Source organism: Oncorhynchus nerka, linkage group LG4 (assembly GCF_034236695.1).
Source record: "Oncorhynchus nerka isolate Pitt River linkage group LG4, Oner_Uvic_2.0, whole genome shotgun sequence".
Taxonomy (NCBI): domain Eukaryota; kingdom Metazoa; phylum Chordata; class Actinopteri; order Salmoniformes; family Salmonidae; genus Oncorhynchus; species Oncorhynchus nerka.
In genome coordinates, this window is record NC_088399.1 from 57,343,597 (window position 1) to 57,404,898 (window position 61,302).

General features: G+C 41.6%; 1 protein-coding gene across 1 annotated transcript; it reads left to right on the top strand.

The window, feature by feature from the left end:
- The first annotated feature begins 17,344 nt into the window (after positions 1-17,344).
- On the top strand, positions 17,345-59,331 carry LOC135571430 (zinc finger protein ZFPM2-like). Its single transcript, XM_065017671.1, has 4 exons — positions 17,345-17,584; positions 37,464-37,601; positions 40,889-40,987; positions 58,994-59,331. Exons 1-4 carry the CDS (start codon positions 17,545-17,547, stop codon positions 59,161-59,163), a joined length of 447 nt encoding a protein of 148 aa, XP_064873743.1. The 5' UTR covers positions 17,345-17,544; the 3' UTR covers positions 59,164-59,331.
- The last annotated feature ends 1,971 nt before the right edge of the window (positions 59,332-61,302 follow it).

Sequence of the window (61,302 nt, forward strand, 5' to 3'; positions counted from 1 at the left end):
GTTGAAGTGTACCTATGATAAAAATTACAGACCTCTACATGCTTTGTAAGTAGGAAAACCTGCCAAATTGGCAGTGTATCAAATACTTGTTCTCCCCACTGTATAAATAACTATTTTAACCCCACAAAGCTTTTTACTCAGCATGCAAGCGTGCAGTTACTGAATTTAAAAGTTCCTAGTATCATTCAGTTCATTTAGAATTTGAGAGACCTACTTAGTGCTTCTATTGCTGAGACAGGATTTCTGAAGCAAATCACACAAACATTCAACTATATGTAAAGAACAAAGCCTACCTGATGATAGTTGTGCGGCCACCCGTTTGTGAGATTCGCCCAGAAGATCCGTCGTCAGCTATAGAAGTGTCACCTTCTTCTGGTCCCTTTTCTCAACTCCTGGCAAGCTCGCCATTTATGTTGTGGAAATATTGAGTCAAATATTTGCACCGATACCAGAACTTGTAGATTCAGTTAGACTTTATTACAAAGCAACAGAGCTGATAAATTCCATGGAACCACTGACTTTCTTATCACAGAGCTCTGTCTTTATAGTTTTCCTTCTTTACATCACACATAGTCATTCCCTCCCATTTAGATGAATATCTGCCCTTGGCTTTGCGCCACCATTATCATTATGACCTGTTTACATTACACCACTTAGCCCTAATTATATTCTATGTGGCTCCAAACAGTCTGGTCCTTGTTTAGCTTATTTTATCCTACACCACCTAATAATAATATGGGCATTGGAAAATTACTAGGCGACCAGAGACTCTTCAACATGGGTACTTGAGAACCACCAAGGAGCTGGATTTTTCACCCATATAACGATTTTTCACCCATAGGTATTACAGGAATTAATTTCACTGCTTCGGACAGACAGATCTCACATGTCAGACCTGCCCATCAAAATGGTTGGAAAGGATGTAGTAATTGTTTGAACCAAGCTATTGGTAACTTAACTCTTAACTTTTCTTGAACTGCGCTGTTGGTTAAGGGCTTGTAAGTAAGTATTTCATGGTAAAGTCTACACTTGTTGTATTCTGCGCATGTGAGAAATAATGTTTGATTTGATTGGAAACGTAGGGTCATACCTCATCTCTGGCTGTACTCTCATTGCCATAGTGGCCGTGTGTTTTTGTGTGTCTGTCAGAGTGTAAATGAGTTCAACTCGTCTTGCCCCGTCTAGAAAAGCAGGTCGTATGCCATCCAAAGTACTACTTTTGAAATGTTTCAATTGTACTAACAATTTGCTTCATATAGCACAAACCACACTCCACAATGCATTTAATCAAAACATCCCCTTACGCACCAGATGTTCCCTTAGTGTAAACCTCATTGTTATATTCTCATACTTTGCTCCAACCAACTAGTTATGTATATTCAGTTCCCTATAACTAGTCTGGCCTTCACCCATCCCTCCATCTGTGTGGGAGCCTTCATTATGATAAAGGCTTAAGGAGTATACTGGATGCAGCTAATCTCCCAATCCCTGCCATACAGTGAGGTGACAGCGAGGATGGCTGTGTTAGATAGGAACATATGTGGCGTAATGAAACTGGGTGCCAGACGAGGGGCCCCAGTGGACAGCGTGTGATGAAGAGAGAGCAGAGGGGAAGGTTTCAAATGAGCTCAAGAATAGAGATAAGGGGACCTCGGATTATTCCAGCTGCCTAGCTGATGACCTGCTCCCAGGAAGGAAACGTTTTAGCATAAAGACTATATCCCAACTGCACACAGCCCTATGTCATAACTGTATGACTGTGTTCCCCCACTCTCTTACTGAGACTGGTTTAGTTTGTGTGTGTGGGGGGCGATTATCATTAGTTGCTGGAGATGGAGCAGCAACCCAACCTCAGACTGGGGCGGGAGGCACAGAGAGAGATGGTGGGATAGGAGGGGGGCAGAAATAGGTATACTTTGAGATCTCTAAAGAGCAAACCAATCAGTGTAATGTTAAATTGCTGTGCATGATTATATAATGAATCAATATTACCATGCATTTCATTGATGCTTATCAGCATAATCAAACAGTATTTTAAATACAGTGTTCCCTTATTTTTGGTTGTCGTAAATTCTCTTGTGAAAATGGTATAATAGCAGTATTATTTTCACTTTAAGACTGCTACTGTACTCTGCCAATCTCTGCCACTGCATCTTGTATAGCAATTCAGATGAGAGACATACCAGTTTGGGCATACCAATATGGCTATTGATTCAGACAACATGATTCCTCTGGAAATGATGGATTTGAATAACTGACTCGATTCAGGACATACCGAAAGATGAGTTTGGATTGATCTGCCATGTAGCACGCTTCTGTCTATAACATGAGCTGCATGTGTAAGTAATCCTTATTAACGCAGCTTTTTGAAAGAGATCATGAACAACTGCATAAGTGTTGCTGATACTCTACACTTTCTGGAGGCCTTAGTTTTGAAATAAGTGGAATGCCTGGTGGAAGTAGCATATGATAGCTAAGGAGATGGAGAAAATATTTCAGTTTGATTATAAATAATGCGGAGGGAGTCAAACAGAGAACACACAGAAGGCTGTTGTATAAAACACCTGTCTCCGGATTACATCTTCAAACTAAGGGCAACCATGGCATCCGTGACAGAGATTGGGAAGAGTTCATCCATTTATACAGGTAAAAGAGTCTAGCTAGCTACAGTTTCAGAAAGTCGTTTTCATTTCAAGTTACTGTTAGTGTACTGTTAGCTAACTAGCTAACGTTAGCTGGCTGGTTCACTAGCTAACGTTATGTGTATGATCTGCGTAGAAATATTAATTGTATCTCAGTGCCATTTGCATTGCTAGTTATAGCCTAATGTTAGCTACCTAGCTACCAATGAACCTAGCTAGTTGGTTAGCTTTAGCTACCTGCAGATTCATGCAGGGTAGTAATGCTATGAGTTGGGAAGATGGTTCATTGTTTAGCTAGCTAGCTACATGTCTAAACAAAATACATTATGCAAGTAACCATTTCACTGTACCATTTACATGTGACAAATATGTGACAAATAAACAGATTTTAGTTGATATTGTGTGCGTTTACCAAAGACGGTATTGTGAAGAACAACATGACCTGCACCAAAGTAAAATTAGGATATAACATTAGGCCAACGAGACAGTGTCCAAGTTCTAAAATTCTCCAGTAGAATGCCCAATTAGCTCACTAACTTGTAAATAATTTTCTTGTGGGTTTATTTTCCTGTAATAATGAATACAAATTAGCTAAAGTTAAGACATTGTCAGCTATATGATATGGTTATTGTTTGAACTGGCTAGCCAGCTAACTTAACGTTACATAGCTAGCTAACAAGCTAAAAACTAACCAAAACATTGTTTAGAAAGTTGCTTTTAGTTGCCTTGTTTGCTAGATTGACAAACTAAATTCATTTTTAAACGGATAGGTTTATTGGTGTTAAAATACACCAGTTATAATATTTTGGACCACCAGGCTGCTGATGTCATGCAGCCTGTAGTTTTTGTGTTCATACTTTTTCATAACGACAACAAGTTTGATGTCGGACGACAATAGAGTCTTCATGTCACTGCGTCAACTGTCTACAGACATGTCGATAGACGTTGTATAAACCAGCCTTTAGTCTTTAAATCTTTACTTATTTAGTACACTACCGTACTCACTCTGTTTAACACATGGCCTCACATGTCAAACCTTAAATAGATGGGTGGGGCTAAGACTTAAGAGGATGTGAACGATGCTGAATGGGTGAAGACAAATAACAGCTCTCCAGTAGGTGTACCAAAACATTCAAGGGCTATTTTCTCAAAAGTATCAATTTTCAAAGCAGAATTACTTTCCCATTGTTCCTCAGCTGTAAGCGTATTTTTCTAGCCATGAGTCTCTAATTTTATCCAATGTAAAAAAACACTACTTACATTTTTGCTACATATAAGACCAACATGTAGCTATTGGTAGTAGCATGAGTTGGCATAATTCCAACTCATACTAATACTGATACAAACATTGGCATAGCTGTAATATGAATCTGCAGGTAGCTATAGCTAACAAACTAGGTTCAATGTTACCTAGCTAACATTAGGCTATAACTAGCAATGCAAATAGTTTTTCGATTCGAATAATATTACTACACAGATCATACATGTAACCGTAGCTAGCGAGCCAGCATGCTAACTTTTGCTAGCTAACAGCACGCTTGCAATAAAAGCAACTTTCTGGCTAAATTTGAAACTTATATCTGAAAATGTTGCTAGACTCTCATGCTACAAGGCAGACCAATCCAAACTCATCTCCAGGAATGTCCAGCCCATCCATTATCCCAGCCGATCATGGCTAGCAGGAAGGTTCCTGACTTTTTCTGTGGCTAAACCAACTAGGTTCGTAATTTAACAAATGTTTTCATATCTATGGATGGAATACATGGTTGTTATCAAGGAACATGAAAGTTAAAATGTTCCAGAAGACATTTCTGCCAAAAAACGCATTTTGATAAAAACAATTATGTTTGTGTTCAAATGCCACTCCTGTGAAGTATTGACTTGCGACATACGCCTAGTTTCCTGAAATTAGTCACATATGGTGTGCTGCTGCTGTCTTTGCTCCTCTCCCTATCAAGGAATGCTTGATTAGAGGACTGATAACAGATGTGAAAACCCAGATATGGAAGTGAATGCAGATATTTGTGATTATCCTTCTGAATTTTGGGTAAAAAAAGTGTTTATTTTGTGTGTTCTCCTCACTCTGTCATTTTTCCAAAAGCAAAATGATTCCTCTTTTGGGGGACATCATGGCCCTCATGAATGAACTGAGTTCCAAACTATAAGGGAAGGGCCTTTTTGCACATTAGATGTACAGCCTTGTCAAAGCCTTCAAGGGAAAATTACTTCTCCCGACCCACTAAATAGAAGCCAAAAGTCTCACCCACCTTCCGACACTACTAGTCTGTTCCCTATCAGAAGTATACATCGATTATAGCAGCCCCCCCGCACCTCTCTGATTCAGAGGGGTTGGGTTAAATGCGGAAGACACATTTCAGTTGAATGCATTCAGTTGTACAACTGACTAGGTATTGTAACGTGTGTGTGCTGGGAGTCGGGAAGCAAGTTCAGGGAGTGCATCATTGAATAAACAAATTAATAAAACAATAAACACAAACAACGCACAGACAGGAAACTGAAACAGAAACAATGATGCCTGGAGAAGGAACCAAAGGGAGTGACATATATAGGGCAGGTAATCAAGGAGGTGATGGAGTCCAGGTGAGTCTGATGATGCGCAGGTGTGCGTAACGATGGTGATAGGTGTGCGCCATAATGAGCAGCCTGGTGACCTAGAGGCTGGAGAGGGATCACAAGTGACAGTACCCCTTCCCCGACACGTGGCTCCAGCTGCAGGACGCTGACCAAAATGACGATCCCGTGGATCAGGAGTGGACCGGTCACCTCTGCTGAGGCGCGGGAAACCTGTCAGTCCGGCTGAGATGTGGGAACATGGTGACCAAGAGCGCCGGAGAGAGAGCATACGTGACGGTACACCATCCCAAGCGCTTTTGGCTCCAGCTGCAGGACGCCAACCAAGGGGACGATCCTGGGGATCCGGAGCAGACCGGTCGCCTCCACTGTGGTGCAAAAACCTGACGATCCGGCTGAGGCGTGAGTGCCTGATGAGCCGGCTGAGACCTCCCCGGTTTCCTTGGTAGAAGCACGGGAGCCTATCGAGCCAGCTGAGGCATGGGAGCCTATCGAGCCAGCTGAGGCATGGGAGCCTATCGAGCCAGCTGAGGCATGGGAGCCTATCGAGCCAGCTGAGGCATGGGAGCCTATCGAGCCAGCTGAGGCATGGGAGCCTATCGAGCCAGCTGAGGCATGGGAGCCTATCGAGCCAGCTGAGGCATGGGAGTCTATCGAGCCAGCTGAGGCATGGGAGTCTATCGAGCCAGCTGAGGCATGGGAGCCTATCGAACCCGCTGAGGTATGGAAACCTGTCGAGCCAGCTGAGGCAGCAGAACCCGACAAACCTGCTGAGGCCTCCCAGGTAGCTCCGGTTTAGACACCCGGACCTGACGTCACCTCCAACGCAATTTTTTTTTTAAATACCCCCTGATGCTTCCCTTTGGTGAGGTGTCATTCTGTAACGTGTGTTTTGGTCGGGAAGCAAGTTCAGGGAGAGCATAATTTAATAAACAAAACAAGAAAAACGAACAATGCACAGACAGGAACCTGAAACAGAAACAATGACACCTAGGGAAGGAACCAAAGGGAGTGAGGTATATCCCGTTCCTTCCCCTTCCCACGCTGCTGCGTGCTTTGAACGGGGAGTTCTCTTCATTTTGAGGATTTCAAAGTGCTGTAAAATTACATGCTGTTAGTTTCCACTCCTTTCACCTTCAATGTGGATCATGCTCCCACTGACCTGCAACTTGAGCTTATCAATCTTTATTCTGATGCAGTGATTGGAGAACTATTCAAAACAATGTCACTGACGAGGTTCTATGCATCTCTCGATGAACAAAACTTTCCAAATATTAGGAGTCATGCTCAGAAGATGTTTGTAATGTTTGGGTCAACCTAGGTATGTGAACAAACATTTTCAGTGTTGAAATATAACAAGTCAAGGCACAGATCATATCTTACTGACTCTCACCTCTCAGCAATCCTGCGCATAGCGACATCAGAAACTATATCTGACTTCACTGCTCTAGTCAATGCCCATCAGACTTCACTCCTCACACTGATTGAGTAGTTTAAATGTAATGTTGTGCTCTCGCTTTGTGTTTTTGTGCATACCCGTTAACAAGAGTACTGTCTGTGGTGCTGAATGCACAGTGTACTTTTCCCTCTGTAGTTCATTGCATGTTTAATCATGAAAATGCCTACCAAAAGGAGAACATGGATGTGGTTTGTTTCAGTCCATGTTAAAAAAGTAAAATAAGTATCATATTTCGACATGATTTACAGTAGATATACAGTGGGGCAAAAAGTATTTAGTCAGCCACCAATTGTGCAAGTTCTCCCACTTAAAAAGAAGAGAGAAGCCTGTAATTTTCATCATAGGTACACTTCAACTATAACAGACAAAATTAAATGTCCATAATTCTGACACCAAAGTAGAATTTTTGGGGATCACATAAAAATATTTTACATAAAAGTCACTGAAGCCATTTAATTTGCAGGAATTGATTGGCCAACTGTATTTGTTTTTATTAGGGATCCCGCTTCTTCATGGGGTCCAAACACATTAAGGCACTTACATTACACATAAAACAAAATAATAAACAGTACATCATATAACATTATTGCACCTCTACATATCTACAATACAACATGTTTAATACCAACATACAACAATATTACAATGTATGTGTGTGTAGAGTGTGTGTGCTAGCAGAGAGAATACAGTAGACGGCACACGTCAAACGTGTGATTTATGACCCTATGTCATGGGTCACGTGTGTATGCGCATATATGGGCATCCTGTCAGGACATCCTGACAGGAAGTTCTCACATGCTCATGGGAGTTCCCATATATGGGCATCTTGTCATTCGTTTCTCACGCTTTAGAGTGGGTGTTAATTTATGCATATAGTGCATCTGCTCCTTTGAAGCTGTCATGATGATGGATGTGTAGGGACCTCGTTGAACTGGGGGATGTGTTTGAACATTTCAAAGAGTATGGCCCCCACCCTGTTGTAGTGAGGGCTGTTGTCTATGAAACAGGAATGTCCGGGGGTATTGGGGGGCAGACGCATTATAAATATACCCCAGAACACCACAAGCGACCATGATAAACCACTAAAGAAATTAAACATGGATTTTGTGATCAGTAACACACCCATGATGACCGTAATAACGGAAGCAGGGCCTCGGTTGAAACAGAGAAAGGTCCGAGTATAAAGCATCAATATACGATGCGGTTTCTAAATATGTATAGAACCCAAATACCGCATGCAACTGCGATGAAAGATCAAGTGATGATGTCTAATGGACAGCAATGGGGTAATCTGTTTGATTACCCAACCTGTAGAGTGAAACTCTATACCGTAGCCGAAGGAGAAGAATATACAGACCAGACTTTAGGAGAGGACTACAGGCTTGAAGACTGGCAGGTGTTTCGCAAGGTGGTGTGTCCCGAACTGAGAGTTATCACAAAGGGGTATAGCTTGTTCACAGGCTACGAGACCCGTTGGAAAGGTGCCCCTGACTCCTCAGGAAGAATATTTCATAGGGTGAAAGTACAAGAAAGAATGGACTTCCATGTGTGTGCGTGGAGTTCTATATCAGCAACGAGAAAATCCGCAACGGCAACAAGTCACTCATTAAAATGCAAATCAATTTATAACATTTTTGACATGCGTTTCTGGATTTTTTGTTGTTATTCTGTCTCTCACTGTTCAAATAAACCTACCATTAAAACTATAGACGGATCATTTATTTGTGAGTGGGCAAACGTGCAAAATCACCAGGGGATCAAATACTTTTTTCCCTCACTGTAAACCAAATATACAAGGTGTTGCATGCATGGATCGTTGAGAAAACGGGGATTAATATTCTGCTACGTATCCTGAATTGTCTGTATACTTAATACTTAATGTTTGCAAAAATAAAAGTTCTAAATTAAAATGAAATGTTCTCGTTAACGTTATTGTACATCAGAGAGGCACGAAGGATGGTGGAGCAGATGTTGAAAAACATTTATTATACCCCCTCTAACCCAGGGTCTTATGGGGGAAGGAGCGGTTCCAGAGAGCTATAGCCGAAGAAACAGGTAGCAGGTTAGGCGCTGCTCAAGTGAATAAATGGCTAGCAGAGCAGGATGCTTACACTTTGCATAAACCTGGGTTTTCTACCAAACCCTTGTCCCAGTTTCAGGCGTATCTATGTGACATGCAGGCCCTTGCAGATAAAAATGGAAATCGCTACATGCTAACGGTTATAGATATTTTCTCTAAAATAGCATTTGCAAAAAAAAAAAAGAGCGGGGCAGAGATGACCTGGGCCTTTGACTCTCTTGAAGGAGGAGCACCCAAGAAAGTGCAGACTGACGATGGATTTTTTTTTTTTTAAATAATTATTTTCAGAAACTCATGAAGAAGCACAATGTCGTACATTTTAATACAGGTTCGGATTTGAAAGCTTCAGTTGTTGAACACTTTAAACTTCTTAAGGCCAGGGGGCACTATTTTCACGTCCGGATGAAAAGCGTGCCCAAAGTAAACTGCCTGCTACTCAGGCCCAGAAGCTAGGATATGCATATTATTAGTAGAGTTGGATAGAAAACTCTAAAGTTTCTAAAACTGTTAGAATTATGTCTGTGAGAATAACACAACTTATTTGGCAGGCGAAACCCCGAAGACAAACCATCCAGAATTTCTTTTTTTGAGGTCACTCTTTTCAATGAGTTTCCTACTCTCGAACGTGCCGTCCTTGGCCAGCTCTCCCGCTATCTCTCTCAGAATGACCTTCTTGATCCAAATCAGTCAGGTTTCAAGACTAGTCATTCAACTGAGACTGCTCTTCTCTGTATCACGGAGGCCCTCCGCACTGCTAAAGCTAACTCTCTCTCCTCTGCTCTCATCCTTCTAGACCTATCGGCTGCCTTCGATACTGTGAACCATCAGATCCTCCTCTCCACCCTCTCCGAGTTGGGCATCTCCGGCGCGGCCCACGCTTGGATTGCGTCCTACCTGACAGGTCGCTCCTACCAGGTGGCGTGGCGAGAATCTGTCTCCTCACCACGCGCTCTCACCACTGGCGTCCCCCAGGGCTCTGTTCTAGGCCCTCTCCTATTCTCGCTATACACCAAGTCACTTGGCTCTGTCATAACCTCACATGGTCTCTCCTATCATTGCTATGCAGACGACACACAATTAATCTTCTCCTTTCCCCCTTCTGATGACCAGGTGGCGAATCGCATCTCTGCATGTCTGGCAGACATATCAGTGTGGATGACGGATCACCACCTCAAGCTGAACCTCGGCAAGACGGAGCTGCTCTTCCTCCCGGGGAAGGACTGCCCGTTCCATGATCTCGCCATCACGGTTGACAACTCCATTGTGTCCTCCTCCCAGAGCGCTAAGAACCTTGGCGTGATCCTGGACAACACCCTGTCGTTCTCAACTAACATCAAGGCGGTGGCCCGTTCTTGTAGGTTCATGCTCTACAACATCCGCAGAGTACGACCCTGCCTCACACAGGAAGCGGCGCAGGTCCTAATCCAGGCACTTGTCATCTCCCGTCTGGATTACTGCAACTCGCTGTTGGCTGGGCTCCCTGCCTGTGCCATTAAACCCCTACAACTCATCCAGAACGCCGCAGCCCGTCTGGTGTTCAACCTTCCCAAGTTCTCTCACGTCACCCCGCTCCTCCGCTCTCTCCACTGGCTTCCAGTTGAAGCTCGCATCCGCTACAAGACCATGGTGCTTGCCTACGGAGCTGTGAGGGGAACGGCACCTCAGTACCTCCAGGCTCTGATCAGGCCCTACACCCAAACAAGGGCACTGCGTTCATCCACCTCTGGCCTGCTCGCCTCCCTACCACTGAGGAAGTACAGTTCCCGCGCAGCCCAGTCAAAACTGTTCGCTGCTCTGGCCCCCCAATGGTGGAACAAACTCCCTCACGACGCCAGGACAGCGGAGTCAATCACCACCTTCCGGAGACACCTGAAACCCCACCTCTTTCAGGAATACCTAGGATAGGATAAAGTAATCCTTCTCACCCCCCTTAAAAGATTTAGATGCACTATTGTAAAGTGGCTGTTCCACTGGATGTCTTAAGGTGAACGCACCAATTTGTAAGTCGCTCTGGATAAGAGCGTCTGCTAAATGACTTAAATGTAATGTAAATGTCTATGTGGATCTAGATTTCTAGAGCACTTGCTTGCAGTCCCTATCGCTTCCACTAGATGTCAACAGTCTTTAGAAATTGGTTGATGTTTTTCCTTTGAGAAATGAAGTAGGCATTTCTTTTCTGAAGTAGCCATTTCCTTTCCGAACTGAAAGCTCGCTCCACTTTGTTTTCGTCCGGTATTGAACACAGTTTATTCCGTCTTAAATTTGATCTATTATTTTCATTTAAAAATACCTAAAGTTGGATTAGGAAAGTTGTTTGAAATGTTTAGATTAAGTTTACAGGTAATTTATTAGATACTTTTTAGTCATGTTGTGCCAGTTGGAACCGATGTATTTTCTGAATCAAACGTGCCAAATAAATTTACATTTTAGGGATATAATGACGGAATTTATCAAACAAAACAACCATTTGTGATGTTTAATGGACATATTGGAGTGCCAACAGAAGAAGATCTTCAAAGGTAAGGCATGAATTATATCGTTATTTCTGAGTTGTGTCGCACCTGGCGAGTTGAAATATGATTTTCATGTGTTTGTTTGATGGGATGCTGTCCTCAGATAATAGCATGGTTTGCTTTCGCCGTAAAGCCTTTTTGAAATCTGACACTGGCTGGATTAACAAGAAGTTCATCTTTAAATCGATGTATAACATTAATTAAATATTATTTTATGAGTATCTGTTTTTGAATTTGTCGTGCTGCTATTTCACTGGGTGTTGTCAAATCAATCCCGTTAACGGCATTGGCGCGTGAAGTGATCACTTAGAAGTTAAAATAACTTTGAAGGAGAGGATGTGGAAATATGTTACAGCTCACAACACACATAGATATGTCGATATAGTTCAAGATTGAGTAAAGGGTTACAACTACAGCTACCATAAGAGGGTATGGATGAAGGCCTCCAAGGTCTCTTCTGAAAACTCTTTTCAAGTCTTTAAAAATCTGTATGGTTTCCTCCCCATTCGCCATAAGATTTTTTTAAATTTTAAATTCATAGTGGGAGACTTGGTACGTATATCCAAGTTGAGGGGTGTTTACGACAAAACATATGAGCAAGGTTACAGCGATGAGTTGTTCACAGTTACCGAATGTCTACCACGTATATCCCCTGTCTACAACCTCTTAGGGACAGGCCTGAATACTGCCCCTTCTGGAGGAATTCGGCACCCATATAAACCATGATAAATTTTTGTCAAAAGTTGCTAATATATGCATATAAAAATTGTTATCGAATAGGAAACACTCTAAAGCTTATAAAACCGTTTAAATTTTGTCTCTAGCTAAAGCAGAAGTCTCAGGGCATGCATTCTCCCAAAGTCTCTCTTGTAATGGGAAAAGTTGCCATCACTTTGACGTCATCGTATACACACTTCCCAAACAGCTATAACCATGGAAACACTTTCTATGTCTTCAGCGTGAAGCCTGCTTTCGATGAGGCGTGTAACTGTGAGAATCGCGCACTCACGAGACGTTCAGCGTGACCAAACGTCCCGGTGACGCAAAAAAAAAGTTTCACCAATGGGAGCTGGGAAATTTCTCTCTTTCTCTCAGGACAGACTGAACAACGTGTGCTAATCTGTTCGCCCTCACGATTGCTGTAGACCTTTATAACATGCTAAGGCTTAATTATAAATATAGTTTGACAAGTTTACTCGAAATATAATGTATACTTTCGACGTTTTGGTGCGCATCCACTTGAAATTTGCATACATTTCGACCGAAAAGTGTCTAGTTTGAGAACGGAAAGACACAGACTTGAAAACTGAACGCTAACTTGGTGAGTATTAACCCTTCCACGTCTTCTGAAGCAAGAACAGCCATGGTAAGGGAATATTTACGTCTTCATTTTGGGTTTCTGTCGACTCCATGATAGAGGAGTCAGCATGCTAAATGAGAGCGCCGACTCTCTATTATAGCCTAGTGAACGCCAAATGTAATGTTAAAAATAATTGTAACATAGCAATTGCATTTAGAAGAAGTTTATCTTGCCATACATATGTAAAACATGCATATTTAGTCAAAGTTTATGATGTGTATTCCTTGTTAGCTGACGTTATCTGCCGGAGCTATTTATTTCTCCTGACATTGCAGTAGCATTTTTTGAACGATGCATAATTGTAAACAGAGATTTATGGATATATATTGCATATTATTGAAAAAAAAATGAATGTACTGTGTAACATGTTATATTACTGTCATCTGATGAAGATTTCAAAAGGTTAGTGAAATGATTTTTCTTTTAATCCTGCGTTTGTTGATTGCATTTTTTTTCCTACTTGGCTAAGCTAATGAGGTATGTATGCAGTGGTGGTTGGACATAAATATGTGCTATGTTTTCGCCGTAAAACATTTTAGAAATCTGACTTGCTGGGTAGATAAATAACTTCTTTATCTTTCATTTGAGCCATTTTTCAAGCGATTCTATGGAGGTTAAATATTTTTAGGATTATTTCTTGCGTTCCCTGCGCCACATTACAGCTCAGGGGGGGTGGGGCTTGATCCCAAAGGGGATCATGTGGCCCTGAAAGGTTAAAAGATTAAGATGGGGAGTTTATAGAGGGATCTTTTTATGAGAAGGAATTACAGAAAGTACAGTTGGGTAAAGACAAAGTCTTTCACGTGTAAGAGATTCTAGATCAAAAGAGAGAAAAGGGTAAAAAAATAAATAAAAAAAAAGTGCTGGTCCGCTGGAAAAACTGGCCCCAAAAGTTCAACAGTTGGGTATTAGAGCACGAAGTGGTGGAGGCATCGGGGGTTAACTTAAACCCTCATGCATGATAAAAACATAATTTGAGTGTACACATTCGAGGGCATCATGGAACACAATGGATTCTACCTGACTCTCCCCAGTAATGCGTCTGCACATACATATATAACCACACACCACATACATACATACATACATATATATAACCAAAGATCGAATTAATTAAAGAACCAATTTTCCAAAGCCTATAGAGTTTGAGGCCTGGGAAGTAGGTCTCAGCGATATTACATACCCCCATAGTTGGTATAATATCAAGGATAAGGACCGTGATTTTTATTGCAAAATGATAACGGAACCCCCAAAACTTATAAAGAATAAAAAAGGGTTCTTTATTTATTAGAACTGTCGACAGGAGTTGTACGAACTCCTAACCCTGAACAATATGGAAATACTCTTGAACTACAACCTTATTCATAAACATGTGCGCTGTCTTAGTGGGAAGTACTGGTGGCCCACTTTAGCTAAGGACGTGAGGGTTTATGTTTCCTCCTGCTCGGTGTGTGCTCACTGCAAGGCTCCTAGACACCTGCCCAGAGGTAAGTTACAACCCTTACCCGTTCCACAACGGCCGTGGTTGCACCTGTCGTGGATTTCCTAACCGATCTTCCACCTTCACAGGGTAACACCACGAACCTGGTCATTGTGGATAATTTTTCTAAGTTCTGTCGTCTCCTGCCTTTGCCCGGTCTCCCTGAGGTCCTATTGCCAGGACCGGCCGGGGGAGTGGGCGGCGTTCGTGCCCTGGGCAGAGATGGCCCAGAACTCGCTCTGCCACTCCTCCACTAACCTCTCCCCCTTCCAGTGTGTATTGGTGTATCAGCCTGGCTCCTTGGCATCAGAGTCAAATCGAGGCTCATGCGGTGGACGACTGGTTCAGGCGCGCGGAGGAAACATGGGAGGGCGCCTATGTTCACCTTCAGCGAGCCATGCTTCGCCAGAAAGTTAAGCAGACCGTCACCGCAGTGAGGCCCCGGTGTTCGCACTGGGAGAACGGGTCTGGCTCTCGACCCTAAACCTGCCCCTCCACCTGCCCTGCTGGAAGCTAGGTCCGCAGTTTGTGGGGCCATTTAAAGTCCTGAGGAGAGTGAACGAGGTATGTTATAGGTTACAGCTTCCCCCTGAATACCGCATTAACCCCTCGTTCCATGTGTCTCTCCTCGGGCTGGTAGTGGCTGGCCCGCTCCAGAAGTCTGAGGTCCGGGAGGTTCCTCCGGCCCCTCTGGACATCGAGGGGGCCCCAGCGCACTCCGTTCGTTCCATACTGGATTCGAGACGTCGGGCGAGGGGCCTTCAGTACCTCGTGGACTGGGAAGGGTATGGTTCGGAGGAGAGATGCTGGGTTCTGGTGGAGGACGTGTTGGACCCTTCAATGCTGCACGAGTTCCACCGTTTCCGTCCGGATCGCCCTGCGCCTCGCCCTCCGGGTCATCCCCCGAGGCCGGTACTATCACAACTTCTGCCGAAGTCGCTGCCTCACCTTGTTTGGGCGGTGTTCGGCGGTCGATGTCGCCAATCTTCTAGCCATCGCTGATCTATTTTTCATTTTCCATTTATGTTGTCTTGTTTTCCAATACACCTGGTTTCATTTCCCTCATTATGTGTTGTGTATTTAGCTCTCTGTTTCCCCATGTCTTTGTGCTAGAGGTCGACTGATTAATCAGAATGGCCGATTAATTAGGGACGATTTCAAGTTTTCATAACAAACGGAAATCGGTATTTTGGGGGGCCAATTTGCCGATTTTTATATGTTTATTTAACTAGGCAAGTCAGTTAAGAACACATTCTTATTTTCAATGACGGCCTAGGAACGGTGGGTTAACTGCCTTGTTCAGGTGCAGAACGACAGATTTTCAACTTGTCAGCTCGGGGGATCCAATCTTGCAACTTTACAGTTAACTAGTCCAACGCAATAACGACCTGCCTCTCTCTCGTTGCACTCCACAAGGAGACTGCCTGTTACGCGAATGCAGTAAGCCAAGGTAAGTTGCTAGCTAGCATTAAACTTATCTTATAAAAAACAATCAATCATAATCACTAGTTAACTACACATGGTTGATGATATTTCTAGATATTATCTAGCGTGTCCTGCGTTGCATATAATCTGACTGAGCATACAAGCACACAAGTATCTAAGTACCTGACTGAGTGGTAGTAGGCAGAAGCAAGTGCGTAAACATTCATTCAAACAGCACTTTCGTGCGTTTTGCCAGCAGCTCTTCGTTGTGCGTCAAGCATTGCGCTGTTTATGACTTCAAGCCTATCAACTCCCGAGATGAGGCTGGTGTAACCGAGGTGAAATGGCTAGCTAGTTAGCGCGCGCTAATAGCGTTTCAAACGTCACTCGCGCTGAGCCTTCTAGTAGTTGTTCCCCGTGCTCTGCATGGGTAACGCTGCTTCGATGGTGGCTGTTGTCGTTGTGTTGCTGGTTCGAGCCCAGGGAGGAGCAAGGAGAGGGACGGAAGCTATACTGTTACACTGGCAATACTAAAGTGCCAATAAGAACATCCAATAGTCAAAGGTTAATGAAATACAAATGGTATAGAGGGAAATAGTCCTATAATTCCTATAATAACCTCAACCTAAAACATTTTACCTGGGAATATTGAAGACTCGTGTTAAAAGGAACCACCAGCTTTCATATGTTCCCATGTTCTGAGCAAGGAACTGAAACGTTAGCTTTCTTACATAGCACATATTGCACTTTTACTTTCTTCTCCAACACTTTGTTTTTGCATTATTTAAACCAAATTGAACATGTATCATTATTTACTTGAGGCTAAATTGATTTTATTGATGTATTATATTGTATTCTATACTTATTATAAGTTACAATAAGTGTTAATTCAGTATTGTTGTAATTGTCATTATTACAACAAAAACAAAAGAAACGGCCAATTAATCGGTATCGGCTTTTTTGGTCCTCCAATAATCGGTATCGGTGTTGAAAAATCATAATCGGTCGACCTATACTTTGTGCGCGATTGTTTATTGTTAGGTCGGTACGTTTCCGGCTGGTTCATTCCCCGGTGCTGCCTTACTCAAGAAAACAGAAAAAGAGACTGACAAGGAGTAAGAAATGTCGGACCAATGCGCAGCGTGGTATGTGTTCATGATGTTTATTGACTGAACAATGAAAATACAAAATAACAACGTGAAATAAACCAAAACAGGCCTGAAAGGTGCAGAAAACACTAGACAGAAAATAATTACCCACAACTAAAATGGGGAAAACAGGCTACCTATGTATGATTCTCAATCAGAGACAACAAACGACACCTGCCTCTGATTGAGAACCATACCAGGCCAAACACAGACTACCCACCCCAACTCACGCCCTGACCAAACTAAGACAAAGACATAACAAAGGAACTAAGGTCAGAACGTGACAGACGATGTTTGTATGTGGCTATATTAACTCAATTATATATATAGTTTTTAAATGGTTTGCCAACTGATATGTGACACATAATAATGCAAAAATAACATGCAAAACAGTCAAGCCCAAAAAAAGCCCAGCTTTATTAACTCAATGATATATATATTTTTTTTTCGTTTTTTGCTAATAATGTGGGGCTCAAAACAGGTGGGGCTCACCTGCCGTGAATGAAGGGGCCCCGCTGGTCCTGCTAGTATTGCGCCGCTGGTCCTGCCAGCAATGGAACACCGGGAGGCACACACCTCTTCTGAAACAAAAACGCGATCCTCTGTCAACGTCTCGCTTCAGTTCACGCGCACATCAGAGAACTACAGCCCTCTCAAAGGACTAGGTACGAGCGCGAGAGAAAATAGAAGCTAAATACACCACGGGTGCTTGAGTCGTTTTATGTCAGTTACATGTAGCCTACTGTTCAATACCTATATAGCGTTTGGATGAATCAAAAGGCATACTTGAGAAAATAACAGAAGGAATCAAGTGAGCAGCTCTCAGCTCTGAGCACTGAGCAGGCATGTCCCGAAGGAAGCAGAGCAATCCAAGGCAATTTAAATGTAAGTTTCTATTTCTCTACCTTGTGTTGCTTTATTAAAAAACATATTTAAACACATGCTGTATTATCTTCAACATATAGAATGTATTTCACAATAGAAAGTGAGACATCATTACGATCAACTTTTGATTCGTAAATATTTCAGCAGCCTAGGCATGTCCCGAAGGAAGCAAGGCAATCCAAGGCAATTTAAACGTAAATGACTTCTGTGTTGCTGTATTAAAACACAGAAAACACGGGTTACTGAAATATTTACGAATTAAAAGTTAATTGTAATGATGTCTCTCACTCTCTATTGTGAAATACATTCTACATGTTGAAAAAAATACAGCATGTGTGGAAATATGCAAGCGTATTTGGAAGAAATCATTATAGCAGTAGGCCTATATACTATATAATGAATGGTCACAATCATTTGTAAATAGTTGTATACAAAATGTTCTGGAGTTTTGTGAAATGTGGTAATTTTTGCAACTGTTCTTGAGCTAGTGCAGTCTACTTTTTGTTGTTGCTCTTTTCATACTATTTCTTAGAAGTGTATGATTTAATACAATGTATCCATGTGTTCCATCAGCAGCCATGTGAAATCCTTAGATTAGGGCCAACTGAATGCATTTAAATTGACTGATTTATTTATATGAACTGTAACTCAGTAAAATCTTGTTGCATTTATATTTTTGTTCAGTGTATTTTTAACCACTAAAAGTCACTGCATTAAATATCATTTTTCTGTTTGCTTGTGGGAAGATGTGTATTGTCATTTATCATTGATTCGGGGTAAAATCACCCAACACATTCTGATGACCTGTCCTAAACCTTTAACCTCATACAAACCACTGCCCTCATATGGCATTTGTTTACACATTACATGTTTCTAAATATATATATATATATATTTCATCATGACTATGCCCGTGGCTGTTTATGATATAGGGTATGTTATTGTTATGACAGTGTTATAACTTATTACCGAGAGTTCAAGGGAAGTGTTTACCTTGTATATAATGCAGTCTGTTCTGCTCACCTTATGTCATTGGACTGCCTTGGTGTTATCAGAGTAAAAACTCTAGTGTGTTTAAATCATTGAACTATTTCAACCCTTCTAACTTACATTAGGTCAACGCACCTGTATGTACTTTAATACAGTGTGTACTGTAATGCTGTGTGTACGTCTCACCCCCTATCATTGGGTTATACGTCAAAGTAAAAACACAAGTATAGTTGGGGGAATGTGGTGAGCCTGAGAGCCAGCCCATCAGCACAGACAGTTATAGCAGAGGACAAAAAGGTTGTTAAAGGGTGAGGAGGATTTTTCTGCTCCCCCTTCAATGGAACGCATTGCCCCTGCCGGTTATCTGGCCATGCGATTCACAGTGAGCAGAGTATTTTAATATTTAGCTTATTCCATTCTCTGGGGTGCCCTCTGCAGAGCAGATAAAAAAAGAGGTCTGAAAGAGCTCCATTAATTTGCCCCGATGACTGAGGTGATAAGGGGAGATAATGGAGAAGATAAGCTGTAGAAGATACCATCAGACACCCCATTATTACCATTAGAATTCCAGCCTGGCAGTCTGCAGTTTCCTGATAATCCCCCACCACCACTGGATGATAACACAAAAAATAGTCACTCTGTCCACACTCCCGAGGCCCTTTGTTATCCCACCTCCAGGATATTCTGATAATATGGTGATATATATATATTATGTCTTTTTTCCCCCGCCTCAACTTTTGTGCCCATATTAGTATAATTATTTCTCTATTTTTTTCCATCACACAGAGATATAACAAAGGCATTTCTTTCTGGGAATCTTTCACGTTGGTTTTTCCACCTTCTTTCATCTTGCCTTCCTCCCCCCCCAAAAATACAGAGCTTTTATTGTAATAAGAGTTAGATCCCAAAACCAGATAGATGAAAAGGTGGTGTTGTATGGGAAAACATATCAATGGTATCAGCCAAATCTAACTGGCCCAAGTTGGTAGCAGCTGTTGTTCTTTGCCTTATCACCTCTAAGCCAATATGCCAATAAATATTGTTCAGATTGGGCTGGCCAAAGTTATGACAGGGGGATTCAAATAATGTCCAGTGCATTGCAGATTGGGCTAGGCTGGGTATGTGTGATATGTGGTCGTGCGTTGAAACCTTCACAGTGTCCACACACCACCATGTCTCTTCTACACACACTGTACAACTTTAAGTAGTACCGTATTAATTATTTACATAAAATTGCATGCAATGCACTCTGGGTGATTTGAAGCGTAAACAGTCAATTATACCGTAAATTCCAAAGAAATCTTGGTTTAACAGTATATTACTGTTACTGTACAGCACTGTGGGATTGGCAACTTGCAACCTTTTCAAACAATTAGGATTGATAGGACTGAGAGACATCAAGATCTGAAGTGAACCAAACATGGTGTGTAAAACGTTTACTGCATAGGATTTACCTAAACAAATTAATGTCCAGTGCATTACACAAAAACATTACACTAATAAAAACAGTGATTTATACGGTCCATTTTTACATTAATCAACAGTAAAATACTGTGAAGCATTATACTCCAACATACTGTAAATGGTGCATTATCAAAACATTTTGTGGGCAGTGAAAGAATTGCTGTATTTTGAATGATACTGTAATTCCATCCCACAGAATACAGTATCGTAACGTATCTTTGGAGCGCTAAAAACCTTTTGACCACTAATGGGTGCACGGTGTTGTTGTTTCAGGCTCATTAACGTATTTTGCGGTTTGCCTTGTAAGAGGCTATATTCGTTGCACCCTCTATGTCCTCCGACGAACAATCAGACAGGCAAAGCATCAATACAAGACTAAACTTGAATCGTACTACACCGGCTCCGACACTTGTCGGATGTTGCAGGGCCTGAAAACTATTACAGACTACAAAGGGAAGGAAAGCAGAGAGCTGCCCAGTGACACAAGCCTACCGGACGAGCTAAATAACTTCTATGCTCGCTTCGAAGCAAGTAACACTGAAACATGCACAAGAGCATCAGCTGTTCCAGATGACTGTGTGATCACGCTCTCCATAGCCGATGTAAGTAAGACCTCTAACAGGTCAACATTCACAAGGCCGCAGGGCCAGAAGGGTTGCCAGGATGTGTACTCAGAGCATGCGCTGACCAACTGGCAAGTGTCTTCACTGACATGTTCAACCTGTCCCTGACGGAGTCTGTAATTCCAACATGTTTCAAGCAGACCGCCATAGTCCCTGTGCCCAAGAAGGTAACATGCCTCAATGACTACCGACCCGTAGCACACATGTCTGTAGCCATGAAGTGCTTTGAAAAGCTGGTCATGGCTCACATCAACACCATTATCCCAGAAACCCTAGACCCACTCCAATTTGCATACCGCCACAACAGACATTCTTGTCGTGATGTGTTTTGTCCTTTGTATATTTGTATATTTTGTTTTTTATCCCAGCCCCCAGCCCCAGCCCCCGTAGGAGGCCTTTTGCCTTTTGGTAGGCCGTCGTTGTAAATAGGAATTTGTTCTTAACTGACTTGCCTAGTTAAATAAAGGTTAAATAAAATTTAAAGATCCACAGATGATGCAATCTCTATTGCACTCAACACAAGGTACACCTATGTGAGAATGCTATTCATTGACTACAGCTCATTGTTCATTACCAGAGTGCCCTCAAAGCTCATCACTAAGCTACTTTACAGTAGGTGTACTGTAAAATGAAATACAGAATTTTGCTAGCCACTGAGTTACCTGTAAGTTACGGCTGTAATGGTTTTCGTCCTCCTCTTCTGGGGAGGAGTAGGAAGGATCGGACCAATGCGCAGCGTGGTAAGTGTCCATAATATAATTTTAATGAAATATAACTGAACACAGAAAACAAGAGAATAAATGGAAACCGACACAGTCCCGTATGGAGCAAACGCTGACACGGAAAATAATCACCCACAATCAAAATGGGGAAAACAGGCTACCTAAGTATGATTCTCAATCAGAGACAATGATCGACAGCTGCCTCTGATTGAGAACCATACCAGGCCAAACACAGAAATACAACGTAGAAAAAAGAACATAGACTACCCACCCCAACTCACGCCCTGACCAAACTAACACAAAGACATCATAAAGGAACTAAGGTCAGAACGTGACAACGGCAACCCCTTTACAGTGTATAGTAGTTCCAGGTGATCAGAATTTGAATCAACAATATGAAATGTATGTTCTAAATATTCTAAATTCCCCTTATTAATTATAAAAGTCTGACTTCTATTGTTATTATATGCCAATTTGATAGTGTGGCTCTCAGTCAGTGAAGAATGAATAATTCCCAGATCAATGCGACATGAAGAGGGGTGACTGCATGCCAGCGTCTCTCTCTCCATCCCCAGCATCTGTGCACTCTGCTAATTAGGTAGACTGTGTTGTGGTCCATTGGTCTACAAAGAGGCGGCAGGTAGCCTAACGGTTAAGAGCGTTCGGCCAGTATCCAAAAGTTTTCCGTTTTTTAATTCCAGATCGTACTAGGTGAAAATCTGTCAATGTGCCTTTGAGCAAGGCACTTAACTCTAATTGGGTAAGAGCGATTGACACATGTACAGTAGTTGGGACCTGACTAAGAGGAGTTCATGTTCCTTTCTCTCCCCCTCTACAATATTATAAAACAATACTCTGCATCGTTTCACGTTGATGATGGATATCACTGCGACCAAGATGGCACAGGGATGAAAGGACTGTTGTCAGGTGATCCTCTCTGTTAGCAAGCGGAGCACTGAGCGGTCTGGCCAAGTCAGACCCTGTGGGAGGTTATGAAAGGTGTTGATGACTGCTTTCTTTGTTAAATGAGGGGGGTTGATAACTACTTCCTCGGATGAATGAAAGGTGTTGATTTGTTACAGTGTTTCCCTTTTGGGGTAGATTTACTGTGGTGTACATTTGGGGCTATTGTGTTGAGAGGCTGGTTAGAAAGTATTGGAGTTGATGAGAGTGAATGAATGAATTGTATGGACTGTTTGGGCAACTTTCTGTTGTTCCTCAATATGCAGAGAAAATGTGCATTAAATAATATAATCTGTCTTCAATTAACCACACTGGAAAAACTTTTAAAGTTTGTTTTGTGATGGAAAAATGAGGTACAAACTGGTGTGAACTGCTTAATTCCAGAATTGACACAATCATTGCAATCCATTGAAATTGGCCTTGTTCTTTTCTGATATAATCAATGTAAAAAAGCAAGACAAACAAGATGTTTATTTGACAAATCTTTATATGTTCCAGTGTTTGTAGATTTGCTATTAGTGATGTCCAGCAAGCCTGCGGCAACAAAATCCCTTTTATTTTCAGGTTAACCTTCAGTTAGCTTGCAGGGATCAATGCTTGTGTTAGTCAACCACCATTATCAGTTACACGATCTCCCTTCTGTTTGTTGTTGTTGAATAACATCGATACCAATATCTAGTCTGCGAGTTGTGAAGAAAAAAAACACTGCAGGGTTGAATTCTTTCATTGATTAGTTTTTCTGCACAGAGGGAGGTGGATTTTCCTCAAAGTATGGCAGGATAATCAGTGTGTTCTAATGTATTGTAAATGTAAAGGATTTGATTCAGAGAGGAAGGAAGTTGATTTTGTTCTGTAATTCGCTTAATTTAATTCCTTGTTGTAATTTGAATAATCGGTGAAGTTCAGAAAGGATTTGACTGTAGAGAAAGAGAGAGAGAGAGAGAGAGAGAGAGAGAGAGAAGGCCTAACCCTACTAGAGTCTGAAGTCCAATGTCTCCTGTTTTCTGATGATCTGGTGCTCCTGTCCCTAACCAAGGAGGGTCTACAGCAACACCTAGATCTTCTGCACAGATTCTGTCAGACAAGGGGCCCTGACAGTACATCTCAGTAAGACCAAAATGATGGTGTTCCAAAGAAGGTCCAGTTGCAAGGACAACAAATACAAATTCCATCTGGACACCGTTGCCCCCCCCCCCCCCCCAAAAAAAGAATGTTAACTTCCACAATGCTGTGAACAATCTTAGAGACAACGCAAGAAGGGCCTTCTAACTCTATTACATAAAATTCGATATACTAAGTATGATCTGGCAAAAAATACTTGAATAATTTATAGAACCCATTGCCCTTTATGGATGTGATGTCTGGGATCCGCTCACCAACCAAGAATTCACAAAATGGGACAATCACCAAATTAATACTCTGCATGCAGAATTCTGCAAAAATATCCCCAGAGTACAACATAAAACAGCAAATAATGCAGGCAGAGCAGAATTAGGCCGATACCCGCTAATGATCAAAATCCAGAAAATAGCCGTTAAATTCTACACCCACCTAAAAGGAAGCGATTCCCAAACCTTCGATAACAAAGCCATCACCTACAGAGAGATGAACCTAAGTAAATTGGTCCTGGGGCTCTGTTCACAAACAGACCCCAGAGATCCCCAGGACAGCAACTCAGTTAGACCCAACCAAATCATGAGAAAACAAAGAGATAATTGCTTGACACATTGAAAAAAGTTAACAAAAAAATTAGAAAACTAGAACGCTGTTTGGCCCTATACAGAGAGTGCACAGTGACAGAATACCTGACCAGTATGACTGACCAAAGCTGCTGCTCCAGTTTCAACTGTTCTGCCTGCGGTTATGAAACCCTGACCTGTTCACTGGACGTGCTACCTGTCCCAGACCTGCTGTTCTTAGCTATCTAGAGACAGCAGGAGCGGTAGAGATACTCTGAATAATCGGCTATGAAAAGCCAACTGACATTTACTCCTGAGGTGCTGACTTGTTGCACCCTCAACAACTACTGTGATTATTATTATTTGACCCTGCTGGTCATTTATGAACATTTGAACATCTTGGCCATGTTCTGTTATAATCTCCACCCGGCACAGCCAGAAGAGGCCACCCCTCATAGCCTGGTTTCTCTCTAGGTTTCTTCCTAGATTTGAGCCTTTTTAGGGAGTTTTTCCTAGCCACCGTGCTTCTACACCTGCATTGTTTGCTGTTTGGGGTTTTAGGCTGGGTTTCTGTACAGTACTTTGATAAATCAGCTGATGTAAGAAGAACTATATAAATACATTTGATTTGATTTAAGGAAAGCTTTGACTATTTACAGACTCAGTGAGCATAGCCGTGCTATGGAGAGAGGCCGCCGTCGGCAGACCTGGCTCTCAAGATAAGACAGGCTATGTGCACACTGCCCACAAAATGAGGTGGAAACTGAGCTGCACTTCCTAACGTTCTGCCAACTGTTTGACCATATTAGAGACACATATTTCCCTCAGATTACACAGACCCATGCAGATCTCACTTAGACTTTTCGGCAAAACTCTAAACACATTCTCATACTCAAAACACATTCTGCACTCTAATGCACATGTCATCCATACTGGTAAACACAAGTGGCAACAATCAAATACAAATAGAGAACCCATGTCATTGATTGAACACAACCACTCAAAATTGATTTAACCTGTTTCAAATGATGCGACACAACCAATATAAACCAGTTCAGAGAGCAAACAGGTTGTTGAAGGTGGGAAGGAGAACGTCTGAGAATGGATACTGTAGTACAGTGCATTGTAGGCTGTATACAGTACAATAGACAAATTGTATGGCCCTGAACATTGTGCTTTACATTTATTAACAGTACTGACTGCTCAATAGATTTTGACTGGTTGCAGGTTCATATCAACAAAGAACAAGAATTACAGTATCACAGAGACAAAGGACAAGTTTGTGAGATGCAGGGTACAGTACTGTAAAAATAGGGGTACATGGAGGAGGAAGAACAAAAATCTAAATTGCAAAGTGCAAAGCAGAAAAGTATTTCTGATCAAAAGACAATGACGTAAAAATATGAATATTTTTTTAGATTAAAAATGTACTTCTCCCTGAGAATTGTATGTTTTGAATGTGTTTTCTATTTTTGCTTGAGACTATATATAAATTTGATCACTTTGTTTATGATTTGAGAGCAGTGTTTGATTTTGAACACAGGCAAAACTGTTTTGAGGCGAATGTTTCATTTTGCAAGAGGAGTCAGAGGTTATGTAAATAGTGCTTGAAGATGAGGTTTTGTGTTTAATGTTTTCAGGAAATGGAGCAAGGTTTCAGAAATTGTGTTTTAGCAATTGAGAAAAACTGTAATTGAAATTGAACCGTGAGTGAGAGAGAGAGGGAGAGAGGGAGAGGAGAGGGTCTTGGGTCTGAAGAGGAGAGTGAAGGTGATAAATTGGAAGGGAAGACAGACAGGTCTGATAAACACAGATTGGTTGATGTGAGGCAGCCAGACCAGCCACCAAGGAATCAACAGTTTGACTGTTGCAACTAGATCAAAATCTCTAGATCTCTTCAAACAGGGGGAACAGTAAGCAAGTCAAGGACAAACCCAGGTCAACTGTCCTTCCGTCTCCTTTCCTTTCTGAGTGTTAACACTACCGGTGTCCCTCTATTGTGAAGTTTAGGCTTTATTTTGTTGACACTAAATACAAGAGGCAACACTTAAGGAAGTATTGGTGCTCCTCTCCTCTCTCCCAGTTAAAAAGGGGGGGCGACATTCATTATTCTGGGGGATTTGAACCTTTGGTGGTTAAGGGCTGTGCAATCAGTCTTCCTAATCTCATTTAAAGATGGAAATAAACAATCAGTCTTCATGGTGAGGAAGAAAGCCCAGAGATGCACGTGGGTAGGATTATGGTAATGTGGGAATGAAACAAGCGTCTTTAATACACTGCACTAATAACTCTTTATGCATGCGAGAAGAAGATGGTTCCAACAAAAATGGGGGAAGACGAATCTCAATCACATTGTTTCTTTGAACCGAAAACTAAAATTTGCATGCAGATTTTTCAACATTAATCTGGGACTATTTGTTACAGATGGTAAATGTTCAGAGAACAAGTCAGAAAAAGGCCACAAAAAATCTCAGGGTAGGATTTCTGAGCTAGGATCAGGTCTTCCATGTCCATATGACCTTATTCATTATGATCTAAAAGGCTAAACTGATGCAATGTTGAGGGAGACATTTTTATCTTCCCTCAAGTCCTGGAGGTAAACAACAGTTAATTTAGGTCTCAGGTTGTGCTTTCTCTCTCTCTCTCTCTCTCTCTCTCTCTCGATTCCTGGCCCACTGAAAACAGCCCTGAGGTGATAGCAGCACAGACCTAGGGAGAAATAGAGAGAGGGAGAGAGAGTAAAGAGTGAGAAAGAGTGAGTGATATAGAGAGAGGCCAGAGATAGAGAGAGCCGTTAGTCACGGCACTGAGGAGATTGGACACACAATGCAGCATGGCACCGCACAGCGTAACGTGGTGGATCGGATTCCCTTGTCCCCAGCCAAGGTGCCACAGCTGCGTGTTTGATGTGTGGCAGCCGGGCAGGAGGGGCATGTGGAGAGTGCTATGCTCTCTCTCTCTCTGAAATAAAAATTCTGATCGCATTATTGGCATGAAATACAATTTGTAGATTTTTCCAAAGCAGTATAGTGGTATAGCATTTCAGTAAATACAGTACGATGCAATGAGGATAATGAAATACAGTTAATTTCAGTAGTAATAATAATAATAGTACATATAATCATGTATACAGGTACAACAATACTGCTGTTGTATTGTGTAATCTTCGGTTGATACATTTTATAAAAAATAAAAAATAAGATTATAAAAATATATATATATTGGCAAATAAATAAAAAACCAAATGTACATGTATGATGGTCACACTATTACTTGTAAGTTATATACAATGTAAATACTTCAAGTAGTTAATGGCCATGGGATATCCCTAAGACTATGGCAATCTTATACGTACATACTGTATCTGGCAGTAATATTTTAGGTTTCTCCCTCATCCAAATTCACAGCTTTATGTCATTAGTAAATGCATAGAAGTTGGGAATTCATTGAGATATTTTCTTGAAAAATATTTGGGAGTATTTCTGCATCTCTGTCTCTACCTCCCCTGTTGTGCAGTGACCACATACACACTCCTCTTTGGATAGCCATGTCTTTTTGTGTCTCCCTTTTTTCGATAGCCAATTAGTGATCACTGAGCCTGTATTTGGTCAGGATCTGTCTATGTTTTGTATCTCTGATAGCTCTGCAGATCAGGAGTACTGTGTTTAAGCATTTTATTCTTGATTCTGCCAGGGCCACATGCCTTTCCAGGTTTAAGGTGTTGTATTTTCTTTGAAAGTTCAGCCTGTGTAAGCCTGTGTAAGTTGGTAGTCTATTGGGTTCTGGTTGTTTTTAATTGTGTGTTGTAAGGAGCTGTTTTTCTTGAATATTTTGGGGATTTAAAGTAAGGTCTTCTGATGGTATTATTTCATAGAGGTTTTCTAAAATAAAATATCCAAATGTTACCATTTTGAATGGCTAGGTCATTCCTTTGTTTTCCATTTAAAACATTCCATTTCTCCCAGAACAATCTTCAATCTCTTTCAGAGTATTTCCAAAATGCTTCCATTTCTTCCATCTTAGATTTTGTTTGTATTCTTTCCATGTGTCACAATATTGTTGCCGAACGTCTCTATCCTGTGGTTGGTGATGTTTTCTACTTGATTAAGCTCTAAAACATTTTCTTATGAGATTACTTTCAGCATCAAACAATTTCCCTTTTTGAGGTTTCCAATTGTAATTTTTTCCCCCTGTTTGCATAAATTTAGTTTTGTGGCTACTTTATGATATATCTCATTTCATTTATTCACAGCCAAATTTATGTCAGGGAGGTTTGGGCTGAATGTACTTGAAAGGAAATCAGTGATACAGATTGTAATTTCTGGGCAATGCACTGCTGTGTTTAAGTGTGCTGCGATGTCAGGGGCCCATCTGTATATTTTATTTAGATTAATCAGTGTACACAAACTCCCGCCCGTAATGGTGTCTGTGGTCTGACAGTGAATGCATTAATGGTGGAGGGGTTCAAGTCTGAGATTGCATAGTCAACAACATTGGTCACAAGAGCTGAGCAGTAGGTGAATCTTCCCAAAGAAGAGATGCACTCTCCTTTCCATTTTAGTTTACTACCTGGTCAGGGCTATTTCTATTACTAGTGGGGCATATGGAGGGACGTCCAAATGTACTGTATGTCTATTACCCTCAGGCTTTGCGGTTCAGAAGCTGTTCTAGCATTAAAATCCCTACACAAACTGACATTCCCCTCATCTTGAAACTGGTTGGTCTCTCTTTGGAGATGATCAGAAAACTGAATCTGAGGGAGAAGCATAAACCACACCTATGTATAAATCATTGTCACTAAGGATTGTGCCCTTTTCTGAGTTTAACCAAATCTGGGTGTTACCCTTTTTATTTTTCTCAGTGAAGGGTCCCGTTTATATCATATGATCAATCCTCCCAAGTCCCTGCCCTGTTTTATGGTTTTATGTTTTAATGATTGAAGTAGAATTTCCCTATAGCCGAAGGACATTTAGAGTTTGTGGTCTTAAGACCTAAGGTAGAGGAGTACACGCCCTGGAGAATTCAATAACTAAAACCCAACTAAAATATAAATGCAACATGCAACAATCTGAGTTACGGTTCATATAAGGAAATCACTCAATTGAAATTCATAAATTAGGTTCTAATCCATGGATTTCACATGACTGGGAATGTTGGTCATAGATTCTTTAAAAAAAGGTAGCGAGCCTCCCGGGTGGCGCAGTGGTTAAGGGCGCTGTACTGCAGCGCTGTACTGCAGCGCCAGCTGTGCCACCAGAGACTCTGGGTTCGCACCCAGGCTCTGTCGTAACCGGCCGCGACTAGGAGGTCCGTGGGGCGACGCACAATTGGCCTAGCGCTGTCCGGGGTAGGGAGGATTTGTCTGGTAGGGATATCCTGTGGCGGGCGCAGTGCGCGCTAACCAAGGTTGCCAGGTGCACAGTGTTTCCTCCGACACAGTGGTGCAGCTGGCTTCCGGGTTGGATGCGTGCTGTGTTAAGAAGCAGTGTGGCTTGGTTGGGTTGTGTATCGGAGGACGCATGACTTTCAACCTTTGTCTCTCCCGAGCCCGTACGGGAGTTGTAGAGATGAGACAAGATAGTAGCTACTAACAATTGGATACCACAAAATTGGGGTGAAAAAGGGGTATAATTAAAAAAACAAAAAACAAAACAAAACAAAAAGGTAGCGGTGTGACCACCATTTGCTAAAGAGTTGATCAGGCTGTTGATTGTGGCCTGTGGAACATTGTCGACCCAGAGCATCCCAAACATGCTCAATGGGGTGACATGTCTGGTGAATATGCAGGAAGAACTGGGACATTTTCAGCTTCCAGGAATTGTGTACAGATCCTTGTGACATGGAGCAGTGCATTATCATGCAGAAACACGAGTTGATGGCGGCGGATGAATGGTACGACAACGGGCCTCAGAATCTCGTCACGGTATCTCTGTACATACAAATTGCAATCGATAAAATGCACTCTGTTCACAACATTGACATGAGCAGACCGCTCGCCCACACGACTCCATACATGCTGTCTGCCATCTGCCCGGTACAGTTGAAACCACGATTCATCCGTGAAGAGTACACTTCTCCAGCATGCCAGTGGCCATCAAAGGTGAGCATTTACCTTCTGAAAGCGGTTACGACGCCAAACTGAAGTCAGGTCAAGACCCTGGTGAGGACGAGGTGCCCGCAGATGAGCTTCCCTGAGACCGTTTTTGACCGTTTGTGCAGACATTCTTAAGTTGTACAAACCCACAGTTTCATCAGTTGTCCAGGTGGCTGGTCTTAGACGATACCACAGGTGAAGAAGCTTGATGTGGAGGTCCTGGGCTGGCGTAGTTACACGTGGTCTGCGATTGTGAGGCTGGTTGGACGAACTGCCAAATTCTCTAAAATGACAGTCCTATGGTAGAGAAATGAACATTTAGTTCTCCGGCAACAGCTCTGGTGGACATTCCAGCAGTCAGCATGCCAGTTGCATGCTTCCTCAAAACATGAGACATCTGTTCCTAATGAAGTGACAATGGGCTGATTGATTTGAAAATGCTTCTTAGGTTTCACGCCTTAGTGTTATTACGAACACTGGTAAGATGCATGTCTATGGAGATGCTAACCATTGCACTAAGGCCGAGGACGAGTTCAGGTCCAGGGACCGTAGGTTGAGAAACACTTCAGATCACATTGACTTCTATTGAAGTCTCAGGTGCTGCTGCAGTGCTGTGTCCCTGGGCCAAGCAAGCTACGGTCACCAGGTTCGAAAACCAGGAGCCAGGCATCAGCCAGCATTGTGTGTGTTTGTGTGTATGTGTGCGTATGTGTGTGTGCTTGCGTGCGTGCGTGCGTGCGTCTGTCCGTGAGTGTGCATGGTATAGAGGCAGTGTAGTGGCTGAGGCTCAGGAATGATTTCCACATTCAATTACCTCACCTCTAATTAGGGGACCTGTGGAGGGCCCCAGCTCTGTGATACAGGCCCCATACTGTACTGTGGAGCCAGCTGATAGAGTGCACTGGCGCTATCACCTTGCAAACACACTCCTATTACATCGCAGGAGGGAGACAAACATAACCATGTAATTTACAGTCACTCAGATCATACCTGCATATTTTATTTTGTAGGTTAGTGTGTGTGTGTGTGTGTGTCTCTATGTGTTGTGGTTTCTCTAGCTCTTCTGATTCAGTCAGTGTTTGAGAGAAGGAATGCTTCTCCCTCATCCATTTATGTACATTTGTATTGTTCGTATCACAGTCAGACTACCAGAACTTATAAAAATGTTTTTTTTAGTGAGCTTTATCAACAAGTGAATTACAACAAAATCCACCCAATCAATCAATCAAATTGTATTTGTCACATGCTTCGTAAACAACAGGTGTAGACTAACAGTGAAATTCGTATAGGCCCTTACCAACAATGAAGACAGAAAAAAAGTTAAATAATAGAAAAACAATAAAAGAAGGAATAAATACACAATGAGTAATGATAACTTGGCTATATACACGGTACCAGTACCGAGTTGATGTGCAGGGTACGAGGTAATTGAGGTAGATATGTACAGTACAGTGCATTCAGAAAGTATTCAGAGCCATTCCCAATTTCATCATTTTATTACATTACAGCCTTATTCTAAACTGGATTAAATTTCCTCATAAATCTACACACAATACCCCATAATGACAAAGCAAAACAGTTTTATTTTTTATGTTTGCACATTTATTAAAAATTTAAACAGAAATACTTTATTTACATAAGTATTCAGACCCTTTGCTATGAGACATGAAATTGAGTTCAGGTGCATCCCGTTTCTATTGATCATCATTTCTACAACTTGATTGGAGAAACAAATTCTATCGATTTTTTCCCGGAAGGTTCTCTCATCTCCACAGAGGAACTCTAGGGGTTCTGTCAAAGTGACCATCAAGGCCCTTCTCCCCCAATTGCTCAGACTGAACCAGGTTTTCCTCTTGTCTGTGTTTAGCACCATTCTGTTGATTTTTTATTCCACATCAGTTAACTGATGCTAGCAGTAGAATCCGATTTAAAAAACAGATACTGTCACGTCTACTCCTGCTCCGGAATACTATCCACCGGTCCTGGGAATCATCATTGCTAACACCTGGCACTCATCATTACGCACACCTGGCACTCATTGTTATGACTCACACCTGGACCTCATAACCTCCTCTTTTTAGGTCCCTTCCTTTTGTTCAATCCTCAGTTGGTATTGCACCTGCGTTCATGTTACCTCGCTTCTGTTACTCTGTCTTGTTTCATGTTTGTTGTTTTCATTAAACGTTTCACCTGCACCTGCTTCTCGACTCACGGCGTCATCGTTACAGATATAAATATAACTTATGGAACAGTGGGGACTGTGAAGAGACAGACACACGCATACACATGATAACACACGCACTCTACACACACGTACACATGTACTCTGTCTGGTGTAAAGCAGACTGAACCAGGTTTTCCTCTATGCCTGTGCTTAGCTCCATTCTGTTTCTTCTTATCCTGAATAACTCCTTAATGATTACAACAGCCATGGCTACATGGAACTCTATTCCACATCAGTTAACTGATTTTGTATTGTGTGTATATACGTATGTGCTTAGTAAGGTAGTGGCACGAGGGCACACACTTAATGTGTTGTGAAAAGTATTATGAAATTAAATATATGTAACTGCCTTAATGTTGCTGGACGCCAGGAAGAGTAGCTGCTCCCTTGGCAGCAAATAATGGGGATCCATAATAAATACAAGCAGACCAATAACATGATGCAGCCACCACTATGGTTGAAAATATGGAGACTGGTACTCAGTAATATGTTGTATTGGATTTGCCCCGAACATAACACTTTGTATTCAGGACAAACAGTGAATTGCTTTGCCACATTTTTTGCAGTATTACTTTAGTGCCTTGTTGCAAACAGGATGCATGTTTTGGAATATTTTTATTCTGTACGGTCTTCCTTTTCACTCTGTCAATTGCGTTAGTGGAGTAGCTACAATGTTGTTGATCCATCCTCAGTTTTCTCTTATCACAGCCATTAATAAACTATGTAATTGTTTTAAAGTAACCATTGGTCCCATGGTGAAACCCCTGAGTGGTTTCCTTCCTCTCTGGCAACTGAGTTAGTAAGCCTGTGTCTTTAGTTACTGGGTGTATTGATACACCATTCAAAGTGTCATTAATAACTTCACCATGCTCAAAGGGATTTTCGCTTGCCATGCGGTAGCCGAGATAACAGCCTGACTTGGGAGGATGAAGTCTTTGAACATTTTTAGGGCCTTCCTCTGACACCGCCTGGTATAGAGGTCCAGGATGGCAGGGAGCTCGGCCCCAGTGAAGTACTCGGTCGTACGCACTACCCTCTGTAGCACCTTACAGTCAGATGCAGAGCAGTTGCCATACCAAGCGGTGATGCAGCCAGACAAGATGCTCTCAATGGCGCTCTCACGCTGTGTGTAAGAATAAGAGGGAGTAAAGTCTGTTGACATTGTCAGTTTTAAGGGACTCAAATCGAACAGCCAAAAAGCACACTGAGTCGGATATTTCAAGCCACATTTCAAACACCGTCGTAGGTAGTTTGAAGTCAGATACAAATCTGATTCCTGATTCCTGGCCATGCGACCTGTGTATGAATGGTCAAATCTGATTCCTGATCATGCGACCTGTGTATGAATGGTCAAATCTGATTCCTGATTCCTGGCCATGCGACCTGTGTATGAATGGTCAAATCTGATTCCTGATTCCTGGCCATGCGACCTGTGTATGAATGGTCAAATCTGATTCCTGATTCCTGGCCATGCGACCTGTGTATGAATGGTCAAATCTGATTCCTGATTCCTGGCCATGCGACCTGTGTATGAATGGTCAAATCTGATTCCTGATTCCTGGCCATGCGACCTGTGTATGAATGGTCAAATCTGATTCCTGATTCCTGGCCATGCGACCTGTGTATGAATGGTCAAATCTGATTCCTGATTCCTGGCCATGCGACCTGTGTATGAATGGTCAAATCTGATTCCTGATTCCTGGCCATGCGACCTGTGTATGAATGGTCAAATCTGATTCCTGATTCCTGGCCATGCGACCTGTGTATGAATGGTCAAATCTGATTTATTTGCCCTCAAGTGTTTTTTAGACTGTTGCCTGTTGACAGTTTGACAAGAACATGTGGTAGCTAACTAGCTTGTGAATTGATTAAAAACAAATGAGTGAATGTGCTAGAAAGCTAAGCAGCTACCTAGCTACTGTATATACTGTATTATACTATATACTGTACTGCTGTGGCTAGCCAGAAAGGACTCGTTTTGAAAGTTGGATCATCTTATCCTTTAAGGCTTTAAAAAGTGTTCTTACACTATCACTTTGAACATTCTAAGCAACTGGGAAACATCCGTGGCAGGCATTGTTGTCACCTTAGCTTGCTGCATAACTTCTGAGTGATAGGAAGCACGAGCACCACCACCAATCATCCCACACCACCGTGCACACACCCATCGTTACTTTGACAACTAGCGTAGCCATGTCAGCAAATGACTTCTGTCTGTACACACACAAAAGGCCTTACTGCTCAAAACTGATTTGAGCATTAAGGCCTGCAGTGTGAACAAGGCTTAAGAGCACACACATGCATGCGTACATGCATGCACAAACATACTCAGATGTGTAAGTGCACACACAGACACACATACACACGTTATATTCTTCTCTCCGTGTGGGGACCTAAAATGTATTTCCATTCAAAATCCTATTTTCCCTAACCCCTAACCCCAAGCTTAACCCTTACCCTAAGCCGTAACCCTAAACCTAACCACTAACCTCTTACGTGACTCTAATTTGAACCCTAACCCCTAAGTTTAAAATAGCCTTTGCCCTTATGCGGACGTGGGAAATGTCCACACGAGGGATACTTTTCCTTGTGTTACTATCCTTGTGGCGACTTTTGGGGATTGAAGATCCCCACAAGGATATTTGTATTTATTTATTAATGATCCCCATCCTGTGGTCCAGCAACATTAACAGTTATATACAGTTTAAAATTTGACATGACATTCCATTCCATAACACTTTACACAACACATTTAGTGTGTTCCCTCAGGCCACTACTCCACGATCACATACAGTATTTACAATAAAAACATCCATGTGTACGTGTGTGTAGAGTTCGTGTCTTATCATGTGTGTGTGTGTCTGTGCCTTTGTGTGTCTCTTCACAGTCCCCGTTGTTCCATAAGGTGTATTTTTACCTGTTTTTTAAAATCTGATTCTACTGCGTGGAATAGATGTCCATGTAGTCATGGCTCTATGTCATGTCTCTACACGACTGAAAAGTAGTCCAGGTGCGACAAAACTAGAAGAACATACACACACACACACACACACACACACACACACACACACACACACACACACACACACACACACACACACGCAAAACCAATATTCTCTTTACACCTCATGTATCCTCAGTCAGTCTCCAAGCATAAATTCGAATGTAAATATGCAAAGTTTCAAATGACTTTAAAAAATGTCATACAGTATTTCAAAGGTGAAAATGTCCTGAACTAATTCCTTCAGGCAGGTAGGTAGCCGCAATTCCTTCACCGCCCCTGATTAAAGCAAAAACAGGAATATACAAATATCAAAGAATTTGCGTAGCTCGGAGCAGCAATGAATCATTGGGATTTAAATGAGTACAATTGTGTGGAGGGGAGGAAAATTAATCAAATATGAACTTCCCAAAGGCATCAGGAGTAAATGAAAAAAATAAACATTGTACTGGCAGATAAAAAAGTGTGTTATGTTCTGACTACCTTCAGTGGCTTGCTTTTGCTTTTGTCAATATTTAGCCCTGCAGTGCAACCTTAGGCTTTTGGATCAGTTCCCGTTTTGCTCACTGTGGAATAACCACTTTGTTGTGTAGAGTATGCTTTTATTCAGAATTTAAAAGCAGAGTGGAGTAGAACCCATTGATTGTATCAACCTATTTCTCTCTTGATAAAAAATGTTTTCTATTATTCTAGTCTAATCTCTGCCTGAGAAGAGGAAAGACCTCTGCGAAGGCAGATTATATTGATCATTGATGTGGACATCTTATTTTGGGAATGCTTGAACTGACTGTCATCTCTCTCTCTCTCTCTCTCACACACGCTCTCTCAATTCTATTTAAGGGGCTTTAATGGCATGGGAAACATATGTTTGCATTGCCAAAATATGTGAAATAGATAATAAACAAATGTGTAATAAACAATAAAAAAAACAGTGAACATTACACTCACAAAAGTTCCAAAAGAATAAAGACAAATGTCATATTATGTGCAAATAGTTAAAGCACAAGAGGAAAATAAATAAACATAAATATGGGTTGTATTTACAATGGTGTTTGTTCTTCACTGGTTGCCCTTTTCTTGTGGCAACAAGTCACAAATCTTGCTGCTGTGATGACACACTGGGGTATTTCTCCCAATAGATATGGGAGTTAATCAAAATTGGATTTGTTTTCAAATTCTTTGTGGATCTGTGTAATCTGAGGGAAATATGTGTCTCTAATATGGTCATATATTTGGCAGGAGGTTAGGAAGTGCAGCTCAGTTTCCACCTCATTTTGTGGGCAGTGTGCACATAGCCTGTCTTCTCTTTAGAGCCAGGTCTGCCGACGGCGGCTTTTTTCAATTGTAAGGCTATGCTCACTGAGTCTGTACATAGTCAAAGCTTTCCTTAAGTTTGGGTCAGTCACAGTGGTCAGGTATTCTGCCACTGCGTACTCTCTGTTTAGGGCCAAATATCATTCTTGTTTGCTGTTTTTTTGTTCATTCTTTCCAATGTGTCAAGTAATTTTCTTTTTGTTTTCTCATGATTTGGTTAGGTCTAAAGGGATCGGGAGACAGGCACAGGAATGCGTCATCTTTTTTTAAATGTTAAATTTCACCCAAATTACAGCGTGCCATGTAAAGGCACGGGGACGAAGACCAAAGAAACGCGTATGCAAAACACAGGATTGAAACCACAAAAAAAGAGCGAGGAGTACCTTGAATAAATACACCGGGGCGAGACCCGTAATCATCTGCGCAACACAAGCGGCACGAAAGCCAAAACACAGCACAGGTACTCACATGACCAACGGACATTGGAACAATAATCGACAGCCCAATGGAAACCAAAGGGCACATTTATACAATTAGTGTGCGCAATGACAGTTCCGGAGGGATCCATGACAATATAGTGTTTTACGTTGTAGACTAAGGATATTTATGCAGAATCCTCCATGCAGAGTCTCAATTGGGTGTTTGTACCATTTTGTGAATTATTGGTTGGTGAGCGGACCCCAGACCTCGCAATGGGTCCTATAACTGATTCAAGTATTTTTCACCAGATCCTAATTGGTATGTTGAATTTGCTCATTCTCTCAATCTCTCTCTATTTTGTTCTCTCTCTCCCCCTTTTCGGAAGTTGGTGTGGAAGGGGGCCAGACGTTGTGTGAATTAGAGGAGAACGTGGCGCTGTCTTATGAAGACTCTATGGATGAGAACCTCTCTGATGATGCCGGCCGCAAAAGTGTGAAAGATGCAGATGACTCCAGCAGCAAAGGTGATGCTTCTACTTTTTATATGCTAGCCATAGTATATATGTTGGTTTCTTTATATACTGTAACACTTGATAACTGTTGAGATCCCCCACCTCTTTTGAAAAAGTCTAACCAATTAAGGAAATAAATTGTCGTCAAAGTTTTTGGTTTTATTATCCTGCTAAATGTCTAGAAAAATGCACAGACGTTTTATACTGTCTAGATCTAACTGATGGGACTGGCAGTTAGTTGGCTTTAGTACCCAAAGAAGGAACAACAAACAACCTGAAACACAATCATCTTCCATTCCCCTCTTCAACATCTCCAGTAACACCCACCTAGAGTGAATCTGTCACTCCTTCCCTCTCTTTCTCTCCACTCCACCCCCATCATTCTCTGTTGCTGGAGGATCATTTGTTGCCTTTTCATTCTAGAATACAATTTCAACAAGAAGTGCGACATTGAGTGAGAAAAACCTCTTCTTTATTAACAAATGTATTGGTCATAGAAGGTCAATAACAACATGATCGCTGCAGGGTTTCAACATTCCGGGCTACAGTATACTATCACTAGCTCTCTGAACTGAAATGAAATGACACACATTTCTCCTGGCCACACCTTACGATCACACAAGGCTAATTTGCGCACTGCTCCAGAGTCATTGAGGGGAGCATATTATATCTGTCGTCTCCCGTACTGGAATTCAACAATCCCAGGCCTTTTTTAAATTCACTTTCTGTTTAAATGGTACATATGTTATTTAAAAATGATGAATCTTCCCTTGAAATGTATTTCAATATTTCCTGCGTTCAAGAAAGTTTGGAGACAGCAAACTTTATAAACTACCTGCAAGGAGGAAATCTTCAGAAGGGAAATCTTTCTAATTGGTGTTTCAGTTAATTAGTATCCTTTTGTTCTTTCTGTTAAGGAACGAAAGGGACAATGTTTCAGTGCATTTATTTCTACAAATGAAATGTAAAATGTTTTGGCCACCTGCTTTTTTGTAATTGTGTGTGCTCGTCGAAATTATATTTGTCTACAGGTGAAGACATGTATTTGATATATTTTAAACAATTTACATGTACGCTAAATGACCAAAAGTCGAACTCGTCGAACATCTCATTCCAAAATCATCGGCATTAATATGGAGTTGGTCCCCCCTTTCCTGCTATACCAAACTCCACTCTGCTGGGAATGCTTTCCACTAGATGTTGGAACATTACTGCAGGGACTTGTGTTGGGCGATTAGGCCTGGCTCGCAGTTGGCGTGTCAATTAATTCCAAAGGTGTTTGATGGGGTTGAGGTCAGGTCTCTTTGCAGGTCAATCGAGTTCTTCCACATGATCTCGACAAACCGTTTCTGTATGGACCTCGTTATGTGCATACGGAATTGTCATGCTTAAACAGGAAAGGGCCTCACCCAAACTGTTCCCACAAAGTTGGAAGCATAGAATCATCTACAGCATTGTATGCTGTAGCCTTAAGATTTCCCCTCACTGAAACTAAGGGGCGTAGCCCGAACCATGAAAAACAGCCCCAGACCATTATTTCTCCTCCACCAAACTTTACAGTTGGTACTATGCATTGGGGCAGGTTGCATTCTCCTGACAACCGCCAAACCTAGATTTGTCCGTCGGACTGCCAGGTGGTGAAGCGTGATTCATCACTCCAGAGAACACGTTTCCACTACTCCAGAGTCCAATGTCGGCGAGCTTTACACCACTCCAGCCGACGCTTGGCATTGTGCGTGGTGATCTTAGGCTTGTGTGCGTGCGGCTGCTCGGCTATAAAAACCAATTTCATGAAGCTCCCAACAAACAGTGCTGACATTGCTTCCAGAGGCAGTTTGGAAAGCGGTAGTGAGTGTTGCAACCGAGGACAGACGATTTTATGCACTACGTGCTTCAGCACTCAGTGGTCCCGTTCTGTGAGCTTGTGTGGCCTACCACTTTGTGGCAGCTATTATTGCTCGTAGACATTTCCACTTCACAATAACAGCACTTACAATTGGCCGGGGCAGCTGGAGCAGGGCAGAAATTTGACGAACTGACTTGTTGGAAAGGTGGCCTCCTATGACGGTGCCACGTTGAAAGTCACTGAGCTCTTCAGTAAGGCAATGCTACTGCCAATGTTTGTCTATGGAGATTGTGTGGCTGTGTGCTCGCTTTTATACACCTGGCAGCATAGGGTGTGGCTGAAATAGCATACTTTTGAATATACACCCTCATTGCCACAGTCCGGTGGTTCTATAATCGAACCTTGGCATTTGAATTGACAATGATTTAATGTTTAAAAAAGCATATGAATGAGCTCGTTAAGAAGCTAAGATTTAAAGTGGTCTTTTTTTAAAATAGAAACAGATGTTGCCCCTCTCTAGTCAGCAGGAAGCAGATTGTGCAGTCAACCTTTCTATCTGTTCTTGATTATGGTGATACTATTTATGAAAAGTGCAGCCGCCACTACTCTTATACCCCTGGATGCTGTTTGTCATAGCACCCTTTGTTTTATCACATGTTTTTATTACTCATCACTGTATTCTTTACCAAAACATTGACTGGCCGTCTTTAAAGTCATGTAGATCACATCATTACGCTCTTTTTTTGTTTACAAAGCCCTGCTTCATAAGCTTCTGACATACCTAACATCAGCAGAGGAGTCAGTCTCGTACTTTATGTAGACGTCGAGCAGTCAGGCACATACAGTTACGGCTGTAATATCAGGGTTATCATCCATTCTAAACAGAAAGTTCTTTTTTTTCTAGGCCCAGCCAAGCTAACTCCATTTCGTCCTCCCTTACAATACAAACTCCTTCTAGCAGACATCAGTACAGTTAAACCAATAATAGATGAATGCCAGGCTAGCAGCTGTGTACAGTAGTTTTGCAAATCTCTCTGTAATCTTCCTCATGTCCTTCATTCAACTGATGTTGAACTTTTCCTGTTAGTTTCGCAGAACATCACTGTTACATTACTGCATTGTAATAAACACACATCAGACATTTACTCCAGTTTAGGTTGCTCAAGGAGCACAGCTTAATGTCACTGTCCTGAGGCTGCATACTTGTGAAGTCTATACCACATTCTCTCTCTCATTCATTCCCAGTATGAACGGCGTCAGTTAGATAGCATAGACTCAGCTAATGCTTTAGTTTGCAGTCATATTTCAACAGTTTTTTAAAAAGAAATGTGCGTAATAACCATTTCATGTCTAAATGAATAGCAGGTTGACTGTAGAATAACCAAGTCGATGTTACCATTAGATGGCCCCTTTGCTGCCGAGTGAGGCTGACCTCTGAATTATCCTTCCTCAGGTGAAGAAGAGTGTGGACAATCAAAATCACAGGTTGATGATGGACACAGTGGGAAATCGGGAGTAAGGCCACAGAACAAGGAAGAGTGGGACGGACCAAGTAAGACAACACACACTACACCATTCCCGATTATTTAACCAACTCATAAATCCACCACAACTTCATCAAAATTTGCTGGACGTGTGGTGGACTTATGAGTTGGTTAATTAACCGGAACAAACACAAATCATACACGTAAAGGATCTGGCATATCTGGTTCATATCTTTTCATGGTTTTGTAGCCATTGTCTAGTGTGATATTACTAGCACAGACAGACATTCAGTCTTTGTCCCAGATTACTACAGTCAGTGTGGTATCGCCTCTCTCTCTCTGCTCTCCTTCAGGGCAGAACATGATTAAAAGGAGATAAAGAATCATATCCATGTCAGTAATGAGCTACACTGCCTTTTATCTGATCGTTTAGAAATATGTATTTTTCTTCAAGATTTTGCTGCTCTTTGGTGAGGTTGCTTAGGGAAGGGTTTTCCAAACCTCTCCTGTGGGACCCCCAGTCGTTCCAAGTATTTGAACTATTCCACAGCTAGCAGACCTGATTCAAATGGTCAACTAATCATGAAACACTTGACTAGGTGAATCAGGTGAGTTAGTTCTGGGCTATAACACAATTGTTAAATGTCTTATTGTCCCCAAGGAGAGGTTTGAGAATCACTGGCTTAGGGAATAATTACAGTATATGGAAAGGTGGTTATACACACTTTCCTCTGATGGGATACAACATATTTTATATATGAACCTTGAAATTTAAACAAATATGATTTTTTTTATGGAGATTTTTTACTTTTATGTCAATTGTGGTGTCCTGTCAACGTTACATCTTCCTAACAGTGAAATATAACTGTGTTATATAATCACAAACCTATTCTATAATCAATCTATAATAATAAGCCTGTAGGCATACAGTTTCAATTGACTTTCAACATTCATTATCACCGCCAACCACTCTGACTTGGATATAACTTTTTCCAACGGCCAAGAAATGTACATTTGATCCTGTCCAATAATAAGTCCAATAATACGTTTCGGGAGAGAGTAGAGCGAGAGAGAGATGAATAACGAGAGAGAGAGAGAGAGAGAGAGAGAGAGACAAAGTGAGACGGAGGAGCGTTACGGATACAGCAGCAAGTTACGAGGGCCTGGGAGGATCGGACTAGGGATGGGGATGGAAAATGGATTTTTAATGGCAGTGTTGGATTAGAGAAATCCCTGGAACAATGTTAAATCATTACAGCTCCAGACGACATCAAAGTCCCCATGATTGAGTCCCTAAAGCCTTTTCACAGGGGGACTGGCGGAGAGCAAAGCGGGTGTAAACCAGTGGCGAGACCAGGCCGGCCACATTGGGCTAGAGTGGATTGGAAATGTAAGAGCAGGGAGATACATCGGGAGACAGTCTCTTTACTTCTGATATATTACAGGATGTGATGTGGTGAAGCCAGGGATGTATGTAAATACTATATATATATATATATATAGTACATGTATATAGTCCTACAACTGAAAGTTGTTATTGAAAGGAGAATAGTTATGTGAAGTGATGAAGTCAGGGATACAGGATACATCTACTGTATAGTATACGTGTACATCTGAAAGGTATTTTTGAAAGTGCCATATTGGAAATGAACTCAGTTAAATAGCAAGAGTTAAATCAACTCCAAATGCAACACTTATTTGGGGTTTATATGGTCCCACCCACGGGTTGTGTTAAAACTACTCTTGTCATCGTGTTGATCTTTTTGGAGGTAAAGCAACACTAAATTAAGTGAATATCCAACCCTCAGAGAGTTACTTGAATTTAACTCCAATTGCCATTTTACTATTGTCAGTGTTGTTTTTAATCAACTCCCTTGCCATTTTACTATTGTCAGTGTTGTTTTTAAATCAACTCCCTTGCCATTTTACTATTGTCAGTGTTGTTTTTAAATCAACTCCCTTGCCATTTTACTATTGTCAGTGTTGTTTTTAAATCAACTCCCTTGCCATTTTACTATTGTCAGTGTTGTTTTTAATCAACTCCCTTGCCATTTTACACTTTTCTGTGTTGTTTTGAATTAACAATCAACTTCCTTTGAGTTCTAAGTGTGTGAAGCCTTATTTGAAAATGTCTTAATGTGTCACATTATGTTGGTTTGCAATGTGACATCCAATGTCTGTTGGAAGCCAACTTGCAGGAAGATATCCAGCACTGTTACATCACTCACAACTTGTGTTTAGAATGCTTGTCAGAGTAGGGAAGAAATCCCAGTCCATGAAGACGACCTACACTACGTAAACTGGAATAACTATCTCACTAACGGTTGCTCTAAATCCAACCACTTACATTTTTGCGAAACTAACCCAATCTGTACGTTTCTTATCTTTGGGTGGCATAAGATAATTAACAATAAAATGCAAACAATCAAAACACAGATTAAAAATCATTTTCAAAATCTATCTGTAACAGGACATGCTTGGAAATATGACAATGAAGCCCCTCCCAAATCTGTGGATCACTCCATAGATGTAACTTCCTGGCTCTGGTTACTCTTAGTGGAGTTAAAAGTACTCCGTCTCAATCAACTCCAGATATCAACACTAACTCCAGGAATTGTATCGCTCTCTTCAATTTAACCCACATTTTTTTAAAGGCTGTCATTTCAACAATCCTTGATTTACTGTGTAAGAACAGGAAGATTGACTTTTGACATGCAGAATGTGAATAGGCTTCTGTATACATCTGAAAGGTGTGGAAAGTGTCATTCGTATAACATAAGCCAATCGAGTATTATATATCTCGCTATACTTCCAATTCCTCCTTGGTGAATATTATCAACACACTTGTCCACCTGACCCTCACTTTGTCTCGCTTATAAAGGCAGTGTCTAAATGATGGATCTCTCACTATGTGGATGAACGAGGGAGGGAGGAGGAGGAGGGACCTGGTTGTCAGCCGAATGAACTAAGATACCAAATAATGCTGTTAATAATAATATTCATATCGATAATGATAAAGGCCTCTAATCTTCACAAAAACAAAACGCCATGTTCCTCCCTGATTGTTGGAGTGTTGCGCTATTCAATTAGGAGGTTTTCTCCAGCATATTAATCATCTCCTCAACAAACAACTCGGCAGTAATTAAAGCCTCAGCCTGGATAAAGACTTGTTGCTGGATCATCAGTCTGTTTATCAACGCTCACACAGCCGCTGTTAAGTACATTTCGTGTCTTGAGGGGAATTTCAATTATCGCAGTCAGGTTAGCCTATATTTTTTGTGAGTTTCGTTTATTTGGATCAAACAAACAAATACATGATAAAGTATAGAACACTAACAGAGAAGAACAACATAAGATATTACATTAAATTAAAAAATAAGAATTATATAGACACCAAGAGGCAACAAAAATACTATTTACACAGTATTCATATATACATATTCATATATACAGTACAGTTAAATTCGAGATGCTCAGTGATACAAGATGTTAATTCATTTTTTTTTTTAAAGCTAAACTTGCTTTTTGCGAGAGTTACCTCTGGTGGCAGAGCATTCCACGGTGACATGGCTCTATACTTATAACTGAGCGACGCATCAAATCTGTTTTTGGTTTGGGTACCGTGAAGAAACCCATAGTGGCGTGTCTGGTGGAGTATGTCTGTTTTAAGTGTATGCAAATAGATTATACAAGTGGTTAGGCATGTTCAACACACAAATGTTTCTTAAAAAGATTAGAAGTAGTGAGGGAGAGGACAACTGCTTAAGTTTGGATGTTTGAATTCAAGTCTGTCAATGGAATGGAAAGTGCCTTAAGTGTTTGTAAATGGGGGGAGAGTGGCAGATCTAAAGGAAGAATAGAACTAGAAAGGCTTGACCCGAGCAGCGATGCTCCCTACCCCACAGGGGTTTGACAGAAAGGCCAGGGGAGTGAAATGTAAGCTTTCTGATCATGGTAAAATAAAATGGGAAGTGTGTGGAAGGAAAAGAAAGCCTGTTGGGCCAGAGGAAACATATACAGGTTACTGAGGAAGTATGGAAGTCAATCAAGGAATAAATTGTATCATTAATATTGTTATTTATTTATTTATTTATTTGAGCTCATTTATAGGCCTGTTTTTATTTATTTTTATCAACTCCATCTCACATTCTATGAAGATGCATATTTTAATTATTGCATTAGTGTTTTGTGGAATTGGCTATTTAGATGGTTCTAGACCGGTTGTGGGATTGGGATTTCAGTCTACAGAACACAACCTTTTATTTAATGTTGGGGTGATTATATCAGTGCTATACTGTATATCTGAGTCTTGAGCTTGTGGTTGGTCAGCCCTGAACCATCAGCAGGGGCTGTACACGGTCTCACAGTACGACTGTGAGAGGACTTAACACATCCATCACTGTGCTGCAGCACATCATAAAATCACTCCACACCCTACAACCTCTTTATTCTCCAACAGCTTGAAACCCCCAACGCACTCAAACAGACTACTGCACCACAGCAGCAAGATCATTCCCTTCTCCGTGAAATCTAGACAGAGAGCGAGAGAGGGAGAGAGAGAGAGAGAGAGAGAGAGAGAGAGAGAGAGAGAGAGAGAGAAGCAAAAAACCTGTGACAATGTGCCTGAGAAATGTGTTTTTTTCCTCTCACTTCCTCTCCTAAGCCAAAGATGGGCTTTCTCCAAATCCTTGTGCCCTATCAGACAAATTAAAGTAAATCAAGCATGAAATGAAGCAGTAGAGCCTGGAGATAAGGTCCCTTTAAGTCCCTCACAGATTACGCTGTAGAGAGAGCAAGAGAGGGAGTGAGGGGAGTGTGAGAGAGTGAGAGGGAGCGAGGTGCATCAGGTCCCCAGCAGTGGAGGAGGCCAGCCTCTCATCTCAGCACAATAGAAGCCTGTGTATTGGATTACTGATGTGGGGGAGCGGTACAGTAAGACGAGAGGGAGACAGAAAAATGAAAACAGAGTTTAAAATGTTCTTTAAATCTCCCGAGCCCCCAATGTTCCCCCCCAAAACCAAACTTAAATTAATTGTATTTTTTTTTAACAGAGAAAGTCATCAGAGAGAGAGAAATTTGACTTGAGAGTGAGAGAGAGAGAGAGAGGGAGAGAAAGAGAGAGACAGAGAGAGAGGGGGAAATGTGCGTTGCGTGACAGACTTGAGGATATTTTTAATGGATATTGGAGTATTGGAGTTATGTATTCCGTGATGTTTTTACGGGTATGCTCAGTGCTCATTGAATTTAACAAGACCAGTGGGCCGCTCAACCAGGAACTCCCTGCCTCTCTGTAATCCAAGTTCTTAGTCACGAAGAAAAAACTACTCCTGATCACACTGAGCCAGAGACTTAGGTTCGTCAGCCTTTCTATTTGGTTGATCTCCTAGAGCATTTTCAAAAAATACTCCTGAAACTGGGTGATTTGTATTTTATTTTGTATTAACTTTTATTTAATCAGGGGAACCCAATTGAGACCAATGTCTCATTTACAAGGGTGCTCCCCCGAAAAAGTCCACCAATACAACAAAAAGATATAAAAACTACAAGACAGCTAAAAATACATTACATCCGGTTATTGCAACAAGTTATAATAATCAATTGAAACAAATGCACAATTCAGTGAACTCATTTAATAGCAGTTTTAAACTAGAGCTGTTCTAGGTGCACTATTTCTATACTTCACATTCTTAATTTTTGTTTTAGCGTCTTTTACATCAGTTTCAAAACAGCTGAAACGACTATATTTTTGGATATGGAGCTGTTTAGATGGTACAATCATTCTCTCCACTATACTTGCTTGTTTTGTCACAAACTGCAATTAGGCGAATTAGAATTGTTCTACATAGTGCACCTTTAAATCTTTGCTTTTTAACTAGCTCATCAGTATGTTTTTTAGGTGTTAGATCTTAATCAATCTAAACGTCCAGATCTTTATTGGCGGTAACCCGCTCGATTTGAGAAACAATCAATGAGTGAATATGTAGCCCATCTGACATATTTTTTGTTTGGCCTGCATTAAGTACAAGTTTTAAATCAACATTGCCTTCATGTAATGTAACAAAATCAGCATGGTCAACAGTCAGTGCAATGGCATACATAACCATATCATCTGCATACTGATTAATATGAAGGGATTTAATACATAGACCAACATTATTTATATGAATAGTAAAGAGAAGAGGACCAAAATCGACCCCTGCGGTGCACCTTTCATAATATCGAGGAAACTAGACTTGACACCATCAGAAATCACACATTGTGTCCTGTTTGTCAAATACAGTGTAGGTCTTAAACCATTTGCAAACCATGGTAAACCGTTTGGGGCGGCAGGTTAGCCTAGTGGTTAGAGCGTTGGACTAGTAGTAACCGAAAGTTAAAGTTCATATCCCCGAGCTGACAAGGTACACATCTGTCATTCTGCCCCTGAACAGGCAGTTAACCCACTGTTCCTAGGCTGTCATTGAAAATAAGAATCTGTTCTTAACTGACTTGCCTAGTTAAATAAAGGTGAAATAAAAAAACATTTGCAAGACTCCTTATCCAGGCCCATTTCAGACAGCATTTGAATGAGTAGGGAATGGTCAATGGTGTCGAATGCCTCGGAAAGATCTATAAATAAGGCAGCACAATGTTTTTTATGATCTAGGCAATTTAACACCATCTAAAACAAGCATAGTGTCTGAAACCGTGCATGTTTAGAATAGAGTGAGAAGTTTAGAAAGTTATTAGCTGGGATTTGGTCAGGGATTCTAATAGCTTGGCTAGGCAAGATAACTTGGAGATTGGGCAGTAATTATCTAAGTCAGAAGGATCTCCATGCTTATGTAGGGGGAGGACATGTGCCACCTTCCAAATCTAAGGGATAAACCCAGTATCAATTGTTAAGTTAAAAATATAGGTTCAACAATAAGTGGGGCTGAAAGCTGTAGTAGATCATGTGAATCAGCTCCTGTGGATTTTTTTTACATTGATCATTAGCAACATCTCCTCCCCGCTGATCCTCAACACGGGGGCCCCACAAGGGTGCGTTCTGAGCCCTCTCCTGTACTCCCTGTTCACCCACGACTGCGTGGCCATGCACGCCTCCAACTCAATCATCAAGTTTGCGGACGACACAACAGTGGTAGGCTTGATTACCAACAACGACGAGACGGCCTACAGGGAGGAGGTGAGGGCCCTCGGAGTGTGGTGTCAGGAAAATAACCTCACACTCAACGTCAACAAAACTAAGGAGATGATTGTGGACTTCAGGAAACAGCAGAGGGAACACCCCCTATCCACATCGATGGATCAGTAGTGGAGAGGGTAGCAAGTTTTAAGTTCCTCGGCATACACATCACAGACAAACTGAATTGGTCCACTCACACTGACAGCGTCGTGAAGAAGGCGCAGCAGCGCCTCTTCAACCTCAGGAGGCTGAAGAAATTCGGCTTGTCAGCAAAAGCACTCACAAACTTCTACAGATGCACAATCGAGAGCATCCTGGCGGGCTGTATCACCGCCTGGTACGGCAACTGCTCCGCCCTCAACCGTAAGGCTCTCCAGAGGGTAGTGAGGTCTGCACAACGCATCACCGGGGGCAAACTACCTGCCCTCCAGGACACCTACACCACCCGATGTTACAGGAAGGCCATAAAGATCATCAAGGACATCAACCACCCGAACCACTGCCTGTTCACCCCGCTATCATCCAGAAGGCGAGGTCAGTACAGGTGCATCAAAGCTGGGACCGAGAGACTGAAAACAGCTTCTATCTCAAGGCCATCAGACTGTTAAACAGCCACCACTAACATTGAGTGGCTGCTGCCAACACACTGTCATTGACACTGACCCAACTCCAGCCACTTTAATAATGGGAATTGATGGGAAATGATGTAAATATATCACTAGCCACTTTAAACAATGCTACCTTATATAATGTTACTTACCCTACATTATTCATCTCATATGCATATGTATATACTGTACTCTAGATCATCGACTGCATTCTTATGTCACTAGCCACTTTAACTATGCCACTTTGTTTACTTTGTCTACATACTCATCTCATATGTATATACTGTACTCGATACCATCTACTGTATGCTGCTCTGTACCATCACTCATTCATATATCCTTATGTACATATTCCTTATCCCCTTACACTGTGTATAAGACAGTAGTTTTGGAATTGTTAGTTAGATTACTTGTTGGTTATCACTGCATTGTCGGAACTAGAAGCACAAGCATTTCGCTACACTCGCATTAACATCTGCTAACCATGTGTATGTGACAAATAAAATTTGATTTGATTTGATTTGATTTGATACATCATATACAGTGCCTTGCGAAAGTATTCGGCCCCCTTAAACTTTGCGACCTTTTGCCACATTTCAGGCTTCAAAACATAAAGATATAAAACTGTATTTTTTTGTGAAGAATCAACAACAAGTGGGACACAATCATGAAGTGGAACGACATTTATTGGATATTTCAAACTTTTTTAACAAATCAAAAACTGAAAAATTGGGCGTGCAAAATTATTCAGCCCCCTTAAGTTAATACTTTGTAGCGCCACCTTTTGCTGCGATTACAGCTGTAAGTCGCTTGGGGTATGTCTCTATCAGTTTTGCACATCGAGAGACTGAATTGTTTTCCCATTCCTCCTTGCAAAACAGCTCGAGTGAGGTTGGATGGAGAGCATTTGTGAACAGCAGTTTTCAGTTCTTTCCACAGATTCTCGATTGGATTCAGGTCTGGACTTTGACTTGGCCATTCTAACACCTGGATATGTTTATTTTTGAACCATTCCATTGTAGATTTTGCTTTATGTTTTGGATCATTGTCTTGTTGGAAGACAAATCTCCGTCCCAGTCTCAGGTCTTTTGCAGACTCCATCAGGTTTTCTTCCAGAATGGTCCTGTATTTGGCTCCATCCATCTTCCCATCAATTTGAACCATCTTCCCTGTCCCTGCTGAAGAAAAGCAGGCCCAAACCATGATGCTGCCACCACCATGTTTGACAGTGGGGATGGTGTGTTCAGGGTGATGAGCTGTGTTGCTTTTACGCCAAACATAACATTTTGCATTGTTACCAAAAAGTTCAATTTTGGTTTCATCTGACCAGAGCACCTTCTTCCACATGTTTGATGTGTCTCCCAGGTGGCTTGTGGCAAACTTTAAACAACACTTTTTATGGATATCTTTAAGAAATGGCTTTCTTCTTGCCACTCTTCCATAAAGGCCAGATTTGTGCAATATACGACTGATTGTTGTCCTATGGACAGAGTCTCCCACCTCAGCTGTAGATCTCTGCAGTTCATCCAGAGTGATCATGGGCCTCTTGGCTGCATCTCTGATCAGTCTTCTCCTTGTATGAGCTGAAAGTTTAGAGGGACGGCCAGGTCTTGGTAGATTTGCAGTGGTCTGATACTCCTTCCATTTCAATATTATCGCTTGCACAGTGCTCCTTGGGATGTTTAAAGCTTGGGAAATCTTTTTGTATCCAAATCCGGCTTTAAACTTCTTCACAACAGTATCTCGGACCTGCCTGGTGTGTTCCTTGTTCTTCATGATGCTCTCTGCGCTTTTAACGGACCTCTGAGACTATCACAGTGCAGGTGCATTTATACGGAGACTTGATTACACACAGGTGGATTGTATTTATCATCATTAGTCATTTAGGTCAACATTGGATCATTCAGAGATCCTCACTGAACTTCTGGAGAGAGTTTGCTGCACTGAAAGTAAAGGGGCTGAATAATTTTGCACGCCCAATTTTTCAGTTTTTGTTTTGTTAAAAAAGTTTGAAATATCCAATAAATGTCGTTCCACTTCATGATTGTGTCCCACTTGTTGTTGATTCTTCACAAAAAAATACAGTTTTATATCTTTATGTTTGAAGCCTGAAATGTGGCAAAAGGTCGCAAAGTTCAAGGGGGCCGAATACTTTCGCAAGGCACTGTACAATACCAGTCAAACGTTTGGACACACCTACTTATTCAAAGGTTTTTCTTTATTTTTTAAAACTATTTTCTACATTGTAGAATAATAGTGAAGACATCATAACTATGAAATAACACATATGGAATAATGTAGTAACCAATAAAGTGTTGAACAAATCAAAATATATTCTATATGTGAGATTCTTCAAAGCTTTGCACACTCTTGGCATTCTCTCAACCAGCTTCATGAGGTAATCACCTGGAATGCACTTCAATTAACAGGTGTGCCTTGTTAAAAGTTCATTTGTGGAATTTTTTTCCTTCTAATGCGTTTGAGCCAATCCACTGTGTTGTGACAAGGTAGGGGTGGTATACAGAAGATAGCCATATTTAGTAAAAAAACAAGTCCATATTAAGAGCTCAGATAATCTTTTTTATTATTTTTTTGTTTATTTTATTTAAATTTTTACCCCTTTTTCTCCCCAATTTCGTGGTATCCAATTGTTGTAGTAGCTACTATCTTGTCTCATCGCTACAACTCCCGTATGGGCTTGGGAGAGACGAAGGTTGAAAGTCATGCGTCCTCCGATACACAACCCAACCGGCCGCACTGCTTCTTAACTAACACAGCGCACATCCAACCCGGAAGCCAGCCGCACCAATGTGCCGGAGGAAACACCGTGTACCTGGCAACCTTGGTTAGCGCGCACTGCGCCCATCCCGCCACAGGAGTCGCTGGTGCGCAATGAGACAAGGACATCCCTACCGACCAAGCCCTCCCTAACCCAGACGACGCTAGGCCAATTGTGCGTCGCCCCACGGACCTCCTAGTCGCGGCCGGTTACGACAGAGCCTGGGCGCGAACCCAGAGTCTCTGATGGCACAGCTGGCGCTGCAGTACAGAGCCCTTAACCACTGCGCCACCCGGGAGGCCCTAGAGCTCAGATAATCAAAGAGAAGCGGCGGTCCATTACTTTAAGACATGAAGGTCAGTCAATCTGGAAAATGTCAAAAACTTTGAACGTTTCTTCAAGTGCAGTCGCAAAAAACATCAAGTGCTATGATGAAACTGGCTCTCATGAGGACTGCCACAGGAAAGGATGACCCAGAGTTACCTCTTCTGCAGAGGGTAAGTTCATTAAAGTTACCAGCCTCAGAAATTGCAGCCCAAATAAATGCTTCACAGAGTTCAAGTAACAGACACATCTCAACATCAACTGTTCAGAGGAGACCACGTGATCATGGTTGAATTGCTGCAAAGGAACTACTACTAAAGGACACCAATAAGAAGAAGAGACTTACTTGGGTCAAGAAAGCAATAAGCATTAGACCGGTGCAAATCTTTCCTTTGGTCTGATGAGTCCAAATTTGAGATTTTTGCTCACAACCGCTCTGTCTTTGTGAGAAGCAGTGTAGGTGAACAGATGATCTCCGCATGTGTGGTTTCCACCGTGAGCATGGAGGAGAAGGTGTGATGGTTAGGGCTCCCGAGTGGCACAGTGGCCTAAGGCACTGCATCTTAGTGCTAGAGGCGTGACTACAGATCCTGGTTAGATTCCAGGCTGTATCACAACCGGCCATGATCGGGAAACCCATAGGGCGGCGCACAATTTGCCCAGTGTTGTCTGGGGTAGGGTTTGGCTGGGGTAGGCCGTCATTGTAAATAAGAATTTGTTCTTAACTGACTTGTCTAGTTAAATTTAAAAAATGTAAATGGTGTGCTGGTGACACTGTTGTTGATTTATTTAGAATTCAAGGCACACTTAACCAGCATGGTTACTACAGCATTGTGCAGTGATACCACATTCCATCTGGTTTGCTCTTAGTGGGACTATAATTTGTTTTTCAACAGGACAATGACCCAACACACCTCCAGGCTGTGTAAGTGCTAGTGATGGAGTGCTGCATCAGATGACCTGGCCTCCACAATCACCTGATCTCAACCCAACTGAGATGGTTTGGGACGAGTTAGAGTGAAGGAAAAACAGCCAACAAGTGCTCAGCATATGTGACTGACCGGCTCAAATGTAGCAACATTTGAAATTGTGTTTTTTACATTGGATAAAAGTAGAAATTCAGAGCTACAAAATGTTATACAATACAGTACAGTTTAGGAACAATGGGAAAGTAATTTTGCTTTGAAAGTTGATAAACTTGTAACTCACTTGTGAGAAAATGTCCTTTGATTGTTTTGGTAGTACTATTGGAGAGCCCTTTGTCGACACCCATTCAGCATCGTTCACACCCTTTTATGCTTTAGCCCCACCCATCTCTTTAAGGGTTGATCCGAATGTACTAACAGCAGTGAAGTACCCAAGCTAACTTGCTAGCTACTTCCAGACATCTAAGTGAGAGAGAGAACAGTTCACTGAGCATTACTCGCCCTAGCAGAGCTGGTTAGGCTGTTATGTTATCCAGAGTGTTGGTGACTGCAACTGTGCTGTCAGATTGTCAGTTCGTAAATTCAGAGCGTTTCGCATTCAGAGCGCACACCAGACCCTCTGGCCGATGTTTACTGATGTTTACTGACACCGGCCATATTCAGTGGGTATAGAGCTTTCGCAAATTCATCAGTTATTCTGCGCCCTCTACCACACTCAGATGAGAGTGCTCTGAAATCAGAGTAGATGGCCAGACTGAATTTATGAACGCACCCGAAATGGTTACTTGCATAGTGGAGTCTTTTGTTAAGACATGTAGCTAGCTAGCTAGGTACGTAATCAATGAACCATAATCACAACTCATGATGTTACTACCCTTTATGAATCTGCAGGTAGCTAACCAACCAGGTTCAATGTTCGCTAGCTAACATTAGGCTATAGTTAGCGAAGCAAATGGCTCTGAGATACGAATAATAAGGTTATACACGTAACGTTATCTAGTGAGCCAGCCAGTTAATGTTAGCTAGCTAGCTAGGTAAGTAAACGATGAACCATAATCACCACTCATGACTTTACTATTCCTGCATGAATCTGTAGGTAGCTAACCAACCAGGTTCAATGTTAGCTAGCTAACATTAGGCAATAGCTAGCCAAGCAAATGGCTCTTTCCGTCCTAATTAGAAAGGTGTAATATCTGAAAATGTAGCTAGCTTGACTCTCTTACCCACATTCATGGTTGGATGCGTCTCCTGTCGGATGCCATGGTTGCCCTTAGTTTGAGATATAATCTGGAGACAGTTGTTTTGTCCATCTCCTTAGCTATCATACTAAACTTCCACTGTTATCAAAACCCAGTCCTCCAGAAAGTTGAGAGCAATATTTATGCAGTTTTAATACACGATACATTTTTTAAAAAAGCAGTGTTAGACAGGATTACCTAGACATACTGACCCGCTCAAATTGACAGAAGCGTGCTATATGGCAGACCAATCCAAACTCATCTCTCGGCATATCCAGCCCACACATTATCTCAGCCAATCATGGCTAGTGGGAAGGTTGCTGACCTTTTCTTTGGCTACACCAACTAAGCTCAGAATTGAACACTTTTATTCATATTTTACAGATGGCATACACATTTGTTATTAAGGCACATGAAAGTTCACATGTTCTAAAAGGCATTTCTACCCAAAAATGCATTTTGAATAAAAAAAACGTTTACGTTCAAACGGCTCTCCTGAGAGGTAGAGACCCGCGACATACGCCTAGTTTCCTGAAACGGGTCACATATGTGGGCACTCCTTCAAGGCTTTTGGAAAAGCATTCCAGGTGTGGCTGGTTGAGAGAATGCCAAGAGTGTGCAAAAGCTGTCACAAAGGCAAAGAGTGGCGACATTGAGAATCTAAAATATTTGGATTTGTTTCAACACTTTTTTGGTTACCACATGATTCCATATGTGTTAGTTTTGATTTCTTCACAATTTTTCTACAATGTAGAAAATAGTACAAATAAAGAAGACCCTTGAATGAGTAGATGTGTCCAAACTTTTGACTGGTACTGTACATCAAATGGTTGAAATGAAAATAAAGTACACTGCATTCGAAAGTATTCAGACCCCTTGACTTTTTCCACATTGTTACGTTACAGCCTCATTCTAATTTTTTCTTTTTCTCATCAATCTACACACAATACCCCATAATGACGAAGCACAAACAGGTTTCTAGAAACAGTTGCAAATGTATATAAAAAAAAAAAACGGAAATATCACATTTAAATAATTATTCAGACCCTTCACTGAGTACTTTATTGAAGCACCTTTGGCAGCGATTACAGCCTCGAATCTTCTTGGGTATGAGGCTACAAGCTTGGCACACCTGTTCTTGCAGAGCTTCTCCCATTCTTCTCTGCAGATTCTCTCAAGCTCTGTCAGGTTGGATGGAGAGTGTCGCTGCACAGCTATTTTCAGGTCTCTCCAGAGATGTTCGATCGGGTTCAAGTCTGGGCTCTGGCTGGGCCACTCAAGGACATTCAGAGACTTGTCCCAAAGCCACTCCTGCATTGTCTTGGTTGTGTGCTTAGGGCCATTGCCCAGTTGAAAGTTGAACCATGGCCCCAGTCTGAGGTCTTGTGTGCCCTGGAGCAGAGATCTCTCTGTACGTTGCTACATTTATCTTTCCCTCTATACCGATTAGTCTCCCAGTCCCTGCCGCTGAACAACATCCCCACAGCATGATACTGCCACCATCATGCTTCACCGTAGGGATGGTGCCAGGTTTCCTTCAGACGTGACGCTTGGCATTCAGGCCAAAGAGTTCAATCTTGGTTTCACCAGACCAGAGAATCTTGGTTCTCATGTTCTGAGAGTCCTTTAGGTGCCTTTTGGCAAACTTCAAGCGGGCTTTCATGTGCGTTTTACCGAGGAGTGGCTTCCGTCTGGCCACTCTACCATAAAGGCCTGATTGGTGGAGTGATGCAGAGATGGTTGTCCTTCTGCTAGGTTCTCCCATCTTCACAGAGGAACTCTGGATCTCTGTCAGAGTGACCATCGGCCTTGACCATCGGGTCTTGGTCACCTCCCTGACCAAGACCCTTTTCTCCCGCTTTCTCAGTTTGGCCAGGCGGCCAACTCTAAGAAGGGTCTTGGTGGTTCCAGACTTCTTCCATTTCAGAATAATGGAGGCCACTGTATTATTGGGGACCAGCAATGCTGCAGAAATGTTTTGATACCCTTCCCCAGATCTGTGCCTCGACACAATCCTGTCGCTGAGCTCTACGGACAATTCCTTCGACCTCATTGCTTGGTTTTTGCTCTGACATGCACTGTGGAACCTTTTATAGACAGATATGTGTGCCTTTCCAAATCATGTCCAATCAATTGAATTTACCACAGGTGGACTCCAGTCAAGTTGTAGAAACATCTGATGATCAATAGAAACAGGATGCACCTGGGTCTGAATAATTACACTACCGTTCAAAAGTTTGGGGTCACTTAGAAATGTCCTTGTTTTTGAAAGAAAGCACATTGTTTGTCCATTAAAATAACACCAAATTGATCGAAATACAGTGTAGATATTGTTAATGTTGCAAATGACTATTGTAGCTGGAAATGGCTGATTTTTAATGGAATATCTACATAGGCGTACAGAGGCCCATTAACAGCAACCATCACTCCTGTGTTCCAATGGCACGTTGTGTTAGCTAATCCAAGTTCATAATTTTAAAAGCCTAATTGATCATTAGAAAACCCTTTTGCAATTATGTTAGCACAGCTGAAAACTGTTGTCCTGATTAAAGAAGCAATAGAACTGGCCTTCTTTAGACTAGTTGAGTATCTGGAGCATCAGCATTTGGGGGTTCGATTACAGGCTCAAAATGGACAGAAACAAAGAACTTTCTTCTGAAACTTGTCAGCCTATTCTTGTTCTGATAAATGAAGGCTATTCCATGCGAGAAATTGCCAAGAAACTGAAGATATCGTACAACGCTGTGTACTACTCCCTTCACAGGACATCGCAAACTGGCTCTAACTAGAATAGAAAAAGGAGTGTGAGGCCCCGGGTCACAACTGAGCAAGAGGACAAGTACATTAGTGTCTAGTTTGAGAAACAGACACCTCACAAGTCCTCAACTGGCAGCTTCATTAAATAGTACCCGCAAAACACCAGTCTCAACGTCAACAGTGAAGAGGCGACTCCGGGATGCTGGTCAGAGTTCCTCTGTCCGGTGTCTGTGTTATTTTCCCCATCTTAATCTTTTCTTTTTATTGTTCAGTCTGAGATATGGCTTTTTCTTTGCAACTCTGCCTAGAAGGCCAGCATCCCGGAGTCGCCTCTTCACTGTTGACGTTGAGACTGGTGTTAGAATAATATCTGTGTTAGATTAATATCTAAGAGAGTCTTTATAGTTGAGGCGAGTAGTTATCAGCTGAGTTAGATTTAGCTCAATACAAATATCTTTCAGCCGATCAGATACTGGCATCAACCAATCCAGAATAAGACCACCCACTGTTAATTAATCGGATTTAGCATAGTTAGACAGCAGGTCAAACCATTTGTTAATGGCACATAAGGAGGCCGAACGGAGGGTGATAAATTAACGCTAGCATCAGATGGGCATTATTACCAAGGGCCACATTTAAGACAAGACATTCAAATTACTTAAGGACAGAGGGTGTAATGGATACAGAAACATTTAAGTTGCTCTTTATGTATATGGCGACACCCCCTCCTCTGCCAACTCTGTCAGATCTAAAAACATTATAATCAATCAGAGACAAATCAGAGTCTGGCGTAGACTTCTTTAGCCGAGGTTCAGTTATAACCATGTCCACCTTCGTTTGAGAAGCCAGAGTTACAATAATATAGATTTTCTTAATACAATTTCTGGCATTTACGTGAATTAGTCCAATGCCCCAGGTGTGGGATTTCAGATCAGAGGGAGTTTCAAATACGTTCATGCCATGTTTAGCAAGTACATTTAGAAAATATTAGAAAATCTCATGTGGTAGGCTTGAATTGGAATAGATGCAGTACAAGATTGCCTAGAACTGAACCATTAGGCTTATGCCTTAGAATTAGAACGTGGATTAAAACAAGAGTCAATGAGGGTTACCTGTTGCGGGCAAGGACTGATATCCCGTAATTTTTGTAGTACCTCTTCGATATTTTTTAATTTTTTAATTATTTTTTTTTACCTTTATTTAACCAGGCAAGTCAGTTAAGAACATATTCTTATTTTCAATGACGGCCTGGGAACAGTGGGTTAACTGCCTGTTCAGGGGCAGAACGACAGATTTGTACCTTGTCAGCTCGGGGGTTTGAACTCGCAACCTTCCGGTTACTAGTCCAACGCTCTAACCACTAGGCTACCCTTAGCAGTCAGCAGCCTAGTTCCTCTCCTGTTTGGGTGCAACCTGTCCCTTTTTAAGAGCTGAGGATGTTCCCAAAATAAATTGAAATTGTCAATAATATCCAACGCTCTTTCGGGTCAGAGTTTAGACTTCATCAAAGAGTCCAACGAAAAAAGACGGGAGAAACTATCAACTCCAAGATCATGGTTAGGAATAGGACTAGAAAATATAATCCGCTTGCCGGTAGCCAATAGCCCTCAGGTATTTGAAATTCCGTCTCAACTCCCAACACTCTCCTCCACTATTCATATCAAAACGGGATGGACAAAGAGGGTTAATCCACTCTATCTGTTGGCTGTCACACTGCTGGGGCTAAAGCCTAATCAAAGAGACAACTAGGTCATCAAGGATCGAAGCTAGGGAGAGTCGCTTTAGTGAAGTTTATGATCTGTTAATTGACTGCAGAGGGAAGAGGGGCTCAGTGATGATGTTGATAGTGGTGGCGGTGTTCAGTATGATGAGGAAGGAAGTAATTCTGAAATACACTGAAGGGACCTTGTGATAAATGTTCTCTAGCTAAATGTTCTCTACCTGTGTTCCCGGTAGAATAACTGTAGAAAGGCTTCTACATTGAAACCAAAAGGTACTACCTAGAACCAAAAAGGGTTCTTCAAAAGGTTCTCTCATGGGGACAGCTGAAGAACCCTTTACGGTTCTAGATAGTACCTTTTGTTCTAAGAGTGCACCGAAGACTATCATACACTAGTACTCTCTGACTGAAAATGCTACTGCAGTGGTGTGGTGCCTCATTAAGATAATATGGAGTAAAAAAAAACAGTTTTTATTAAAGAATTTTGAACTCAAGCTGAGCCATGATTGAATGTTAATAAATCATCTAAATACAGATTGTGCTCTGTTTTATAGGAGAGCTGGAGATTCTCTATGATGGTACAGAGTGGCAGACACGTTCTCGCCAGGCACTTCCTGTGGGCATCACATGGGGTCCTTTCGAGGGGAAGATCGAAATGACCACAGCAGTAAGTTACATGGTAGGCTACTCAATAATGAACACCGTTTATGTTCTGGAGATGTGATATGAGCGATATGATAACTATGTTTGGATGGATCCAAATATAAAATGCATATTGTAAAGATATTCCCAATGACATGAAACATTTCCATATTTTCACAAACAATACTGAACAGAAATATAAATGCAAAATCTAAAGTGTTGGTCCCATGTTTCAGGAGCTGAAATAAAAGATCCCAGAAATGTTCCATACGCACGAAAAGCTTATTTCTCAAAAATGTTGTGCACAAATTTGTTTACATCCCTGTTAGTGAGCATTTATCTTTTGCCAAGATAATCCATCCACCTGACAGGGGTGGCATATCAAGAAGCTGATTAAACAGCATGATCATTACACAGGTGACTAAAGTAATACTGTGACACTAGAGGGACAGAGATGGCGGACTGAAGATGGCGGTGCAAAATGCCTCATGAGAAATTGCAATATTCAATATCTAAAACTGACTAAATAGTAGTACTATACTGATCTATGTACTCGTGGGCAATTAGCATTCAAGCTGGATAATAACTCCCCAAAAAGGCTAGAGAAGTTTATTGATACATATTACGAACACAGTCAAGGCCAAAGCATGTTGGAGAGGAAACGGAAAAAACAGAGAATCAAACTCCAAGAGAAAACTACGAGATTCCTCGACAGACACCTATGATTTATGCTTTTCACCACCCGGTACGGTAAGAATTGAAACCAACCTGCTAAAATCAATAAATGATAAGTTGGGTGTACTTGAACTTGTCAGTAAAGCGATGAAGGCGAACCTCGAAATGTGTGATGAAAAAGCTGTGACAATGTAGAAAGAAACCAACAAGCTTAAAGGTCAATACTATTGAAACGGACATTAAAGAACATCAAGAGGAGAGCATGTTTCTGAGAGAAGCCTTACTTGGAATACAGACTCGATCCATGCAAGAATATCTGGTATTGGGTGAAGATCTTGAAAGTGTGTTGAAATAATTCCTTTTTAAAGCCCTACAGATCCCAGCCGATACTGTCGACAAAATCAAACTCGAACAAGTACCTCGTTTTGGACAGAGATATGAGTGCCCAATCGTTGCCCAATTTGCATTCTTTAAACATAAAATAATGGTTAAAAGCCTGGGCAAAAGACTCGCTGGCATGAAAATAAGAATGAATGATCAGTTCTGGAGGAACGTTCAGGTTGAAGCAAAGTTCTGTACCCATTCTTCAAGGTGAATAGACTTAAAGGGAAACGTGTAGCTCTCGTAGTCGATAAACTGTACACTGATAATCAACTTTTCCCGAGACACCAATCACTTCTCCATGGCTATTCTAAATAATGCAAAGTTTCCATAGAGGATTCAAATAATGGAACACCCAATATTATCCATGGTCGGGATGATAAAAAAACAACAACTGAAAAACAGTCAAATACAACAATTGATACGAAAATAAACTACAAATACACTATACCATTCAAGATAGGGAATGTTGTAAAAATAATTAGTATTCAACATTTCTATTCTTAGTATTTATAAATAGATTTTAAAAAGAGCATTAGAAGAAAGGATAATTATTAAATAATACATCTTCATACATAAGGAACTGAAACACAAAAGTACTAAAAGCCAGAAATGAGGTAGGAATCAACATGGTAGGGATAAAAACACAGCAAACTGAGGACATAGAAGGCACCGTATATGGGTATGTGCGAGTGTATATGTGATGGAAGGTGGGGTGTGTGTTTTTGTGTTTGGAAAAGTGTGGAGTTAAGTGAGTGTAAAAGGAAAATGGTTGCAAATGCCAGAGCCCATGTGTGTGTGTCTGCGAGCAGGAGTTGTGACAGAGAGAAATATTCAATTTTGTGCAGATATGGGGTAAACATTTTAAAGGAAATTCTAAATATAGTTTATGTATTTATTGTCCTATCATGATGGAACAGTCCCTCACCCTATACACCCACCTGAGTGACCCACACATATCTGTTTTATAGGCCTACTGCAAGTAGCCTATACGCAGCCAAGACAGAAAGACCAGAAACCCACTAAAGCAGCACTGCCCCCTCAAGAGTCTGAGCCTGCCTGACAGGGTTGGTCCAACGAAGCCAAAGCCCCTAGATGGGTGAGCATAACGTATAAGGAATTTCTCAAAGCTGCTAATGAGAACCTTGATGAACTTCCGGTGGGG

What these genes read in the sequence shown, in the direction of transcription:
- LOC135571430 (XM_065017671.1), top strand. Translation starts at nt 17,545, where the DNA reads ATGTCCCGAAGGAAGCAGAGCAATCCAAGGCAATTTAAAT. An exon ending in AGATGACTCCAGCAGCAAAG is followed by an intron (nt 37,602 to 40,888) that starts GTGATGCTTCTA and finishes ATCCTTCCTCAG; the next exon opens with GTGAAGAAGAGTGTGGACAA. An exon ending in GGAAGAGTGGGACGGACCAA is followed by an intron (nt 40,988 to 58,993) that starts GTAAGACAACAC and finishes TCTGTTTTATAG; the next exon opens with GAGAGCTGGAGATTCTCTAT.